The following is a 60,948-nucleotide window of genomic DNA, read 5'->3' as shown; positions in this document are numbered from 1 at the left end:
TGTTCACCCGTTTGCCCATAGCTTGTTCACCCGCTTGTCTATAGCTTGTTCACCCATTTGCCCATAGCTTGTTCACCCGCTTTCCTATGGCTTGTTCACCCCCTTATGACATTTTCCCCCTTCCCTCAGAACAGAGAGCACAGGAACCGGAAGGTCGTTGTTGAACTTGTTTGAAGATCTCGAGAACCAACATCGTCACTCATGACGCGTCTGTTACATTTTGGGCGTGGTCTACGGATTGTGGTGGGTGGTTGCATCATTTTTCTGTGGGCGAGTCTGCCGTTGATGCCATGCCTCTCTATAATCAGTTATGTGGTACTCTTTTTGTCGACCTCAGAAGGAAAACAGGCTGAGTCAACTCCACCTGGCGTTAATTCAACGGGTTTCAAACTCAGGACCTTCGGATCCCAAGACCGCCGCCCTGTGGTCTACGGAGAACCGTGACAAGAGACAAGAGAGGCCATTTACTTTAAAGAAGAAGAAGATGCTAATAAGGAAGAAGAGCACGTGGTCCCCTGTTTCGCTGCCCTTCGGTTCTTTTGTACCAGAATGATAATAATGAATTGTCCCGAAGTTACAAACACCGAGCTGTGTCCGATGAACCGAGATCTCTTAGGTGAGAAACACAAGGTGAACCCTCCGGGATCCACGAGAATCTCCGATGGGAGGAACCTGCTCGGTCCGGGAGAATCTCCCGGGGACAAGGACTTCGGACCCGGTACGTGACGTTCTTGTTCCCGTGCGGGGTCCGTGCTGTGCGCTATGTACGTTAATAGTTTATGTGGGAATCACACCATGTACGGATCGGGTTCACTCGTACAAGATCGTGTCGATGTCGTGATCGGGTCCCCTCGTACAATATCGTGTCTATCTCTTGATCTGGTTCCCTCGTACAATATCGTGTCGATCTCCTGATCTGGTTCCCTCGTACAATATCGTGTCGATCTCCTGATCGGGTTCCCTCGTACAATATCGTGTCGATCTCCTGAGCCGGTGAATCGATCCCGTTCGGTGTAATCGGAGCTCGAACGGACATTTTGATTCCTGGGAGCAGATTCGTCAATGGACGATTTTGAGGAGAAGTTTTATCGTTTCTCCCTGTAATAGACAAAATAGAACAACACTCTGTAGAGCGATTGTCTCCTTCATGTTGAACAGTTTACATTTTGTTTCCCACTGAAGGATCCACAACGTTTTCACATTTCTCGCTGTACCGTAAAATGGGGGTGAATAGGGACAGCAAGGTGAATAGGGACAGCAAGGTGAATAGGGACAGCAAGGTGAATAGGGACAGCAAGGTGAATAGGGACAGCAAGGTGAGGGACAGCAAGGTGAATAGGGACACAAACTGAAAAAAAGTTCGGAAACTTTTTTCGCTGAAAATTGATAACCATACTGATTTGTTGATATTTGGGTTGAAAGTGTTCTCTTGTTTTTTTTTAAAGCAACTTATAGTCCCTATTAACCCCATATATGGGTTAAATAGGATTTTTATGGCTGTCCCTATTCACCCCGTTTTACGGGTGAATAGGGACAGTCACTAATACAAAAAAATAATCATCAAGAAACAATCCTGAGTTTCCAACTTATTGCTAAATTGGTAGCTCAGATGGATGCACACAATATGCACCCATAATATAAACCGCGGTGCCAATGAAAAAAATATGGGATAAAAAGTTTTTCCAAACTTTCCCTATTTCTTGATTATTATTTTGTTGTATTAGTGACTGTCCCTATTCACCCGTAAAACGGGGTGAATAGGGACAGCCATAAAAGTCCTATTTATTCCTATTTAACCCATATATGGGGTTAATAGGGACTATAAGTTGCTTTTTAAAAAAACAAGAGAACACTTTCAACCCAAATATCAACAAATCAGTATGGTTATCAATTTTCAGCGGAGAAAGTTTCCGAACTTTTTTTCAGTTTGTGTCCCTATTCACCTTGCTGTCCCAATTCACCTTGCTGTCCCCTATTCACCCCATTTCACGGTATATCGTTATTGGCCCTGTCTCTCAATGGTGAAGAATTTACATAAAAACAAAAACTCCTCCACGTCATCTTCTTCTTCTTTACTTAAAAAAAATGGTGAGTCTCATGCAATCTCGTTTCTCTTATCGATTCGATTCAGAAAACTCTTGCTATATTCAATCCATTTTTCCCCAATATTTCCATTTCATTCACATAACAGTAATATATCGCCCTATCAAACAGCATTTCTGATTATACACTGCCTTTTCAGGTCGCTGTACTCGCAACACAGGTGAGAAAAGGAGCTGCATTTATTCTCACGATTTTTAAAGTGTGAAAGTTGATTTTAATTTATTTTCTCTGAAAAACTCCTGGTCAAAACACTATAGCATCTGTTTATTAGTACTACGTAAACAAAAATGGCAAAATTCCCCTCTTCCCCTCTGCACTGTATTCTCTATCTCTATCTATACGTGAGTGGTGGCGGACTGACACCGTGATACAACATTAATCTATCTCCATCTATCTCCATCTATAACATTGATATTACCGTCAAGAAAGCGGTGGGTCTTATATTCGAGTTAACCTCAAAAGTAAAGAAGACGATAGTTAGGGACCAGTGGTTTCCCCAGAAATTAAAGTTAGGGGGAGGGGGGAGTGTTGCTGTTGCTAAAGCTACAGAGAGAGAGAGACAGAGACAGAGACAGACATAGGGAGAGAGACAAGACAGACACAGGGAGAGAGACAAGAGAGAGACAATGGCGTGGCTCGGAGCAGTCCGTAACGGCGTGGCTCGGAGCAGTCCGTAACGGCGTGGCTCGGAGCAGTCCGTAACGGCGTGGCTCGGAACAGTCCGTAACGGCGTGGCTCGGAGCAGTCCGTAACGGCGTGGCTCGGAACAGTCCGTAACGGCGTGGCTCGGAACAGTCCGTAACGGCGTGGCTCGGAACAGTCCGTAACGGCGTGGCTCGGAACAGTCCGTAACGGCGTGGCTCGGAACAGTCCGTAACGGCGTGGCTCGGAGCAGTCCGTAACGGCGTGGCTCGGAACAGTCCGTAACGGCGTGGCTCGGAGCAGTCCGTAACGGCGTGGCTCGGAGCAGTCCGTAACGGCGTGGCTCAGAGCAGTCCGTAACGGCGTGGCTCGGAACAGTCCGTAACGGCGTGGCTCGGAACAGTCCGTAACGGCGTGGCTCGGAACAGTCCGTAACGGCGTGGCTCGGAACAGTCCGTAACGGCGTGGCTCGGAACAGTCCGTAACGGCGTGGCTCGGAACAGTCCGTAACGGCGTGGCTCGGAACAGTCCGTAACGGCGTGGCTCGGAGCAGTCCGTAACGGCGTGGCTCGGAACAGTCCGTAACGGCGTGGCTCGGAACAGTCCGTTACGGCATGGCTCGGAACAGTCCGTAACGGCGTGGCTCGGAACAGTCCGTAACGGCGTGGCTCGGAGCAGTCCGTAACGGCGTGGCTCGGAGCAGTCCGTAACGGCGTGGCTCGGAACAGTCCGTAACGGCGTGGCTCGGAACAGTCCGTAACGGCGTGGCTCGGAGCAGTCCGTAACGGCGTGGCTCGGAGCAGTCCGTAACGGCGTGGCTCGGAACAGTCCGTAACGGCGTGGCTCGGAGCAGTCCGTAACGGCGTGGCTCGGAGCAGTCCGTAACGGCGTGGCTCGGAGCAGTCCGTAACGGCGTGGCTCGGAACAGTCCGTAACGGCGTGGCTCGGAACAGTCCGTAACGGCGTGGCTCGGAACAGTCCGTAACGGCGTGGCTCGGAGCAGTCCGTAACGGCGTGGCTCGGAACAGTCCGCAATGACCTGGCTTTTCCATTGCACAGAACGGTACGGTACTGTATGGTAATCCCTGTGTCGTTTTTCCATCGCACAACAGAACCGTGAAAATAGGCGGAGTTATCTGAAGTGACATTTAAAAAAACGCCACCGCTGTGGTGACGTAATTACCTCCGTCACCAAAGGTGGATGGAGGTTATGTTTTCACCCCTGTCTGTTTCTTTGTATGTGAACAAAATATCTCAAAAAGTTGTGGACGGATTCGGACGGAATTGGGCAGAGATGTAGCGTATGTGACGAGGATGAAATGATTAGATTTTGGTGAAGATCCGGATCCGCTCGTAGAATTTTTAAGTGATTCTTCACCATTGGGAGATTGGGCTAAAAACGATACATAGCAGGATATCTCAAAAAGTTGTGGACAGATGCTTTTGATTAAATGTGAATCTGTAATGTGATTTTCTGGTCTACTCTGGGATACAAAACGTAAACTGTTCACCTGGCGGAGGTAAGCTCTCTACTGAGTCCCGTTCTAGTTTCTCATGCTACACTAAACTTCAAACAGCTCCGCAACTATGGAGGAACTTGAAGGTGTGTTTTACTTCTTCGTCGGGTTTTGGTTTTATCTGAACATGAATTTTTTAGCGAAATGGAAAAAGAGAGAGGACGTGTTTGAGAAGGCAGTGTTTGAGAAGAAGCTGAAAGACGCCAGAAAGAGGAAGTTAAAAGAGAAAGAAACCTTTGCAGACAATTATGAAGACCGACAACGAAGATTTGGGCCTTGTTCGTCAACGCAAACAAAGAATACAGGTACAGTATGTTACGTTAGCCTTCATATATCGCCAGTAACATTACTACTACCTTTCACTTTCTTCTTGAATTGATGATTGAGATTGACCAATCAACGGTCTGCAGTATTGCTAGGTCCAGGTTCGGCTCGCTTGGTACCAAACCATAGCAGGAACCAAATTTAGCACGGGTACTGAGGAACGGTACGGTTCGCTTTTTATTTTATTTTATTTTTTATTTTTTTTATTTTGTATACAAGATCGAGGCTCGTGAAAGAGCTAACATTAATCACACAGAAAGCCAAACCGACACATAAAACATATAACATGGGGAGCGGTAGGCAAGATGGGGCGAGAGGGGGAGGAACACAAACACAACATCTGAGAGCAGGGACATCGAGAGATCTGTGGGAGGGAGAGGGCTTTGGGGGGGGGGCATGGGAAGAGGGGAGGGAGGTGGGAGAGGTATGGTATATACCCATTACGCTTGGCAATGGAAAAACGAAAAAACGGATTTTGGTTACGGTACGGTACGGTACAGTACGGTACCGCAGTGGAAAAGCGCCATTAGAATGGGTTGGCACGGCATAGCTCAGCTCAGAATGCTCCGAAACGGTGCGGCTCGGCTCACTTTTCAGCTATCAACGTCCGAAACAGTGCGGCTCGGCTCACTTTTCAGCTATCGCCATTTATCTGAAGGAACATGTTTGATAGATACATTATTTTTTTCCCATCAATGCCATTACCTCTGCCGCCAAAGGTCCGTTTGTGAACAAAATATCTCAAAACGTTGTGGACAGATTTGGACGAAATTTAGCAGAGATGTAGCGTATGTGACGAGGATGAAATCATTAGATTTTGGTGAAGATCCAGATACGGCTACTAGAATTTTTAAGTGATTCTTCACCATTGGGAGATAGGGCCAAAAACGATATGTAGCAGGATATCGCAAAAAGGTGTGGATGGATATGGACGAAACTTGGTTGACATGTTGTGTGTGTGTGTGATGAGGAAGAACATATTCAATTTTGGTGAAGATTCGGATCCTCCGGCTCGTAGAATTTTTTAAGTGATTCTTCACCATTGAGTGATATGGCCAACCAGGCCATATCAGGGAGAGGTTTGCTCTCTACTGAGTGCTGGTCTAGTTCACAAAGCAACTGTTTGAATCCAAAAAAGCATGGAAATCGAATATGGAAATGTTTTATTTTTCATTTGATGTTTCGTTGTCACTTTGAAAATAAATATTGTCGCGCAACTCCGATTAACACCAGAGTTGCGGATTGCCGATCATGAAGGCTTTAACTCCCGAGGCGGAAACTCAATGGCTGATTCCAAAACCAAAAGCCCCAAGTACGCGGAATGGAGGGAACGGCGAGAGCCCCCGCAGCCTTATCTATTAAAATCAACCACCCGGTAAACTGCGTTCAGATATATGTACAAAAATAATATAAGGGTTTATTGGGGAAAGCAAGGACAGTAAAAGCACGCGCCGGTAATGAAATATTCCTAAATCGGGATCCCGCACACCAGATATCAAATACAAACAGGGGATGAATTAACAAAAAGAACACGTCATGTATCGTGTAACCGCGGAGCTCGGCCTTATCTGCTCTCGTTGTCTTGTCCGTCCAACGCGTCTCCAAACTCCGGCGTGGAGGAATCCTCCGTCCGCCTAGCACGCCCCGCTAGGCCCGAGCCAACGCCCTCGTCGCTGCACACGAGGTCCGTGCACCAAGCTCCAAAGCACCACGAGGTCCCACAGCAGGACAGCGAGCTCCACTCGGGCTACACCTCAGCCCAACTCGGGTCGGGATCTCTGAACTGCACTGCCAGAAATCCAACTGCGATCGACCACTTATCAACTGCGCTGAACTGCGAACTGCGCACTGCAAAACCAACTCAGGCTCTCTGCACTCGGGATCTGCCAACTCTCCTCGTGCGCACCTCAAAACGAACTGCCCGTGCGCACCTCCTCTCAACTTGACTCCAGGAATGTCACTGCTTTCTCAACTCAACACCAACTGCTCACGCCGAGTCTCAACTGCGCACACGATACTCTCGATCCAACTCTCAACCACGAATCCAACTGCTCTGGACTGCCTCGAAAATGGCGCTCGGCTCTCGGTACTCAACTGCCCGTAAATGGCGCTTGGTCCTTGGTAATATCTCCGGCCGGTGACGTCAGCATTGGCGCACTCCAACCAATCAGAGCCTCCCCCGACTCGCCGGCTCGCCCAGGGGCACGCCCACTGCGTCACTCTCACTCCCGTCCCCTACTCCGTGGTCGTAGCACGTGCTATGCGAGGTGGATAGGCCTCTCGGACGTGAAGATGGCGGTGGGCATTATCGGCGGTGTCCTGGCCTGCTTTCTTCCTAAGTCATGTCAGGGGGGAGGGCGTTATTAATGTTGTACTAAGGGATCCTAACCAAGTGTCTATGTGGTCTGCAGTGCCATAAGGGACAAAGGTTTGATTACCAGGTGAGACATACAAGGGCTCTACTCATTATTCCCTACACTACTTAACACACGAATCTCCTGGTAGATTCACAAGTATACATCTTAACCGACAAAACGCCTACACATGACTTATTACAGAAAGTGTTCCTTACCGCGACACACAAAGCATGGTACCTACTCAGATCTACTCTGCTCTACATATATCACTACCCAAATTCATAACAATATATTTCGGAAGTGATCATACTTTTCTTTATGAAACAAAAGTAAATACACAAGGATGTAAGTTATATTCTTCAACAACTACTGTGATGGTGTCAGGGAGTATGAGGGGGGAGGTGATGCTCTTTACTCCATCATTTTGGACGGGCTTTCCCCAAGTATTGTGAGAACAAGTTTATCCCTTTAAAATTGAGTTTGAGTGCGATGTTTTATTTTCAGATTTTATTGTAGCTGTGAAGGTGGAACCCAAGTTTCTGGACCAGTCCTCGCTCGATAAAGGTTTGAACGACACCAACCTTCATGTTATAGTTATACTTGGTAATTCCTTTTTCCAAAATGGGAGCAATTGCTCAACAGACACTCGCTAACGCTCGTTGTCGCTCACTCGCGTTTGCTCCCTGTTGAACTTTTATCTCACAATCAACATTCTGCTGCTACTAATGGGGGGGAGAGGGGGGTGATGATGGATGGTTATTACTGACGTGATGACAAAGATGGTCTTTAACATTATTGACACCATACCCTAACCTCATTATTGTGTATCATACTGGCATCTTTACATGTGGTAGTCTTCCGGGGCCTTTTGGGATAGATGTATTGATATTCAGACGGTAGTCAATTAAAATCCCCCAACCCAATTTTTTTTATACTCCACTTCTCTGACATCAATCAACAAACCTTGGGTGTCATGATGGTGAGTCGGGTGCTTCTTATTTTTCCCGACATTCATGTAATTGTCCAATTGATCAACTGTGCTGCAAATGAAAGTCCAAGGTATGTTATCCTGCTGTACATGCAGGTATGTGATAGAGTTATCTGGAAAAAAAAAATATATAAAAGGATGAACATTAATGTATGCCAAGGCTTTGGTCCTTCTTTTAAAAGGTTGTTTTTAAGGATGTTTTTCTTTTTTCAGATTCGATTGTGGAAGTGAAGGTGGAATCTGAGTTTGAGGATGATTCAATATCTCAAGAGAAAGGTCTGAACCACATCAACATTTTACTTGTTTCAGTTACAGACAGTTATGTGTGAATGTACATTGTACGTACTGAGATTATTCTCTGGAGAGATGATGTTGGACATGTATTTCGAACCACAGAGTGATTCAAAGACCTTGTTCATTAATAACGGATTCTCCTCTGCGCATTGAAGCATCACAATATTTGTTTGAGATGTTCAGAGAAAACTTCCTGAGAGTTTGCTTCTGTATCCATCTTGTTCACCCAGTGTGTGCATCTTCCCCTGCCCCTCATTCTTCCCCACATCTCCTACTTCTCCAAGGCATCTTCTGTATTGTCCGTCCACTCTGCTGTTGGTGTACTTCCCCTTTCTTTCTGTGACGTCCTGATCCGTTCTATGTTCTAGTTTCCCCACGAACATCCACTCTGTCGACAAGATAAATAAATAAAAAGAACATGCATGTACCTGTCATCTGTCCGGAGAATTTTACAGCTGTGATGGAAGCAGTGAGATGAGAAATAAATTGGTAAAAATATTCGGATCAACCACATCATCGTTCACCATGGATGCTCCCATGAAACAACACAAAATCAGGAAAAAGAGAAAAGACAGGTTGTTATTGCAAGTCGTCGTTTTTTTGGGCATTTCCGGGTTTGATTGAATATTGTCTGTTGGAGACCCCGTGAGTTTCTCCCCACTGTGGACAACGATTGTTTTGGCTTATATTTGCTTGTGTATCCCTTCCTTCATTCGTTTATTGTAATGAACTGTCGTCACATGGTTTGCAGGTGAAGTTCAAGTTCTGAAGTCAGAAACCTTCCAAAACAACCTTCTTCAGACTTCCCAGGATGCTCTGAGCAAGGATCATGTAAAGCAGGAACCGTGTGATTCTCCACTCACGGAGCCAAGCAAATCTGCTCAGCTGCTCGAAGGTAAGCAGGAGAACAGATGACAGGTCCATTTGAGTAGTTTTCACTAAAATCGATTGTTTATGTGAATGAGACGGGGATACCTTGTTCATTCAAAATACCCAGAAAAATATTCTGTACTTTGTATTTCTGTTCTTAATTCAGGATTGATTGGACACTTGAAGATAAAGTTTTAAAACTCTGAATTTCACCAATGCACACTGGAAATAACAAAACGATTGAGATTACTGGGACTCGTCAGGTTCAAAGGGTAGGGTGAGGGTTACCACATTTCAAATCTGGCCTCCAAAGACAGTCACCGACTGGGCATCCTCCGTCGTGCGAAGTCCTTCCTTGGCACACCTGAGCTCCTCACCACACACAAGGCTTTCATCCGCAGCTCAATGGAATACTGCTCTCCCCTCTGGCTGGTGCTCCTGCCTCACACCTAGCTCGTCTTCACGCTGTTGAAACCAAAGCTTTCAGAATCATTGGAATCTCCCGCGATGACGCTATCTCTGAGGGCTTTTCACTTACTCACCGCAGGCAGGTTGGTGGCCTTTCCGTCTTCTACCGTCTCCTCTCCGACCTTGCTCCCCCAGCTCTCTGTCTGTGCTCTGTTCCCCAAATATTCCTACAGGTCGCACAAGATCTGCCGGCAAACCTCTTATGGTTAAACTGCCAAAATCAAGACTCTCTGCTCACCTTCACTCCTTCATTCTTCTTTTCTCCCGCTACTGGAACAAACTCCCTCACTCTCTTCAATCCCTCTCCTCCCTCCAGGTCTTTAAAACAGCTGTTCACCACCATTTCCTATCTTCCCCCATCCAAAACCTTGATCTTTTCTACCACCGCTAATTTCACCCCAAATCCACTTTTTGGAAATTCCAACTTCTTTCCTGGAAGTCCTTGCAGTGTCCAGATGTTTTATACCTAGAAGCCTTCTCCCTCCCACAGTTCTCTCAATGTCCCTGCTCTCAAATGTTGTGTTTATGTGCTTCCCCTTCTCTCCCCATCTTGTCTACCGCTCCCCTTTTTATATACTTTGTTTGACTGTTTGATTTGTTTGTTTGATAAATGTTAGCTCTTTCATGAGCCTCGATTCTGTATACAAAAAAAAAAGCCCAGATCGGTGAAGTGTTGCAGTGATGGTTGTCCTTCTAGAAGTTTCTCCCATCTCCACACAGGATCTCTGGAGCTCAGCCAGAGTGACCATCGGGTTCTTGGTCACCTCTCTTATCAAGACCCTTCTCCCCCGATTGCTCAGTTTGGCCGGGCGGCCAGCTCTAGGAAGAGTCCTGGTTGTTCCAAACTTCTTCCATTTAAGAATAACTAGGGCATTGCCCGTACTATATCTATATCTAAAATTATATCCCCCCCCTCTATTTACATGAAATGGTTTGGTCCAACGCGAACGGCTTGCGAGTACGGTGACAATCCCCCCCCTCTATTTACATGAAATGGTTTGGTCCAAAGCGAACGGCTTCCGGAGTTTGGTAAAGAAATCGCCATCGCGTGCACAAACGCGCAGGAAAGCGAATGAATCGCAAATTCGTTTTTATTAGTTTTAAAACATAGTTTAACGCCAACATAGTTTGCAAACGTGAAATAAATGAATACGCTGTCAAATGTGCCATCCGAGGCAGAGTGTGCCCGCCACGTTCGGCACACGCGATCGTTCGCTGCTCTCTGATTGGTTGAATCGTTTTTTGGACATAGCTCGGTAAGTAATTGTCCGATTAATATGAAACCTTGAAAAGGCACATCCTCGGGTCCCCAGCAATATACCTGGCAAGTTTCAAGTATATCGGACCCGTGGTTGTCGAGAAACAGCGGTCACAGACACACAGACAGACACACAGAGATTGCTGGAATTATAGATAGATGGAGGCCACTGTGCTCTTGGGAACCTTCAATGCAGCAGAAATTTTTTTGTAGGCTTCCCCAGATCTGTGCCTCGACCCAATCCTGTCTCTGAGCTCTGCAGGCAGTTCCTTCGACCTCATGGCTTGGTTTTTGCTCAGATATGCATTGTCAGCTGTGAGACCTTATATAGACAGGTGTGTACCTTTCCAAATTATGTCCAGTCAATTGAATTTACCACAGGTGGACTCCAATCAAGGTGTAGAAACATCTCAAAGATGATCAAGAGAAATGGGAGGCACCTGAGCTAAATTTCAAGTGTCATAGCAAAGGGTATGAATACTTATGTCAATGTGATATTTCAGTTTTTTCTTGTTAATAAATTTGCAAAACTTTCTAAAATCCTGTTTTCTCTTTGTCATTATGGGGTATTGAGCGTAGATTGATGAGGGAAAAAATGAATTTAAACGATTTCAGCACAAGGTTGAAACATAACAAAATGTGAAAAAAGTGAAGGGGTCTGAATACTTTCTGAATGCACTGTATGTATTTATGTATGTATGTATGTGTGTCCACTCTTCACCCATTGGTTGGACAGCTGACCTGACTCCACCCACACATGCAACCTGAAATACTTAACCCAAAGTACCCAGAGGCCCCAAAGGACCCTTCCCCTCCACCCCAGGGACCAACAAGACCGAGAAGACCCAGAGGACCCAAAATACCTGAAGACCCAAAATACCCTGAAGACCCAAAATACCCCAAAGACCCTTAAAGACCCCAAAGACTAAAATACATCAAAGATCCTTAAAGTTCCAAAAAAATCCAAACAATGAAAAGACCCCAAAGAATGAAAAGACCCTGAAGAACCAAAAGACCCTTTAAGGGGAACCCAAATGCAATTTTTTTTCTTTTTTTTCTGAAAAACCATTGGCTAGCAGTAATCATGGTCTAATTTGAAGGGAATTTTTTTTTATTTGCCAATCGCAAAGTGCCAAAAAAAAACCCGGGCTGTCGATTTTTGAGATTGCCAGTGATGTCATGGGGGTTGGGGGTTGGGGTTGTGGGTATTGTTAGCTCGGGTGACAGTTGATCAGGGATTGTGAGGGGATGGTGGTGTGGGGTGTGGGGGTGGTCATGGGTATTGTTAGCTAGGGTGGTGGTTGAAGGGGAATTGTGGGGGGAGGGGTGTGGGGCTGATGCTTGATGGTGGATTGTGAGGGGATGTTGGAGGGGAGTCGAAAGAGGGGGGGGGGGGGTGTGGGTTGGTTGTGGGTATTGTTAGCTTGAGTGATGTTTGATGTTTTTTTTTTTGATTTGTTTTTTTTCTGGAAAATTGAGATGCCTCAAATACCAAGGACACCTAAGTTGAACATGAATCAGCAAGAGCAATTTTACCAAAATAAATCGGCAAGAAATCCAAGTCAAAGTAGTTGTTCGACCCCTTGACACTGCGAAGACTCCTTAAGACTCTAAGACTGTTTATACTCTTGAGACAATTGAGACCCTTAAAGGACCCCAAGACCATAAACACTCCGATGGCCCTTTAAACCCCTAAGACTCAATATACCCCATTAGAACACTCAGACTCCGTTATAAACCTGGTAGAACCCTTAGCCCCTGTTCCACTTTTGACCCCTAAGATCCCATATTCTGAATAAGACTCTTTGGAACCCTGAGACCCCCAATAAGCTTTTGTCCCATACAGACCCTTTAGAATCCTTAGAACCAATAAGACTATAGAGACCCTTTAGATCACTTCAACCTGTAAGATCCTTAATAATCCCAAGACCATTAACTCCATATAAAACCTGTTAGAACCCTTAGACCCACAAGACCTTACAGAATCCTTTGATTCATCCGACCCCAAAGAGACCGAAGAAACTTTAAATTCTGTTTGACCCTTTAGAACCCTTCGACCCATTTAGACACTTTAGACCCCTAAGACATTTACAATTAGGCTGGGCCAAATCAGGGGTGATTTTCAATTTTTCATACTACAAGGTTGTAATTTACCTAAAAGTTGTGGCTGGGTAACAGAAACAAAACCATGAAATCTTTTTTCAAAAATATTGACGTCTTACGGTAAAACAGCCCGTTACCATAGCAACCGTTACAGACGACTCAAAAAATTCTTAAAATCGATGATTCCTCAGGCTGTGTGTGACCCCCAGAGTTGATTCTGGTACCAAAAGATTCAGAATTGAAAGCCAAGGATGATTGGATAGCTTAACAATGTCTGTGACACAATTCAATACAACTTTTATCCCAAAAACTCATTTTTATCTCAAATTTAAGGCATTTGTTTGAAAAAAAAATGAAAATTTTGCTTTTTAATCATAGGATAATCATTAATCAGAGCTATAGTCAAATTAAATGTACTTTAAATTAACTTTTGTCATTGATTAAGCTTTTTTGTCTCAAATTTAAGGTCTGACATTGAACATTGATAACAAAATAAAAAACCTAGTCCCAATTGTAATCAATGGAGGCCAATGACTTCTTAGTCACAACCTCAGTGGATGTTGCCAGTCCATGCAGCTTCTCCCTGACGCCCTTCACAACCCTGTATAGAGCCTGGAGCTGCGCCTCAGATTTGGGGGCCTTGTTAGTGTTCAAATCTGTGGCGAGTCCAAGTGTCCGCTCTGCTGCGTCATTCACAACTGGGAGTTTGGCCACAACTTCCTTGCCATGACGATAGCTGTCTGAGGTGGGCCACTGTGCAACGGGGAGCTTGACAAAACTGGAGTCAATACCCAAGAGTTCAAACATGCTCCAAGAGTCGTAACCAACAAAGTCTTTGAGGGCTTTACTCCCCAATTGCTGTGAGGCTGGCATCTCCTGTATCATGTTATGTGCAGTCCCATGGTACCTGAGCATAGCCCTTCTCATAGTCTGCTTGTCAGATGACGTTCTGTCCGAGAAGAGTGCCAAAGAGACCAATCTCTCTGAGAGGTACCACAAATGGTTTTGTAGCTTCTCTCAGGCCACAGTCACAAAGGACAGAAATTTGGCATGCCACTTTGTTGGATTCTTTGCGATACTGGCCTCAGCCTTGAGGAGGTTCTTCATCAGGTACATGTCGTTAGATGGTGCATCTGCAGCACTGGTACATGTCAACCACGCTTTAGTGTAGAAGACTGACATGAATGCAGCGAGACTGGTCATGTCTTCCATCTCTTCGGGTGTGTAGATATCTCCCAGCTGCCAACGGAAGAGTGCCACCTTTATAGTGTATAAAGTCTTGCTCATCCAACGGGCGTGGTGGAATGCCCCAGGAGCTTTGATAGTGATGGTCCTCATACCATCAGGGACAGTCCCTCCAAGAAACAGCAGTGTGAGGTGTGCCAGCTCCAGGTAGTCGTGTCGAAGAGTCTCCTTTGTGCTATTGTCCATCCACGTCTGAAGGAAGGTGATGGTGGCATGTACATGGCCAGCCAGCTCTCTCTGTTGAGCAGACACCTCGACCAATGTGTAGTTGCCCTGGTCCAATTCACTCCAAGTGTTGAGCAGTCGCTTTAACAGCTGTTCATTAGGTCCTGTGGTGGGGCCATACACTATTGAGCAAGACGCCCCTCCAACCAATTCGTGGATGTGGTGCCGACACGCCAGTTGCAGAAGACTCCTGCCAAACTCAGTCTCCAGTCTTACTACGACTCCACTCTTGACCCCAGAGTTCACTGCCGTTGTATCGAAGACAAGAGCGCCTATCCTTGATGTGTGCAAGAGCGCCTTGAACGCCCTGATGAATGGTTACAGTAACAACCGAAAGCAGGCATTAAAATTAATGATTGTAAGCTGCTTTTGTTAACTTTTTTTAATTGAAATGAAGATGGCCAAATTTAAACAACGTTATAACAGTTATAAAAACTGGACAATACAAGGTTGTAAAAGACAATTTAAAGTAAATTTAATCTGATTAATGGTTATCCTATGATTAAAAAGCAAAATTTTCAATTTTTTTCCATAAATATGCTTGAAATTTCAGACAAAAATCAGTTTTTTGGATAAAGGTGGTATTGAATTGTGTCACAGACATTGTTAAGCTATCCAATCATCCTTGGCTTTCAATTCTGCATCTTTTGGTACCAGAATCAACTCTGGGGGTCAAACACAGCTTGATAAATCGTCAATTTAGGCATTTTTTGAGTCGTCTGTAACTGTTGCTATGGTAACGGGCTGTCTGACCGTAAAACGTCAATATTTTTGAATTTTTTTTTCATGATTTTGTTCCTGATACTCACTCACAACTTTTAGGTAAATTACATTGAATTAGGAAAATCACCTCCGATTTGGCCCAGCCTAATTTACATCCTTTCTGGATTAGACACTCAAGATCTTTTCAACCCCTTTGACCCTTTATACTCTAACGATGATTGGAACATGTCATTTCGACCCTTTAGTTTCGACCATCTCGAACCTTTTAGACGCACACCATACAAACATTAACAGTCTTATTTAACAACACAAGCTGTACTTTCTTCAGGAAGTAATGCACATCTGCTACCTACCCGCATGTTGGGTAGTCTGGTTGTTTTTCTTGTGTGAATTCTTAATGGTTTTTGTGATTTGTCTTTGCAGAGAAACAAATGAAACTGGATTCTTGTTCCAACTGTTCCCAGTTGTTCAACACAGAAGTTTTCAATCGTCACATGACACAGACTGTTACTCAAGAAACTGACACATTTAGCAGCTTGTCTTCTAAATGTTGTACAGAGACCCTCAAGAATATCCAAGGAAGCAGGAGAACACACAAGTGTTCTTTGTGTGACAAATCATTTACAACGTTTTCATCTTTTAAACTACATCAAACAATCCACATGGGCGAGAAGCCGTTCAAGTGTTCTACTTGCAGCAAGGAGTTTTCCAGCTCCTCGGATTTGCACGATCATCAACGGACACATACAGAGGAGAAGCCCACAAATGGAGATAACAACCAATGGGAGAAGCTTTACAAGTGTTCTTTGTGTCCCAAAGTGTTTATTAAATTATCACATTTAAGGAAACATGAAAAAGTACACAAAGGTGAGAAGCTCTGCAAGTGTTCTTGGTGTCCTTCAGCTTTTGTTCATTCGACTAGTTTAAAAAATCATCTCAGACTTCACACAGAAGAGAAGTCATACAATTGTTCTGTGTGCGGCAAGGTTTGCACTTATTTCTCAGAATGGAAAACTCATCAAAGAGTGCACACGGGTGAGAAGCCGTTCAAGTGTTCTATTTGCAGCAAGCAGTATGCTACCTCATCCTATTTGCGCGTTCATCAAAGAATGCACACGTGTGAGAAGCCTTACAAGTGTTCTTTGTGTCCCAAAGCCTTTGCTCTGTCATCACATTTAAGGAAACATCAAAAAGTACACAAAGGTGAGGAGACCTGCCAGTGTTTTTTGTGTCCTAGAGCCTTTCCTGATTCGACTGGTTTAAAAAATCATCTCAGAACACACACACGAGAGAAGCCGTACAAGTGCTCTGTGTGCAGCAAGGCTTATGCTTATATCTCAGATTGGAGAATTCATGAAAGAGTGCACTCTGGTGAGAAGCCGTTCAAGTGTTCTACTTGCGGCAAGGAGTATGCTACCTCAACATATTTACGCATTCATCAAAGAATACACACGGGAGAGAAGCCTTACAAATGTTCTGTGTGTCCCAAAGCCTTTGTACAAGCGACATGTTTAAATGCACATCAAAGAACACACACAGGAGAGAAGCCATACAAATGCTCTTTGTGTCCTAAAGCCTTTGTTCAATCATCACATTTAAGGAGTCATCAAAAAGTGCACACGGGAGAGAAGCCTTACAAGTGTTCTATATGCGGCAAGGCATTTGCTACTTCGTCATACATTTCTCAACATCAAAGAATACACACAGGAGAGAAGCCCTACAAGTGTTCTATGTGCAGCAAGGCATTTACTCATTCGTCATCTTTTTCTCAACATCAAAGAATCCACACAAGAGAGAAAAAAACACGCCAAAAAAACCAAACAGGAAAACTACAAAAATAATTATCATCAGATATACTCTGACAAATGGGAGAATGACAAAAGAGCAGGAAGATTAAAAATAGAGCTTGACAGAACAAGGTTTGAGAGGAATGCTCATTGAAATGGCTAAGAAGAGGAAGAGGTCAAATTAATTGGGGTGTGGAGAATGAGTCATCATAAATGCCGAAGATGAAGCACATTATACTAATGGCTTTAAGAAAATTGAGGGATTGAGACAATCGGGCAAATGCAGGTTTTGTGGGATAGAAACAGAAAGTGCCAGTCACTTCCTTTCAGGATGTAAAAAACTCATGTCAGAACAGTTGTACACAGAAAGACATGACAGTGTCTGTGGAGTAATCCACTGGCACATCTGTAAACATTTCAACATTCCAGTTCCAGAACAGTTATGGAAAGACAAACCAAATCCGATCCTTCAAAATGAACATATTGTTGCGTTTGTGGTGGTAGATGGAGGAATCCCACATTATAGTTATAGCATGGACCGTGGACGCATAGGAGACATCTCAATGTATTTAAGTAGGGAAACTGAAGCTTACGATTGTTTATGTGTCTTCATGCAAGGGGTGAAGCTGTGCTAACTAGATAGGGATTAAAGTTGGTTTTCCCCAGTACGTGATATTCCCTCTCTGATTTTCCCCATTAAACAACATGTACAACCAGGCCGGCCATGGAAAACCTCCATTTAACGACAACAAACGCCGATAGAACCCGAGCAGAGCCTATCGGCAAGTAAGCCACGCCTCTAAAGGACCATAGGAAACAGGCCACGCCCCTGAGGGACATGATTAGCCCAGAGGTTGTGGGTGGGGCAAAATGGGAGGGACATTGGGTGATTGGCTCGAGAGAGTAAAGAAGAAGAGTCGATCTCTCTCTCTCTCTCTCTCTCTCTCTCTCTCTCTCTCTCTCTCTCTCCTCTCTCCTCTCTCCCCTCTCCCCTCTCCCCTCACCCCTCTCCCCTCTCCCCTCTCCCCTCTCTCCTCTCTCCTCTCTCCTCTCTCCTCTCTCCTCTCTCTTGTTTTTGGACAAGAAAGCAGCGCCATCTTTTCGACTTGGTGCTCACTGAGTTTGGTGCGCATTTTGGAGGGTGAGGAGCTCTTGGCGGTGTCAGCAGCTATTGAGAGAGGTTTCGACTGTTGGACTCACCAGGGAGCTGAAGGCTGCGTTGTGCTCGTGCAGGCAGTGGAGGAGGAAGAAGGCAGTCCTCGCGAGCTGACCACAGTGCCTATGCACCGCCCACGTTTTTTTAAAAGACTTTATTTCAGGAACAATTGAGGCTGTGCTCATACACTATGTTTGCGCATTTCACATTTAAGCCTGAAGCACACCAAAGAAATCCAGCCTAACATTTTGACCAATTCATGTTTAGTATCCCATTTTGACCCGTTCCCGTTTCCCATTCTCTTATTGCAAATAAATTAATCGGATGTACCGTAAAGCATAAACTTCTGTGTATAATCCTCTGTGTTGTGTTGAGTTTTGTGCATCTGTCAGTAATAAGTACCAGTATGGTAAATCAAGTATCAAATAAAAGTACAACTGAATAGTGAAAGTGAAAAAAAAATGAAAAGGAAATTGAAACTGTTTAAAGAGGATAGACACTGACATATGGGGTGGGGAGGTGTGGGAGTGGAGGGGGGTGTTAAAAAAAAAAAAGACGTTTAAAAAGTGGGGCAGGTACACGATGTTAAAATAAAAATGAAAACTTTTTTTGGCTGTGGGTGAAGTTAGTTTTTGGTGAAAAATACACAACCATAAAAAAATACTCAACCACACTGTCCCTTGACAAGACCCTCTCATGGACCTCACACTTTTTTTTTCTTCTTTTTTTTGTATACAAGATCGAGGCTCGTGAAAGAGCTAACATTAATCACACAAAAAGACAAACCGACACACAAAACACAAAAAACAAGGGGAGCGGCAGACAAGATGGGGAGAGAGGGGGAAGGACACAAAAGAGAGGGGGAAGAGGGGGAAGGACACAAACACAACATTTGAGAGTAGGGACATCGGGAGGACTTGGGGGGAGGTGGGAGAGGATTAAAACATATGAACACTGCAAGGACTCTGGGGTGAATTACCGGGGGTAGAAAATATCAAGGTTTTCGATGGGGGAAGATAAGAGATGGTGGTGAACAGCTGTTTTAAAGACTTGAAGGGAGTGGGGGAGTTTGTTCCAGAAGCGGGAGAAAAGGGGAATGAAAGAGTGAAGGTGAGCAGAGAGCCTAGACTTTGGCAGTTTAACCATAAGAGGGTTGCAGGCAGATCTTGTGCGACCTGAAGGAATATTGGGGGGACAGAGCACAGAGAGAGCTGGGGGAGCAAGGCTGGAGAGGAGTCAGAAGAAGACAGAAAGACCACCAACCTGCCTGCGGTGAGTGAGTGAAAGGCCCTCGGCGTTGACTACATCGCAGGAGATTCCAATGATTCTGAAAGCTTTGGCCTCAACAGCGTGAAGCCGAGCAAGGTGTGAGGCAGGAGCACCAGCCCAGAGGGGGGAACAGTATTCCATTGAGCTGCGGATGAAAGCCTTGTATGTGGTGAGGAGCTCAGGTGTGCCAAGGAAGGACTTCGCACGACGGAGGATGCCCAGTCGGCGACTGGCTTTGGAGGCCAGCTTGGAAATGTGGTTTTCCCAAGAAAGATCATGGCAGATAGTGAGACCCAAAAGCTTGAGCGACAGAACTTCTTGGAGAGGATTGTTGAGAAAGTAGATGGGAGGGTTGTCCAGTCGGTCCTTTCGGAGAGACATTGTAAGAGTGTGAGATTTGTCAGGATTGAAAGACATGTTCCACTTGTTTGACCAGTCTGTGATTTTGTCCAGGTCTGCAGAGAGTGAGGAGGCTGCAGACTGCCGATCTGAGGGATGAGGAATGGAGCGACAGAGAGTAGAGTCGTCAGCAAAGAGATAGAGAGGATTTTCAAGAGAGTCAGAGAGATCATTGATGAAGACCAGAAAAAGCACAGGGCCCAGAACACTACCTTGGGGAACTCCAGCCTGAACAGGAAGAGGAGATGAGAGAAACCCATTCAGGGCCACACGTTGACTACGACCAGAGAGGAAGTCCGCCAGCCATGCGTGGAGATTTCCATGGATACCAAAGGAGGAGAGTTTGGAGAGCAGAGCAGGGTGCCAGACCGTATCGAAGGCACGTGAAATGTCAAGGGAGACAGCTCTAATTTCCTGTTTGGCATTGAGGACCTCCATCCATTGTTGAGAAAGCAGAAGCAGCATGTCCAGAGTAGAGTGACCAGGTCTGAAACCAAATTGATGATCAGAGATCAAGCCATTGGAGAAGAGGAAAGATTTAATATCTGAAGCAATGATGGATTCCATGACTTTGCTGATAATTGGGAGAAGGCTGATTGGTCTGTAGTTGCTGGGATCTGTTTTTGCACCTTTTTTGTGCAAAGCGGTGATGTTGGCTGATTTCCAAGCAGATGGCAGATGACCTTGAGCAAAAGAGAGGGTGAAGAGAACAGAAAGAGGGAGTGAAAGAGCAGAAGAACATGATTTTAGGACCCGTGGGCTGATGCCGTCAGGACCAGTTGCAGAATCAGAGTCGAGGGTTGACAGAAACTTTTCCACCTTGTCAGGAGGAAAGGACACAGAGTCCAGGAGCAGCTGGGTATGACTGGGTACGGTGGGTACAGAGAGGGATGGGTTTGGGACACAAGATTTAGATTTAAAGATTTAGAGGCAAACACAGAGTTGAGGCATTCAGCTTTTTCACGTGCGGAGTCAGCCGTTAAGCCGTTTGAGGTGAGGGAGGGGATGGAGGGGGAACAAACACCAGAAACAGATTTGACCAGACGCCACCAGGATTTGGAAGAGGGAGACAGATAAGAGAGTTCGGTCTTGAGAATGGTGAGATATTGTTTCCTGGCTCTCCTGAGGGTGGACACACACTTGTTTCGGGCTTTGTGAAAGGAAATGACATTTCCTTCCGTTGGATTTGCTTTCCAGGAGACGAAGCTTAGATTTGCATCACTTCCAGCTTTGCATCACATCACTTCCAGATTACATCACATCACATCACATCCAGGAGACGAAGCTCACGAAGACGTTGGATTTGCATCACTTAGCACTGATGTACACAATCACCCATATATATACCCAGGCTACTTACAAGTCCTGCCAATATTCTTGTACCCCTCTGTCTTCAATCCTTCCAGATACTGATCCCATTCCAATTTGAACCCATCTACTCTTGCAGCTTCCGCTACCATTCCAGAGAGACCATTCCATGCTTTAACTACACTGAGTGAAAGACCCTTGCTTATACTGCGATCTTACCTGTCCTCTTCCTTACTCTCAGGCTGTGGCCTCTGGTCCTGTCACTGTAAATTCTGCTGAATAATTCTTTTGCATTTATTTTATTCCTATCCTTCATTATCCTAAACAACTCGACCCTCACTACCGCCTCAACCACTGCTCGTCTTCGCTTCCTCCTCACCACTGCTTCCCCCCGCTTCCCTTCACCACTCACTGCCCTTGATACCCCCTCACTACTCCCTGCTTTTTATACACCCTCACTACTCCCTGCTTTTGATACCCTCTCACTACTCCCTGTTCTTGATACCCTCTCACTACTTCCTACTTTTGATACTCCCTCACCACTTCCTGCTCTTGCTACCTCCCTCACCACTGCCTGCCCTCGCTACTCACTCACCACTGCATGCCCTTGCTACCTCCCTTACCACTGTATGCCCTTGCTACCCACTCACCACTGCATGCCCTTGCTACCCACTCACCACTGCCTGCCCTTGCTACCCACTCACCACTGCCTGCCCTTGCTACCTCCCTCACCACTGCCTGCCCTCGCTACTCACTAACCACTGCATGCCCTTGCTATCCACTCACCACTGCCTGCCCTCCCAACCCACTCACCACTGCCTGCCCTCACTACCCTCTCACCATAACATGGCCTCCCTATCTCCCTCCTCACGACTATCTGCCCTCTCTACCCCTCATAAGGTATTCAAAAGTTGAACAAATGGAGAGGGGCACCAAAGATGCCCTTTGCCTGGAGCATCATTTGATCTATGGGTGGTCTTTAGTTTACTCAGTAAAATTGTAACTGGCCAAAGATGTGTGTGTGTATGTGTGTTTGTGTCATAAACACCTTGTCACAGTGTGATCTCAGAATCATGAAATATAAAAAAAATTATGTGCATTACTTACAAAAGGACCAAATGATAGAGAAAATAAAAGGATTAACTTGAATAAAGGAATGGAATTTACAATGATAGGACTGAGCGAATGGATGAGAGAACAAATTGATAAATAAGTACCAAACACACAAATGGCTTTGTGGTTGGAGGAGGTAGAGAAACATGTGAAAAGGAGAGTTGTTGATTTGAAAAGAAAAGTTTGAATCAAGAATCCGAAGGTAATTTTAAACATTCCAGAGATACGTGATTGCTTAAGACAGCTTCAAACACAATATTAAAGCACGGTGCTACGCGCGCTTACTTGCTACCAAGAGGAAGCGGACAACGCGGTTAAACAAAACAGTCTTTATTCACAAGAGGTCACTGTAGCACTCGCGCGCTACGGGCTGCGCGCCCGGTGTATATCCTGAGGCCACGCCTACCCCTCGGGCGTGGCCGCCGCCCACTTGGTGCCCGGAATGATGTCACCATGCCAGTGGGCTTTCGTGTCCGCCACACGCGCCCCCCCAGAATACCCACGCACCTGGAGGGCCAGTTTGCGGGGCAAACGGATGACCCGGCCGAAGCGCCCTCTGGCGACCGGCAGCGTCCGGGGTGCAGGGATGCCAGCTGGGATGCCCCCGGCTGTACCCGGGATGGGTGCCGGACCGGGGGGCGGCGGTGCTGGGCGGTACCGGGGGTCCGCCCGCCGGGGGGCGGCCCCGACGCGGGGGCCGAGCCACCGGCGGTGGGTGGTCCACGTCGAGGTGGGCTGGCTTGAGTCGATCCACCGAGACGTGGTCGGGAGTACCGCCGATGTCCAAGGTGAAGTATTTCACCCCGGTCTCCAGCACGCGGAAAGGCCCGTCATACGGGGGCCGCAGTGGTGTCCGGTGGGCGTCATGCCAGACGAAGACATACTCCGCGGTGCGAAGCTCCGGGGCGATGTGCGTGGGTGGGTGCCCGTGGTGCGCCGTCGGCACCGGGGCGAACCTCCGGGCGGTCTCCTGCAGCGCGGACCAAGGTGCCGTGGGGTCGGGGAGGAACTCGCCCGGCACCCGCAGCGGTTGTCCAAAGACCAACGCGCCGCGGATGCGCGCAGGTCCTCCTTGGGCGCCGTCCAGAGGCCCAGCAGGACCCAGGGCAGCCTGTCGACCCAGCCGCCGTCGCGGAGGGTGGCCCGGAGCGCGGCCTTCAACGAGTGGTGGAACCGCTCGCACAGGCCATTGGCCTGGGGGTGGTAGGCCGTGGTTCGGTGCAGCTAGACCCCGAGCCCCCGCGCGACCGCGGCCCAGAGCTCCGAGGTGAACTGGGGGCCGCGGTCGGACGAGATGTCCGAGGGGCGCCGAACCGGGCGACCCAGGTGGCGATGAACGCCTGCGCGACGTCTGCCGCCGTCGTCACCGCCAAAGGCACGGCCTCCGGCCACCGGGTGGTGCGGTCCACCATGGTAAGGACATGGGTGAAACCCCGCGAGGGGGGCAGAGGTCCCACCAGGTCCACGTACACGTGGTCGAACCTACGTGCCGGCACCGTAAACGGGGCCAATGGGGCCTGGGTATGCCGGTGCACCTTCGCGCGCTGGCATGCGAGGCACGTCCTGGTCCAGCCGCGGACGGCCTTCCGGAGGCCATGCCAGACAAACTTGTCGGCGACCAACCTCTGGGAGGCCTTCGTGCCCGGGTGGGACAGGCCGTGGATGGCGTCAAAAACCTGGCGCTGCCAGCCTGCGGGCATGATGGGGCGAGGCCGCCCGAGGGAGACGTCGCAAACGAGGGCCGTGCCCGTGCCGTCGAAGGGCACCTCGGTGACGTGGAGGCCCGTGACGGCGGTCCGCAGGGCCTGGACCCCGGAGTCGGCGGCCTGGTCCGCCGCCATCCGGGCATAATCGATGCCAAGGTGGACTGCGTGGGCGACGGCCCGGGAAAGGCAATCGGCAACCAGGTTGTCCTTTCCCGTGACGTGCCGGATGTCCGTCGTGTACTCAGACACGGCCGCGAGGTGACGCTGTTGCCGGGCCGACCACGGCTCGGCGACCTTGCCCATCGCGAAAACCAGCGGCTTGTGGTCGACGAAGGCCGTGAACGCACGGCCCTCAAGCAGATGGCGGAAGTGCCTGACCGCCAGGTGAAGCCCAAGCAACTCGCGGTCGAAGGTACTGTAACAGCGTTCGGGCAGGCGAAGCTGCCGGCTGAAGAACGCCAGCGGTTGCCAGGCACCACGCACCCATTGCTCGTACACTGCGCCCACCGCGTAGTCCGAGGCGTCGGAGGTGAGGGCGATCGGGCGCCGGGTGCGCGAGCATGGTGGCGTTGGCCAAGGCGAGCTTCGCGCCCGAGAACGCCGCGTCCATCTGCTCGGTCCAGGTAACGTCACCTTTGCCCGGCTTCCCTCGAAGGGCCTCGTGTAAGGGGCGCAGGAGCTGGGCGATGCGGGGCAGGAACCGATGGTAAAAGTTTACCATGCCCAGGAACTTCTGGAGCCCCTTGATCGTGCGGGGGCACGGAAACCCCTTCACCGCCTCCACCTTGGCCGGTAGGGGGACGGCCCCGTGCCTGGTGATGCGGTGCCCCAAAAAGTCGATGCCGGTGACGCCGAACCGGCACTTGGTGGGGTTCACGATGAGGCCATGCTGGCCCAGGCGTTCGAAGAGCGTGCGGAGGTGATGAAGGTGCTCTTCGCGGGACGCACTGGCGACGAGGATGTCGTCCAGGTAGACGTACAAAAAATCCAAGCTGCGCAAGATGCTGTCCATTAGGCGCTGGAACGCATGAGCCACATTTTTCAAACCGAAGGGCATCCGAAGAAATTCGAAAAGCCCAAATGGCGTGATGACAGCCGTCTTCGGGATGTCCTCCGGCCTGACAGGGACCTAATGGTAGCCGCGTACGAGGTCCACCTTTGAAAAGAAGGACATCCCCGCCAACCGGGTGGAGAAGTCCTGGATGTGGGGGACGGGGTAGCGTCGGGGGTGGTGGCGTCGTTGAGGCGCCGGTAGTCCCCGTACGGTCGCCATCCCTCGCCGGGCTTGGCCACGATGTGGAGTGGGGACGCCCACGTGCTCTCGGAGCGCCGCACGATGCCGAGCCGCTCCAGCATAGTGAACTCTGCTTTAGCTACCGCGAGCTTCGTCGGCTCGAGGTGGCGTGCCCGGGCATAGACCGGTGGCCCGGCGGTGGGGATGTGGTGTTCCACCCCGTGTTTGATGGCCCCCGCCGAGAAAGTGGGCCGCATGAGGGCCGGGAAACCCGCGAGGAGGTGGGTGAATTCGTCCGCTGCCGGAAGCGTGCAGATGAACCTGGCCGGAACTGAACCGCTCAGCGAGCCGCTCGATGAGCCGCTCTGTGAGCTGCTCAACGAGCCGGGCAGCGCGCACGCGAGTGAGCTGAACGTCTCAGCCTGGACAAGCCTTCTGCGCTTTACATCCACCAGTAATCCATTAGCACATAAGAAGTCCGCACCGAGCAGTGCCATGGGCACGTCGGCCGTAACGAACGACCAACGGAAAACCTGCCCTCCGAACCGCAGAGAGAGACAGCGTTTTCCGTACGTGCGTATAGACGTACCATTGGCCGCAAGCAGCGCGGGACCTCGGCCCGCGGTTTGCTTGTCGGACGTACCGGCAGGAACGACACTCACCTGCGCTCCCGTGTCGCACAGGTAACGGCGCCCGGACAAGGTATCCGTTATGTACAGGAGGCTGTTTGATCGGCCGGCGCTCAGTGCCACTACCGAGGGCCGGGCCGGGCATTTCCCGACCTGCCGAATGAGCACGGCGGACGACATTGCCGAGCCTCGTGGCCGAACCTAGCGTGGAAATGGCACCAGGTTTGCGGCGAAGCCGGAGGCCGCGGTTTCCGCGGTGGTGGTGGGCGGGGCGTGGCGGCCGCCACGAGGCGCCCCTCGGAGCAGGGGTGCGCACCCGCAGGAGGTTCGGGCTCGGGAGCCGCTACGGCCGCACCGAAACTCGCCTGCGTGTCCAAAGCCGTGTAGAACTTGTCGGCCTCGGCCGCGAACGCACGGGGTTCCGTCGTCGCGGAACCGGCCAACGCGAGGTGGACTCGTGCCGGCAGCTGGCGTCGAAATAACGCCCGGAATAGAGCGTTCGGGGTTTCGTCGCCCATGAGTGACAGCATATGGTCCATTCGGACCGACGGTCGCGTGTCACCGAGTTCGTGGAGGTCCAAGAGGCGATCGGCCCGTGCGTCCACTGTGACGCCGAACGTGGCGAGGAGGAGGCGCTTGATCGCCTCGTACTTGTCGTGGGCCGGTGGGTTCCTCAGGACCGACACGACGCGGACGGCCGCGCCGGCCCCGAGGGAGGCGACCACGTGGCAGTAGCGTGTCTCGTCCGCCGTGATGCGTCGAAGCCTGAACTGGGCTTCGGCCTGCAGGAACCCGATCTCCGCCTGAGCTTCCCAGAACTCGGGGAGCTTCATTGCTACCGCGTTGGTTGCCATGTCGGGTGGTCAGCGACGGCTGACCAGAACGTCGGAGGTCACCAATTAAAGCGCAGTGCTACGCGCGCTTACTTGCTACCAAGGAGGAAGCGGACAACGCGGTTAAACAAAAGAGTCTTTATTCACAAGAGGTCACTGTAGCACTCGCGCGCTCCGGGCTGCGCGCCCGGTGTATATCCTGAGGCCACGCCTACCCCTCGGGCGTGGCCGCCGCCCACTTGGTGCGCGGAATGATGTCACCACGCCAGTGGGCTTTCGTGTCCGCCACAATATCTTATTGTTCCAATTGACCAAGCAAATAATAATATTGCATTTGTCTGTAAAACATTCTACATTGGAACATTTTTGGAAGAATTGGGCTTAAAGATGGGAATTTCAAAGACCTACAAAATAAGTATGGATAACAAAACAGACTTGATGCAACACCATACAAATCACTCAACGGTGAGAAAACTGTTAGTTCCAGAAAAACACCATAAATTACCATTCATTTACTGGGTCCCAAAAATGCGCAAAAACCCCTGTAAGATGAGGTTCATCATGAGCAAGTAGCGAATGTAGTTTGAAACCTTTGTCGGGTAGTAAGTATCACAGGGACGATGTAACGAATCTATAAATGTTTAAAGAGAACTACCATGAAAGGTCGATGTTTCATTCTGTTATCAAGAAAGTCTGGATCAGTGATGATTCCAAACCGGTAATCGACAGTGTCCACAACATTAACTAGAGCAGCACTCGGTAGAGCACACATACCCCCGCCAGGTTGACCAGTTTACGTTTTGTATCCACCGATCGGTCGGATCTGGATTCGGACCTGAACCAAAATCTCCGGCTTGTTATTGTCGCCTAACCAACTCATCCACCAAGTTTTGCCATAAGTCATCCACAACCTTTTGAAATATCATGTGACGTATCTCAAGTGTGAAGAATTCTTGTCTCCAGATCTGGATCTCCACCAAAATTGAATCAATTGGTCCTTGTCACACACCCAACCTCTCGAGAGGAGTAAAACATTATGGACCACCATTGATACTTCGTGATCTCGGGGCCCCATTGTTTGCGTGACGTCATTGAATTCGGAGGCCCTGGGCATGTGCCCCGTTTGCCCGGGCATTGATCCGCTACTGGCCGCGGTGACCTCTCGTTCACGCTTTTAGTTTACTGTGCATTTACTTTACGTCGAAGATTTGATTTTATATTTACTCCACCGCAAGGTCGTTGTTAAACTTGTTTAAAGGTCTCGAGAACTACCAACGTCAGTCATGACGCGTCAAAGTTACATTTGGGGCGTGGTCTACAGAGATCCTCGAGTCTTTGAATACGTCATTACAGAAGAAGAAGAAGAAGAGCACGTGTTTCGCTGTCCCTCGGTTCTTTTGTACCAGAATGAATTGTCCCGAAGTTACAAACACCGAGCTGTGTCCGATGAACCGAGATCTCTCAGGTGAGAAAGACAAGGTGAATCCTCCGGGATCCACGAGAATCTCCGATGGGAGGAACCTGCTCGGTCCGGGAGAATCTCCCGGGGACAAGGAGTTCGGACTCGGTACCTGACGTACTTGTTGCCGTGCGGGGTCCGTGCTGTGCACCATGTACGTTAATAGTTTATCTGGGAATCACACCATGTACGGATCGGGTTCATTCGTACAATATCGTGTCGATGTCCTGACCTGGTGAATCGATCTCGTTCGTTGTACATCGGAGCTCGAACGAATATTTTGATTCCTGAGAGCAGATTCGTCAATGGACGATTTTGAGGAGAAGTTCGATCGTTTCTCCCTGTTATAAACCTTCCAGTATATTACTGTATACTCATAATTAATTTTTACATTAGATATAATTGTTTTGTAAAATTTTCTAAAACAAAAAATACATTTAGATATTATGGGGTATTATGTGTGGATCAGTGACAAAAAAATCTGTTTATTCCATTTTAAATTCAGGCTGGAACACAGCAAAATGTGAAAAAAGTCAAGAGGGTTGAATACTTTCTGAACAAACTTTAGTCAATCACGAGTGATGAAGGTTGTGGTCAAGTTTCATCAAAACTGATTTTTTACCAACACAAGAAGCTCCAACAAACTCCAAAGGGCAAAACAAGAGCCAAGCTGGTTTAATTTCAAATTTGGAGCCATAAATGCACAGTTTAAATATATGCCACACATATACCAGTTTAAATATATACCATACATATACGTTTAAATATATACCAAATATATACCAGTTTAAATATATATCACACATATACCAGTTTAAATATATACCATACATATACCAGTTTAAATATACAGTATACCAAACATATACCAGTTTAAATATATACCATACAATTCTTGTTGTGACTGTGCTTTTTTTTGTATACAAGATCGAGGCTCGTGTAAGAGCTGACATAACATTAATGACAAAAAACAAACGGACACATAAGACGAAATAAAGGGAGCGGGAGACAAGATGGGGAGAGAGGGGGAAGCACACAAGTACAACATTTGAGAGCAGGGACATCGGGAGATCTGTGGGGGGTAGAGGGCTTGGGGGAAGGAGGCGTGGGAAGGGGGTGGGAGGTGGGATCGGTGTAAAACACATGGACACTGCTCGGACTTCCAGGAAAGAAGTCGGTATTTCAGAAAAGTAGATCTGGGGTGAAAGTGGATCGGTATTTCAGAAAAGTGGAGTTTGTTCCAGAGACGGGACAAAAGAGGAATGAAAGAGTGAAGGTGAGCAGAGAGTCTTGATTTTGGCAGTTTCACCAGATGTGGGTTGCAGGCAGATCTTGTGCGACCTGTAGGAGTATTTAGGGGACAGGGCACAGACAGGGCTGGGGGGGGGGGGGGGGCTAGGCCAGAGAGGAGTCGGTAGAAGACTGATTTGCAGTGATGTCCCAGAACGTTGCCTTCGCAGATCTGGTGAGAGCTTCAACCCCGGGTACATTTCAACATTTGTGAAGCACGGAGGAGGTGGAATTGTGGTCTGGGGTGCATTTCCGTCTGCTGGTGTTGGTGAGGTCATAAGGTGTGAACAGTCAATTAATGCCAAAGAATACCAGAAAAATATGAGAGAAAGGATTCCAAAATCCTTTCCAAAATCACATGTCTTTCAATCCTGACAAATCTCACACTCTTACTATGTCTCTCCGAAAAGATCGACTGGACAACCCTCCCATCTACTTTCTCAACAATCCTCTCCAAGAAGTTCTGTCGCTCAAGATTTTGGGTCTCACTATCTGCCATGATCTTTCTTGGGAAAACCACATTTCCAAGCTGGCCTCCAAAGCCAGTCGCCGACTGGGCATCCTCCGTCGTGCGAAGTCCTTCCTCGGCACACCTGAGCTCCTCACCACATACAAGGCTTTCATCCGCAGCTCAATGGAATACTGTTCTCCCCTATGGGCCGGTGCTCCTGCCTCACACCTAGCTCGGCTTCACGCTGTTGAAACCAAAGCTTTCAGAATTATTGGAATCTCCCGCGATGAAGCTATCTCTGAGGGCCTTTCACTCACTCACCGCAGGCAGGTAGGTGGTCTTTCTGTCTTCTACCGACTCCTCTCCGGCCTTGCACCCCCAGCTCTCTCTGTGCTCTGTCCCCCAAATATTCCTACAGGTCGCACAAGATCTGCCAGCAACCCTCTGATGGTTAAACTGCCGAAATCTCGGCTCTCCGCTCACCTTCACTCTTTCATTCCTCTTTTCTCCCGCCTCTGGAACAAACTCGCACACTCACTTCAATCCCACTCCTCCCTCCAGGTCTTTAAAACAGCTGTTCACCACCATCTCTTATCTTCCCCCATCCAAAACCTTGATCTTTTCTACCCCCGCTAATTCACCCCAGATCCACCTTGTTTGAAATTCCAACTTCTTTCCTGGAAGTCCTGGCAGTGTCCATATGTTTTATACCTCTCCCACTGCCCCTTTCCCACGCCCCCCCCCCCCCCCCCCAAAGCCCTCGCCCTCTCTCAGATCTCTCGATGTCTCCATGTCTCTCGGTCCCTGCTCTCAAATGTTGTGTTTGTGTCCTTCCCCCTCTCTCCCCATCTTGTCTACCGCTCCCGATGTTATATGTTTTATGTGTCGGTTTGTCTTTCTGTGTGATTAATGTTCGCTCTTTCACGAGCCTCGATCTTGTATACAAAAAAAAAAAAAAAAAAAAAAAAAAAAAATTTTTTCCTGGAGAGAAAAGCAAAGAAGTCATTTTTCCAACAAGATCATGCCCCGGCCCATCCTGCAAAAGCCACATAAACAACCTGGAAAACGTGAACAAAAACCGATTTGAACCCCATAGAGAATCTTTGGGCCTATATTCTGCACAAACGTATTCAAAGGAAATTTGCAATTTCCGATCATCTTTGGAAAACTGTCAAACATGAATGGGACAATATTGACATTTCTCGGTGCAAGAAGCTTTGTGAAAGTTTGACCAAAAGACTGGATTATTTTTTTAAAAAGCTACGGGACAAACTATTCCATACTGATTTGTACAGTTATTTCTGTATGTTCCAGTGTTTTGGTGTATTTTTTAATGTACTGTATGGTAAAATAGTAATGACAGAAATGTTTTTAAAAATACACTTTGCTCATTTATTTTGCTCCCGAGTGTACAATGTACATCCTGACTGTCTGACAGACAATATCTTCTGTGTTGACATCACGCTTATCTTCTCTGTTGCCATCACGCTTATCTTCTGTGTTGACATCATGCTTGTCTTCTGTGTTGACATCACGCTTATCTTCTCTGTTGCCATCACGCTTATCTTCTGTGTTGACATCATGCTTGTCTTCTGTGTTGACATCATGCTTGTCTACTCTGTTGACATCACGCTTATCTTTTCTGTTGCCATCACGCTTATCTTCTGTGTTGCCATCACGCTTATCTTCTCTGTTGCCATCACGCTTGTCTTCTCTGTTGACATCACGCTTGTCTTCTGTGTTGCCATCACGCTTATCTTCTGTGTTGACATCACGCTTGTCTTCTCTGTTGACATCACGCTTGTCTTTTCTGTTGCCATCACGCTTATCTTCTGTGTTGCCATCACGCTTATCTTCTCTGTTGCCATCACGCTTGTCTTCTCTGTTGACATCACGCTTGTCTTCTCTGTTGACATCACGCTTGTCTTCTGTGTTGCCATCACGCTTATCTTCTGTGTTGACATCATGCTTATTGTCTCTGTTGCCATCACGCTTATCTTCTGTGTTGACATCACATGTATCTGCTTTGTTGATGTCATGCTTATCTGCTCTGTTGATATCACACTTGACTGCTCTGTTGACATTATGCTTGACTGCTCTGTTGACATCACACTTGACTGCTCTGTTGATATCACACTTGACTGCTCTGTTGACATTATGCTTGACTGCTCTGTTGACATCACACTTGACTGCTCTGTTGATATCACACTTGTCTTCTTTGTTGATATCACACTTGACTGCTCTGTTGACATTATGCTTGACTGCTCTGTTGACATTATGCTTGTCTTCTGTGTTGACATCACACTTGACTGCTCTGTTGACATCACGCTTGACTGCTCTGTTGATATCACACTTGACTGCTCTGTTGACATTATGCTTGTCTTCTGTGTTGACATCACACTTGACTGCTCTGTTGACATCACGCTTGTCTTCTGTGTTGACATCACGCTTGTCTTCTTTGTTGACATCACACTTGACTGCTCTGTTGACATCACGCTTGTCTTCTTTGTTGACATCACGCTTGTCTTCTTTGTTGACATCACACTTGTCTTCTTTGTTGACATCATGCTTGTCTTCTGTGTTGACATCATGCTTATCTTCTCTGTTGCCATCATGCTTATCTTCTCTGTTGCCATCACGCTTGTCTTCTGTGTTGACATCACGCTTATCTTCTCTGTTGCCATCACGCTTATCTTCTGTGTTGACATCATGCTTGTCTTCTGTGTTGACATCACGCTTGTCTTCTGTGTTGACATCATGCTTGTCTTCTGTGTTGACATCATGCTTATCTTCTCTGTTGCCATCACGCTTATCTTCTCTGTTGCCATCACGCTTGTCTTCTGTGTTGCCATCACGCTTGTCTTCTGTGTTGACATCACGCTTAACTTCTCTGTTGCCATCACGCTTATCTTCTGTGTTGACATCATGCTTGTCTTCTGTGTTGACATCACGCTTATCTTCTCTGTTGCCATCACGCTTATCTTCTGTGTTGACATCATGCTTGTCTTCTTTGTTGACATCACACTTGTCTTCTTTGTTGACATCATGCTTGTCTTCTGTGTTGACATCATGCTTATCTTCTCTGTTGCCATCATGCTTATCTTCTCTGTTGCCATCACGCTTGTCTTCTGTGTTGACATCATGCTTGTCTTCTGTGTTGACATCACGCTTGTCTTCTGTGTTGACATCATGCTTGTCTTCTGTGTTGACATCATGCTTATCTTCTCTGTTGCCATCACGCTTATCTTCTCTGTTGCCATCACGCTTGTCTTCTGTGTTGCCATCACGCTTGTCTTCTGTGTTGACATCACGCTTAACTTCTCTGTTGCCATCACGCTTATCTTCTGTGTTGACATCATGCTTGTCTTCTGTGTTGACATCACGCTTATCTTCTCTGTTGCCATCACGCTTATCTTCTGTGTTGACATCATGCTTGTCTTCTGTGTTGACATCATGCTTGTCTTCTCTGTTGACATCACGCTTGTCTTCTGTGTTGACATCACGCTTATCTTCTCTGTTGCCATCACGCTTATCTTCTGTGTTGACATCATGCTTATCGTCTCTGTTGCCATCACGCTTATCTTCTGTGTTGCCATCATGCTTATCTTCTCTGTTGCCATCACGCTTGTCTTCTGTGTTGACATCACGCTTGTCTTCTGTGTTGACATCACGCTTATCTTCTCTGTTGCCATCACGCTTATCTTCTGTGTTGACATCACGCTTGTCTTCTGTGTTGACATCACGCTTATCTTCTCTGTTGCCATCACGCTTATCTTCTGTGTTGACATCATGCTTATTGTCTCTGTTGCCATCACGCTTATCTTCTGTGTTGACATCATGCTTGTCTTCTGTGTTGACATCACGCTTGTCTTCTGTGTTGACATCATGCTTATTGTCTCTGTTGCCATCACGCTTATCTTCTGTGTTGACATCACATGTATCTGCTTTGTTGATGTCATGCTTATCTGCTCTGTTGATATCACACTTGACTGCTCTGTTGACATTATGCTTGACTGCTCTGTTGACATCACACTTGACTGCTCTGTTGATATCACACTTGACTGCTCTGTTGACATTATGCTTGACTGCTCTGTTGACATCACACTTGACTGCTCTGTTGATATCACACTTGTCTTCTTTGTTGATATCACACTTGACTGCTCTGTTGACATTATGCTTGACTGCTCTGTTGACATTATGCTTGTCTTCTGTGTTGACATCACACTTGACTGCTCTGTTGACATCACGCTTGACTGCTCTGTTGATATCACACTTGACTGCTCTGTTGATATCACACTTGACTGCTCTGTTGACATCACGCTTGACTGCTCTGTTGATATCACACTTGACTGCTCTGTTGACATTATGCTTGTCTTCTGTGTTGACATCACACTTGACTGCTCTGTTGACATCACGCTTGACTGCTCTGTTGATATCACACTTGACTGCTCTGTTGACATTATGCTTGACTGCTCTGTTGACATTATGCTTGACTGCTCTGTTGATGTCATGCTTATCTGCTCTGTTGATGTCATGCTTATCTGCTCTGTTGATGTCATGCTTATCTGCTCTGTTGACATTATGCTTGACTGCTCTCTTAACATCATGCTTATCTTCTTTGTTGACATCATGTTTGACTGCTCTGTTAACATCACGCTTATGCTCTCTGTTGACATCACACTGGGCATCCTCCGTCGTGCGAAATCCTTCCTTGGCACACCTGAGCTCCTCACCACATATAAGGCTTTCATCCACAGCTGAATGGAATACTGCTCTCCCCTCTGGGCCGGTGCTCCTGCCTCACACCTCGCTCGTCTTCACGCTGTTGAAACCAAAGCTTTTAGAATCATTGGAATCTCCTACGATGAAGCTGATTCTGAGGGCCTTTCACTCACTCACCGCAGGCAGGTTGGCGCTCTTTCTGTCTTCAACCGACTCTTTTCCAGCTTTGCACACCCTACTCCGTCTGTGCTCTGTCCGCCAAATATTCCTGTAGGATGTACAAGGTCTGCCAGCAACCCTCTTCTGGTGAGACCGCCCAAATCAAGACTCTCTGCTCACCTTCACTCTTTCATGCCTCTTTTTTCCCCGCCTCTGGAACAAATTCCCTCACTCTCTTCAATCCCACTCCTCCCTCCAGGTCTTTAAAACAGCTGTTCACCACCATCTCTTATCTTCCCCCATCCAAAACCTCGATCTTTTCTACCCACATTCATCCACCCCAAACCCACCTCTTTCAAATTTCCTGTTTTCTTTCCTGAAATCCCTTGTAGTGTCCATCTTGTTTATCCCAAGTACCTTCCCACCCCTCCCGCCGGGTACTCCTGCTAGTATGTTATATGTTAAGTCGAAATTTAGGAGGTGGAGCCTTTATTGGTCACCACCAAATGCAGCGTCAATCTTCACCCTGATTCTCTCACATGCCACACCCTCTCAACTCTCATGCTATCTATACCATAAGAGAGCCGTTTGTCTGTGAAGTGTGTGTCGCCATTTTTCTCAGTGATGGCTGGACGGATATTCATGAAACTTTCAGAGGTTCATCAGTGAGTAACAGGGAGTGTTTAGGCCACAAAAAAAAACTGAAAAAAAAGTTTGGTTTTTTTGGATTAAAAATAATTGCTTTATAGTGCCTGAGCTTTTGTAGCTCTATGAAAGGTAACATTAAATTGGCCGTGTGTGTGTGTGTGTGTGTGTGTGTGTGTGTGTGTGTGTGTGTGTGTGTGTGTGTGTGTTTGGAGGGAGAGTGTAATATCTATAACCCTATTTGTGAACGTCTGTTTGTTCGGTTGTGCCTCATGGACAGCCTAAGGCAGTTACTTAGAGAGGGAAGAGGGGGTCCATGGGGAGTAACTTTTCACGACAAAAAAAATGGGTGCATCAATAGACTCGGGGCGTGCCCAATGGGTGTGGCAGCGGGGCGTGCCCAAGGGGCGTGGCTTCCTCTGACTATAAAAAGACCACTACACACATGTGACTGACTATTTTCTGGGCAACGCTGGGTAACTCTGCTCGTATTAAATATACATTTTCCTTATTGGGTGTAAGTAGGGGAATAGAAAAAAATAAAAAAATAAAAATTGATTTCTTCAAAATGTCAACAGGATTAGAACATCACCGGGCAGCACCGGGTACTCCTTCTAGTTTCTATATAAACGACGTTGTCTCTCAGTGTCTGTCTGTCGGCCTTTGTTCCTTATGCACGGCCACATCTTTTAAGTTACAAACTCCAAACTCGGAGTACAAATACAACTTTGTGTGGGGAGTAACATCGGCTATGTGGCCGTGGCCTCACGTGGGGGTGTGGGAGGCCGGGGAGGGGCATAAATTATCTATGTGTATGTGCACCTTGAAACGCCACCTAGTGGTGGTGGCAGAGCATATTACAATTTCCTTCTTTACCTGGGCAGGGCTGAGGTTAAAGCACTCTTTGCACGGGAAAATTTGGCCTTCTTTGCTTCTTACCTCTTCCCCCCCCCCCCCCCCCCTACCCATAATGGAGGGGCCTGTTAAAGTCTCACTCTCCCAAAAATATCTATATGCAGTATATCTCTCTCCCTCTCCCATCCCTCCCCTTATTCCCCCTCCCCTACCCCCTTCCTCCCCCCCCCCTCCCCCTTCCTCCCCTCCCCTCCCCCTTCCTCGACCTTCAACGTATAAAGAAGTTTAAAATTAAAGGTGTATATATATAGAATTATAAGTTCTACCGCCATTTTTATCAACAGGAAATATGCAGAACCAGCGAATGTTGGAACCGTGAATGTCGGGGTCCGACTGTGCTTTAATTTACTGGAAGTTAAACCTGTTCCAATTCTTGTGCTTCCATAAAATAGGGGGACTTAACAAATTTCTTGAGGATATAGCAACAATAACAAATTTCACTTCACCGTTGCAATACTTATGGAGGGCACGGTATGTAAGCCGTGTTATTTATTTCTCTGTCACGGAGGAAGTGGCATCACGTTCACGGAACCGGTGGAACTGGAGGAAACCCAGGGGGTGTATGCAGTTACGAAGCAGCTCGCAGCGCTTGTCTTGCCAGCCGTTCCTTATCAATGGTTTTGAATGGAGTGCTTGCTCGAATGCTTAAGAGACACTTGGCGAGCGTTCTAAAAGAAACTTGGTAAATAAACAACCTTCCTCCTCCCCTCCCCCTCCCCCCCCACCCCCCCAATGTTCTTGAGGCCCAGAGAATAATGACCCTTCCTGCCGCTCCCATAGGAAACGGGTGACGATAAAGATGCTCATATTTGAAGACGCTCTTCGCCCCAAGTATTGTGATAACAAGTTTGTCCCTGAAAAACTTGAGTGCGATGTTGTATTTTCAGATGTTATTGTGGCTGTGAAGGTGGAAACCGAGTTTCTGGAGCGGTCTTCCTCACTCGACAAAGGTTTGAACGACAACAACCATCATGTTATAAGTTATACTTGGTAATTCCTTTCTACAAAATAAGAATGCGATGTTTGTTTGTTTGTTTGTTTTGCTAATGGAGGTTTGTCATCGATCTCAATCGATCGACCGTCGGAAATTCTTTATGAGAGACTGCTGGGTGGTGTATTGGTTCGGCGTGATGTTCATGCTCATTGTTGCTGTGATTCAATGCAGAATTATTCAGCAAGCCCTTATGCACATGCAGCAAACGAACAGCTCGGTTTTACGCAGGTGTTCCGTTCCTGGAAACCCCCTGAGTAAACAAAATCCATGTAAAACTAGAACAGCACTCGGTAGAGCGCGTACCTCCACCAGGCTGAACAGTTTACATTTTGTATCCTACCGATAGGCCGGATCTGGATCCAGCCCTGAACCAAAATCGAATCGGCTTGTTCTTGTCACCAAACCAGCTCATCCACCTCGTTTTGTCACAACTCGTCCACAACTCTTTGAAGTATCATGTTCTATATTTCGCTTTTGTCCTCATCTCTCACTGGTAAAGAATAGCCTGGTGTTGGCTTAGCGGTTAGGGTGCAGGCTTGGGATCCTAGGAGCCTGGGTTCGAATCCCGATTGATCGCTGAATTAACACCAGGGAGGTTGACTCAGCCTCTCATCCTTTCGAGGTCGGCAAATTGAGTACCAGTTCACTAGTAATTCCCTGTGTGTGGCAAGAGGCGACCAACAGGGTTGGCGGCAGGAAGAGCGTCCGGCCATAAAACATTGCTTCAAAAAGGGGACCACGGTGCCCGAAAAAGGCCAACCCCCTGCTCTGCGGGGAAAAATGGCCTCTAAAGGTGGTTCTTCTTTCTTCTCACTGGTAAAGAATCACTTAAAAAGAAATTGAAGAAATTATCATATTCCGATCTTCACCAGAATTGAATCAATTCTTCCTTGTCACATACCCAATCTGTCCACCACGTTTCGTCCAAATCCGTCCATAAATTTTTGAGATATCCTGTACACAGACAGATAGACAGGGGTGAAAACATAACCTCTGTCCACCTTCGGTGGTGGAGGTAGCTAGAGTTCATATAACATGATACCCTGCGCACTATTCGAGTTCATACTGAAATTTTACTAAAATAATGATTTTAAAGATAGATTAATTTCCCTGAATATGGGACAATAAAGATCTATTATTATTATTATTATTAATGAAAATCTTATACACCACCCTTATGTATGTACCACCCAAGACCACCATCTTATGTACCACCCAAGAGAACATGTCCAACTACTGCACAACTAAGGGTTATTGGAAGTGTTATGGAGGCAATTTGTGTTCTGCACTGTTTAAGTGTATAATAAAGATTGCAAAAGTCGTATAAATAATTTTATTCCTATATCTATTACACCACCCGATCTAACACAATACATTAGTTATTCCTAACTGTTGTTTGTGTCCTTTATAAAGTCCTTAAAACAGTACATTTTCTTTTCAGAATGATTTCCATTTCGTCCGACTGCCAGGCAGAGAGACAGAAAAAAAATATGATCTCGCTCCTCTCTGCGCATGTGCGATCGGGATAAATTCAGAGGCAAAGTACTGTTAAACGGCAGATTTGGCTTTCGATTCATATTTGGATTTGTGTTCAAAATATGACATTCAATTTAAATAACCGGTTCCTTGATCATAAACTGACGCTCAAAAACTGGTAAAACAGACAGACAGACAGACCGACGGGCATGAACCATTTGCTTAACCCTCATTTTTGCTTCGCATGTGCGGAGTGATAAGACCAAGAGCCTGTGGGGAAAAATGTGGTTAGGTTCGGATCCCAGTCCTCTCATTGATATCTCACGAGTCTCGCACTGAAGTGGTTTACCGGAGTCGCCTCTCGCATGGAAAAAACCAGAGCAATCACTTCCCCTTATGTTTTCTGTGTGTTTCCTCATTTGGCAGATACTGGACTCGTTAACACCACAATGTCTGCCCGGGGAGGCAGCGCTCTCGTCTCAACCAAGTTTATCCAAAACTTCCACGTTCTGTGACATCACATCACATTCCTCGACTTTTGTGCACTTGGTATATTTAAATACCAACGGGAGGAAGAATACAGTCCTGCACTGGGGGTTAAAATGCCGTGTAAAAGTGAGAACGGACCCGCATAAACGCAGAACTGGAAACAGAAAATGACACGTGCAACTTTGAAACAGCGTAAAGCAAACCCTTGTAAAACAAGGGATAACTGTATATGACTGTATTGTTGAGGTGAATTGATGATTGTTAAAGTTGGACAGAGTAGCAGTTTCTTCGAGCAGTTTCTAGTTCCTTCGAGAAAAAAAAAAACATCTCTCATCAATGAGTGGTTTCTGGGAGAGGGACTTTGGGAATGTTCGAGAGTTGCAGAAGTCAACTATAATGATACTCTTCGACGTCACGACATCGACCGATATGCCTCCGTCCACATTATTTCATCATTATAATACTTGTACCAAGTTTGCTTTAAATCCATTCCGCTGCTCTCAAGTTATCACATTTGTACCTGACATGACCTCTGACCTTTGACCTCGGGACCCCAAAAACGAATCAGTTAATTTTTACATCATTATACATATCTGTACCAAGTTTGAAGTGGATACCTTTAGCCGTTCTCAAGTTATAGACCTATTACAGACTTTGACCTTTGACCCCAAAATTTAATCAGTTAATCTTTACAGTTTACATCATTTTACATTCCTGTACCAAATTTGAATTGGATAATTTCAGCCGTTCTCAAGTTATAGACCTATAACAGATTTGGACATTTGACCTCTTGGCCCAAAATTATGATCAGTTAATCTTTACATCATTATACATACCTGTACCAAGTTTGAATTAGATCTCTTCAGCAGTTCTCAAGTTATAGACTTATAACAGACTTTGACCTTTGACCTTTCCCCCCAAAATCTAATCGGTTCATCTTTACCTCATTCTACATAATTGTACCAAATTTGGTCAGAATCCGATCGCGGTAACAGCATTTTTCCCGAACATTACCTCTGACGTTTGGCCTTTGACCTCGTGACCCCAAAATCGAATCAGTTTATCTTCACCTCATTATACATAAGTGTACCAAATTTGGTCAGAATCCCATCACTGGTTCACAAGTTATCGCGGTAACAGCATTTATCGCGGTAACAGGATTTTTACCTCACATGACCTCTGACATTTGGCCTTTGAACTCGTGACCCAAAAATATAATTGGTTCATCTTTACGTCATTATACGTACATACCTGCACCAAGTTTGACTAAGATCCCTTCAGCCGTTCTCAAATTATCGCGGTAACAGGATTTTTACCTAATATGACCTCTGACCTTTGCCCTTTGACCATGTGACCCCAAAATCGAATCTGTTCATCTTTACCTCATTATACATGTGTCCCAAATTTGGTCAGAATCCCATCGCTGGTTCACAAGTTATCGCGGTAACAGCATTTATCGTGGTAACAGGATGTTTACCTAACATGACCTCTGACCTTTGCCCTTTGACCTCGTGCCCCCAAAATCTAATCGGTTCATCTTTACCTCATTATACATACCCGGCCGGCCGGTTTGTGTATTGCTTGTGTTTAATCTTTGTAATAAACTCAAGTTTGGACGAACTCGACCAGTCCGACAGTTGGAAGTCGATCAATAACCAAACCTTGGGTTTTATGACACAGTGAATCGGGTACTTGTTATTTTTACCAACATTCATGTGACTGTCCAGTTGATCAAGCGTGTGAAAATCCCAGGTATGTTATCCTGCTGTACACGCAGGTATGTGATACAAGGTAGCTGCTAAAATTGCAATTAAAATGGGATAAAACTTAATGATAAACCTTAGGACAAGGCTTTGATCCTTCTTCTAAAAGGTTTATTACCCTCGCCAAAGGAGACGGTGTTGCATTTGAGTCCATTTGTTACTTGCCGGAATAGATTCCGGCAAGTATGTTGGTTGGTTGGTTTGTCTGTCTGTCTGTCTGTCTGTTTGTTTGTCTGTTCGCAGTACTACGTCTACATCGTTGCACATAGCATCGCCATACCTTACACACATATTTGCCTTACCCTGGAATAGACTGTGCCCAATGTTTAACTCTCTAGGCCCAAGGCCTCCATTATGACGTCATAATTCGACAATTACAAAACTTCATCCAATCAAGATGCAATTTCTTGAGTGCCATGTCGGCATAAACTGGTGGAGAAAAAAAACAAAAATGATGACGTCATCGGTCACGTGGTTCGACCGCCATCTTGGAAAAATCCGAAAAACTTTGCACCTCTATATCTCCGAAAGTGCTGAATAGAAGAAATTGAGACATGGCTCATTGTAAAGAACTCTCCATGGGGAATAAAATATGTTAATGATGATGTCATAGGTGCCTCCATTATGACATCATAATTCGACAAGTACAAAACTTCATCCGTTCAAGATGAAATTTCTTGAGTATAATCGAGGAATAAATTAGTTTAGAAAACGAATAATGATGACGTCATCGGTCACTAATGGCCGATTTAAAAAAAAAAGTACATTCTGGCAAGGCCTCGGGCTCTGACCGATTTTTCATTTGTCTGTCTGTCCGCACAGAATAAATATGATTTTCTCTGCAACCGTTGGTCTGACTGATAGGAAATTTTCACCATAGGTGCCACTCCACCTGTATAATTGTTTCTTGATAATTATGATGTCATAGGTCACGTGGTATGGGCGCCATTTTGTAAAAACCGAAAAAGTTTGCACCTCCACATCTCCAAAAGCGCTGCATATAAAAAATTGAGACATGGCTCATTGTAAAGAACTCTCCATGGGGAATAAAATATGTTAATGATGATGTCATAGATGCCTCCATTATGACATCAGAATTCGACAAGTACAAAGCTTCATCCGATCAAGATGAAATTTCTTGAGCATCATCTGTGGATAAATTGGTGGGGGAAATTTTTTTATGATGAGGTCATCGGTCACGTGGTTCGGCCGCCATATTTGTTTTAACACAAAAGCCTTGAAAACTACTGAAAACATATCCTGCCGAGGGTCTGCAATCTCTGATTGCTCTTTCTAATTTAAGGATGTTTTTCTCTTTTCAGATTCGATTGTGGAAGTAAAGGTGGAATCTGAGTTTGAGGATGATTCGATATCTCAAGAGAAAGGTCTGAACCACATCAATATTCTGCTTGTTCCAGTTACAGACAGTTATGTGTGAATGTACATTGTACGTACTGAGATTATTCTCTGGAGAGATTATGCTGGACATGTATTTCGATCCACAGAGTGATTCAAAGACCTTGTTCATTAATAACGGATTCTCCTCTGCACATTGAAGCATCACAATATTTGTTTGAGATGTTCAAGGAAACGTCCGGAGAGTTTGCTTCTGTATCCATCTTGTGCGTGCATCATCCCCTACCCCTCATTCTTCCCCACATCTCCTACTTGTCCAAGGCATCCTCAATATTGTCCCTCCACCCTGCTGTTGGTGTGCTTCCCCTTACTTTTGCATCCTGATCCGTTCTATGTTCTCGATTCTACACGAGCCTCGTACTGACAGCTGTGATGGAAGCATTTGGATGAGAAAGAAATTGGTAAAAATATTCGGATCAACCACATCATCACTCACTATGGATGCTCCCATTATACCGTACAACACAAAATAAGCAGAAAAGAGAAAAGAGGTGTTGCTATTGCATGTCGTCGTTTTTTTGGTAATTTCAAGGTTTAATAAAATATGTTCTAACTATATGCTAACGAATATATGCTAACGAATATATGCTAACGCAGGCATTCTGAGACAGAGCTCTAAGATCTTCACAAATGACCCAAACAGTTGAATTCAACATAGTGCGTTCACTGGCCATGCATGTTCCTCCTGAGCATCACCCAAATGGAAGCCATAACTGGCAGCAGGTTGTGGGAGAAGGCAAAAGGTGGAAACATTTTTCTTTTAACTAAGAGACCCTGGTGTTGGGCTAGCGGCTAGGGTGCCGGCTTAGGATCCCAGGATCTTGGGTTCGAATCCCAGGCGATCGCTGAATTAACGCCAGGGGGGTTGACTCAGCCTGTCATCCTTCCGAGGTCGGCAAATTGAGTACCAGTTCACTGGTAATTCCCTGTTTGTCGTAAAAGGCGGCAAAAAGGGTTGGCGTCAGGAAGGGCATCCGGCCGTAAAACATTGCTGTCAAAAAGGGGACCAAAAAAAAAAAAAACAACAACAACCACGGTTCCCGAAAAAGGCCAACCCCCGCTTTGCGGGGGAAAATGGCCTCTAAAGGTGGGTTAAGAGAGTTTATTTTACCCTCACCAGAGGAGAGTCCATTTTGCCATTTTGTTCCGTTTGTCTGTTTGTTTGTCCCTTTGTCGCTTTGTCTGTGCAGAATGTGCCAACATATGCCACAAACACAAGCTGGTGGTAGCCAGTCGTACACGTTATATATTTTTCAACCGAGTACCTCTATGAAGTGTGTTCGATTGTAATGTGAGTACGTCTATAAAATACGTACTATAAAATCACACAAAACAAGCCCGGGCGAGGGTATGCGATCTTCGATTGCTCGTTGGATGAGAAAGAAAGTTCAGAATGTATTCGCTCGTTCCAGTTCGGAATGTATTTGGGGAAAATGATGGACTGGGTGCTATAAATAAACATAGGGGCAATACCTCTGGTGCTCACCTGGTAGAATAAACAGTGTAATGCACTGACCAAAGGTATTTTAAATCAATTTCAACGGTTGCTAGAAGACAGGACAGTGTGTAGAATCATACTAACATAAGCATAAGACTTTAAACAAACAAACAAAAAAATACCTATTTCGGGGGGCAACCCCCCCCCCCCCCCTCCCACCACAACCCTGTATACCTCCTCAGACCCCAATTTTTCTAATGCCTTGAACAAACATTAATACATCACGGGTGGTGAAGGTTGTGGTGAAGTTTCATCGAAATTGCATGTGTAGTTTCTGAGAATAAAGGAAATACCTATTTTGGGGGCAACCCCCTGTAGACGCCCATAGGGGCAGAATTTTTTTAATGCCGTGAACAAACTTTGGTACAGCACATGTGATGAAAGTTGTGGTCAAGTTTCATCGAAATCGTGTCTGTAGTTTCAGAGAAGAAAGCAAATACCTATTTTGGGGGGTCAAACCCGGAGCCACCTTGAACCCCCCCTTGTAAATTCCCATAGACTTAGATTTTCTTAGTGCTGTGAACAAACTTCAGTACATCATGGGTGATTGTGTCAAGTTTCATCGAAAAACTGTGTGTAGTTTCAAGGAAAAAGCAAATTCCTATTTTGGGGGTCAAACCTGGATCCACTTTAAACCCCCTTCGACCCCGATGTTTTTTTAATGCCGTGAACAAACTTTAGTCTCAACACAACAAATATCATTTGTGCCAAGTTTGGTCGCAATCCCATCAGCGGTTTCGGAGAAGAAGTTGCAAGTGTTTACGGACGGACGGACGACGCGCATAAGCTCCCCTCAACTTCGGTCCAGGTGAGCTAAAAATGGAATGAACAAGTGGTTCACAGACAAAGGGCTGGAAAGGAGGAAAGAAACATGATCTTATGTACAAAGTCAATAAATAAGCCGCTATGAGGTCAAAATACCAGACTCAAACTACAAAAATAACACTGGTGAGGACTTTAGGCAGGCAGCGGCTGGTGAGGGACAGGTCGAAGTGCGACTCGGGAGCAATGGTGACGAGTAGGCTCGGAGATAGGGTGGGTAGGTGGGCAGGTGTTTTCTCCTCTGATCTCAAATGCAATCTGCCATGTGCATGCACGGACAAGGCCACTATGCCCCACTGGGTCGGCCTTTTGAGGATGCGGCTGGTTCCTCTCATTGGCCACCCGTTGGTATAGGCAACGCCATCTTCCTGGCTGTCGAGGTTGGATCCTATTAAAAGTCTTCCACCCCCCCCCCCCCCCCCCCATATCCCCTTGAGGTCTCTGCAGCTCACTTTACCTAAATGGCTTGCAGTCTGCTGGCCAAACAGTTCATGATCGTACCTTTTGAACACATCCTGCTTTCTTGATGTCATTGTGCTCAAGTCCTCCACCTGGCCTCACCTGTGCAGGAGGTTTTACTTTATGTGGTAAGCAAGATATGTACAAGAGGTACCACCTTTCGAGGCCATTTTCCCCGCAGAGCAGGGGTTGGCCTTTTTCAGGCACCGTGGTCCCCTTTTTTTTGAAGCAATGTTTTACAGCCGGATGCTCTTCCTGCCACCAACCCTGTTGGTCACCTCTTGTGACACACAGGGAATTACCAGTGAACTGGTCCTTAATTTGCCGACCTCGGAGGGATGATGGGCTGAGTCAACCCCTCTGGCGTTAATTCAGCGATCGACTGGAATTCAAACTCAGGATTCTCGGATCCCAAGCCAGCACCCTAACCGCTAAGCCATACAACAAGAGGAATGGAATATCATGAAAATTTCAAGGCTGAGCATGAACAAAGTGCCAAAAAGGTGCGAAAAGTAGTTGTTGTTTTTTTCCACCAATTTGCTCAAGTCTCTGTTGTGAAATCTCGTGACAGTGACTATTATCCAGGAGCGGATGAAGAGAATAAGTCCAGTTATAGAGTGGGTTTGAAGTCTTATGTCCCATTGGGACGAAGAGGATAAGTAAGTAAGTAAAAGTATTGAGTGGGTTTGGGGTGTAAACCACCTGCAGAAATAGGAGTAAAAGGGCGATGATCAAAAGTGGCCCCTTGTTAAACCAGGCCATAGCAAATGTTTTTGAGACTTTGATTTTCAGCAAAGGTGTGTAGTGAGGTGGAGATAATAATCCCAGGGCACGAATTAAGAGTTCACAGAAACCGTTTTATAAGGCAATGGAATGCGACCGGCTATTCCGCATCAACGTGAACACCAAATTGTCATTTCATCATGCACTTCCTCTATTTTTCAGACCACCTTGCACTCAGATTTACGACTTTATTTCCCATGAACCCCTTCCTTTGTTGACCTCTTTGGTTGAATGTGAAAATGAGTTTGTCTGTTGTAGACCCCGTGCGTTTCTCCGTACTATGAAGAATTGTCATTTTGGTTTATATTTACTTGTTTATGACTTCCTTTATTGTAATAAACTGTTGTCACATGGTTTGCAGGTGAAGCTCAAGTGGTGAAGTCAGAAACTTTCCAAAACAATCATCTTCAGACTTCCCAGGATGCTTTGAGAAATGATCATATAAACCAGGAACCATGTGATACTCCACCTACAGAGCCAAGCAAAGCTGCTCAGCTGCTCGAAGGTAAGCCGAGCTCTCTATAGATCATATCACATTGTGTTTACCTGTTTGGTTCGTTCGTTCACGATGAAATATTTTTTATTGCAAACCCTGCAGAATGACAGGTCCATTTAAATTGTTTACTCTCAGATGGCTTGTTTATGTAAACCAGACAGGGATACCTGTTTCATTCAAAATACCCAGAAAACATTCTGAACTTTGTATTTCTGGTCTGAACTCAGGATTGTTTGGACACATGAAGATAAAATTTCAAAAGTCTGAATTTCACCAATGTGCACACTGGAAACAATAAACCAATTGAGATTACTGGGACTTGTCAAGTTTCTAAGAAAGGTTTATGATAATCTAATCACGTGATACGAGAAGCGTATTCAAGATCATTACATCAGGGCGATCACAAGGCATTCAAATTCCCGCTACCTACATTGCTCTCCATAAGTATTGGAACAGTGGTCAAATTTGTTATTGCTATTTACAATTCTCAAATTTGGATTTGAGATCAGAAGATGATATGAGGCAAAAGTACAGAAAATCAGTTTTATTTCTTGGTATTTCTTTGCATATATGGTTCACCATTGTAGAACAATACCACCATTTCTTGAACAATACCATTTCTTGTTACTTAGGTGTGTCCTGTTGCATTGATTGGTCACACAAAAGAGATGTGAATGTGTTGTGTTGCTTTTTCCTTGGGAGCCTGCCTTTGGAGTCAGTAGGCATAAACCAACTTCGAGGCCAAAGAACTATCTACGAAAGAAAAGCCAGCAATTTGGAAGCTGAAAGAACGAGAATTCAATTGTAACCAAAGCATAAAAATTGGGCATAGCAAATAGAAGAATTTGAAATTTATTCAGAAAGAAAGAAAGCACTAGTGTTGTTAGCAATAGACAACGGCCAGGTTGGCCAAGGAAAACAACTGCAGTTCATGACAGAAACATCGGGGCAATACCCCTGGCACTCACCTGGTAGAATAAACACTATACTACACTGACTAAGGGTGTTTTAAACCAATTTCAATGGTTGCTAGACGACAGGGCAGCATGTAGAATCATACTAACATAATTATAAGACCTTAAACAAACAAACAAAAAATAGCTATTTTGTGGGGCAACTCCCCCTCCCTCACCACCCCATGTACCTCCTCAGACCCCAATTTTTCCAATGCCTTGAACAAACATTGGCACATTATGGATGATGAAGGTTATGGTGAAGTTTCATCGAAATTGTGTTTGTAGGTTCTGAGAAAAAAAGCAAAGATCTATTTTGGGGACTCAAACCTGGACCCACTTTGACACCCCGTAAATCCCCAAGGGGGCAGATTTTTTAAATGCTGTGAACAAACTTTGTAACATTACGGATGATGAAGGTTGTGATCACGTTTCATCGATATAGTGTGTGTAGTTTCAGAGGAAAAGGCAAATTCCTATTTTGGGGGGTCAAACCTGAACCCACTTTGACCCCCCGTAAATCCCAAAAGGGGCATATTTTTAAAATGCTGTGAACAAACTTTGGTACATCACGGGTGATGAAGTTTGTGGTCAGGTTTCATCGAAATAGTGTGTATAGTTTCAGAGGAAAAAGCAAATCCCTATTTTGGCGGGGGTCAAACCTGGATCCACTTTGACCCTCCGGTAGAACCCTTTAGGCCCCGATTTGTTGTTTTTGTTTCTTTTTTTTTTAAGCCGCGAACAAACTTTAGTCACAACACAACAAATATAATTTGTGCTAAATTTTGGTCGCAATCTCATCAACGGTTTCGGAGAAGTTTCAAGTGTTTACGGACTGACGGACGGATGACGCACCATCGCATAGGCTCCCCTGAACTTCGTTCCAGGTGAGCTAAAAATCATCAGAGCTGTGAAGAAAATACAGAAAACAACTGTCAGTGACATCACCAACAATCTCCAGTGTAGAGAGGTGAAAGTATCACAATCTACCATTTGCAGAACACTTCGACAGCAGAATTACAAAGGATACACGACAAGATGCAAACATATCATCGTTCCCAAAAATAGAAAGATTAGAATTTGCCAAGAAGTACAGTGGTGAGCCAGAAGAATTCTGGAACAAAGTTTTATGGACAGATGAGACAAAGATAAACCTTTACCAAAGTGTGAAGAAAGGAAGGAACTGCTTATGATCCAAAGCATACTACCTCATTAGTGAAGCATGGTGGAGGTAGTGTCATGACTTGGGCTCGCATGGCTGCCTCTGGAACTGACTCACTCATCTTTATTGATGATGTAACTAATGATGGCAGCAGCAGAATGAATTCGGAAGTGTACAGAAACATTTTGTCTGCCTTTGTACAAAATAATGTCAACATTGGGTGATGCTTCACCATGCAGCAAGACGATAACTGAAAACACCATGCCAACACAAACAAGGAGCTCATCAGGGGAAAGAGGTGGAATGTTATCGACCGGCCGAGTCAAACTCCTGATATAAATGCAATGGAGCATCCATTTCACTTGTTGAAGAGTACACTAACATCAGAACCCCCCCCCCCCCCCCCCCCAACAAACAACAACTGAAAATGGCTGCAGTAAAGACTTGGCAAAGCATCTCAAAGAAAGATACCAAGAGTTTGTTGATGACAATGGGTAACGGGTTCAATGTAGTTATTGCATGCAAGGGATATGGAACCAAATACAGACTTGGCATTTAATATGGAATTTTTTTTTTCTGGGGGTGAACTTACTTTTCAAGATAACTTAGAACCAAAAGTTCATTGGAATTATGTTGAAATTATTCGAGATTTTGTTAATGTGACCTTTAAAAGAAACAAAAACCACATTTGACATTTCGAAACAAATAAATTGATCCTTGAAAGTGATGTAAACTGATATCGAACTCAATTCATGGACAGTACTGTGTTAAACTTCTGTACGTTTTCCAGAAGTATCTCTTTATTTTGCATATTAGCCAAAAAAAAATTAACAAAAACAAAAGCTAAATTATGACTGGGATTACGGACAGTAAAATTACAGTTCAGTACTTCGTGTAACCCCCACGAGCATTCAGGAGAGCACGTACACGTTGAGGCATGCTGTTCACGAGATTTGCCAAGGTTTGGACAGGAATCGCTTGCCATGCAGTGACAATAATCTGCTGCAATTCACGCACAGAGGTAGGCTGCTGGTCCAAGTGGTCGATTTGATGCGTTAATTCTGCCCACAAGTTCTCTATCGGGTTCATATCCGGGGACATGGCAGGCCACTCCATATGCTCTATACCACGGTCAGCAAGAAAGTGTTGGATCATGCGAGCACGATGAGGCCGTGCATTGTCATCTTGGAAGACAAAGTTTCCTCGAAAGGCTGCACGAGCAAAATATGGAAGCAATGTTTCTTCCAGAATGGCCCTGTACTTGAACTGGTTCAGGTTTCCATTCAGAACAACCTTCAGAACATTCAGAAAGTCAGTTTTGCCCCCTGCATGAAAAGCAGCCCAAACGGTCACCCCACCACCTCCAGCTTGGACTCTTGGCACTATACAATCTTCGTTGTAGGCTTCATGCACTTGTCTGCGCACTCGGACGCGGCCATCTTGACGATAGACCAGAAATCTAGACTCTGGTCTAGAAGGTCTTCAAGGTCACTGAAGATCACGTGATTCCAGTGTCCTGGCTGCCATTGACGGTGCTCTCTGGCCCACTGCAATCGGCGCTGGCGGTGTTTCCTGGTCAGGCGTGGCTTTCTCAGGGGACGCCTGGCATGATAGCCTGCTTGAACCAGTCGTTGGTTGACTAGCCTTCTGGATGCAGGCACATTTGTCAGTTGCTGCCACTCAGCCCGAAGCCATTTAGCTGACTTGGTACGGCCATTGCGGACTCACCGGTGCAGCTGGCGATCATCCCTCCTTGTGGTTCTGTGGGGACGTCCTGGCCTCGGTATTGGAGTAGGGACACCCCTCTGAGCATTTCGTTTCAGGATCTTTGACACCTGACCTTGAGTGATGCCATACTGCCGAGCAATAGCACGCTGTTTCATGCCGTAATTTCGTAAAGCCACCACTCCATGACAAACAGCATTGTCGAGTTGACGGACCATCTCCAGAGGAAGCGGCAATAACTTTTGGAGACGTGCAGCAGGTGTTTTCCACTAATACAGAACGCAACAACCCTTGTATACCCGACTGTGAAGCCAATCATCAAATGCACCTGTCCATACATTTTGCCATGCCACCTGTGATATAATCCTGTTGTTGACTTCTTTCTGCGACAGACAATCAGTGACATGGTTCTTTTAACAAAGAAATCACCAAAGTGTAAAAGAAACTCACCAGATTGATATACTGAGTTAAGAAAGTAAACCCAAGTCAAGAAAAAAAAATATTCCATATTAAATGCCAATTACTATAATTCACACCAAATTTGGCAGATATGATATTTGTTGTGTTGTGACTAGTTTGTTCACGGGATTAAGAAAATCCGGGTTTAAGGGGGTCTACTGGGGGTCTACCAGGGGTCAAAGCGGATCCAGGTTTGACCCCCAAAAATAGTTATTTGCTTTTTCCTCTGAAACTACAAACACTTTCGATGAAACTTGACCACAACCTTCACCACCCGTGATGTACCGTCACGGAATTTTAAAATCTGCCCCTTTGGGGGTCTACGGGGGGTCAAAGTGGTGGGTCCAGGTTTGACCCCCCCCCCCCCCCCCCCCAAATCGATATTTGCTTTCTTCTCTGAAACTACAAACACGATTTTGATGAAACTTCACCACAACCTTCACCACCCGTGGTTTACCAACGTTTGTTCACGGCATTAAAAAAATCTGCTCCTTTGGAGATCTACGGGGGGGTTGCCCCCCAAAATAGGTATTTGCTTTCTTCTCATAAACTACACATGCAATTCTGATGAAACTTCACCACAACAACCTTAAGACAATTGAGACCCTTAAATAACCCTAAGCGTCCCCAAAACCCTTAAGACCCTCAGACCCACAACACAATTTAGACCCCCATGAGCCTTAAGACCTCGATGACCCTTTATAATCCTAAGGCCCAATAGAACCTGCAGACCCCGTTATAACCCTGTTAAAACCGTTGGCACCTGTTAGACACTTTAGAACCCTTAGACCACTAAAACGCCAAATGCCCCTTAAGACCCTTTTGAACCCCAATACACCCAATAACCTTTTGATCCAAATAGACCCGTAAGAACACTGAGGACGAACTAAGACCATGCAGACCCTTTAGATCCCTTCAACCTGTAAAAGCCTCAAGAACCCCAAGACCAAAATGATCATTAATACCCTATGATAAGCCCCATTAGGACCTACACTATAACTTAAACCCATTAGAACCTAGACCCCAAAGGCCTAACAGAATCCTTTGATTCATCCAACTCCAAAGAGACCGAAGAAACTTTAAACTCTGTTTGACCCTTTAGAACCCTTCGACACATTTAGACACTTTAGAGTTAGACCCTTAGTTATATACATCCATTCTGGATTAGACCCATTAGATCTTTTTGACCCCTTAGACGCCTTATATTTGAACCACGATTGAAACATACCCTTTGGACCCTTTAGTTTAGACCATCTCGAACCTTTTGATGCACACCACACAAACATTGAGAGTCTTAATGCAAAAAACGAGCTGTACTTTCTTTAGGAAGTAATGCGCAAATGCTACCCACCCGCATGGTGGGTACTCTGGTTGTTTTTCTTGTGTGAATTCTTAATGGTTTTTGTGATTTGTCTTTACAGAGAAACAAATGAAACTCGATTCTTGTTCCAACTGTTCCCAGTTGTTCAACACACAAGTTTTCAATCGTCACATGACACAGACTGTCACTCAGGAAACTGACACATTTAGCAGCTTGTCTTCTAAATGTTGCGCAGAGACCCTCAAGAATATCCAAGGAAGCGGGCGACCACACGAGTGTTCTTTGTGTGACAAACCATTTACAACGTTTTCATCTTTTAAACTACATCAAACAATCCACATGGGCGAGAAGCCGTTCAAGTGTTCTACTTGCAGCAAGGAGTTTTCCAGCTCCTCGGATTTGCACGATCATCAACGGACACACACAGAGGAGAAGCCTGCAAATGGAGATAACAACCAATGGGAGAAGCTTTACAAGTGTTCTTTGTGTCCCAAAGTGTTTATTCAATCATCACATTTAAGGAAACCGTTCAGGTGTTCTATTTGCAGCAAAGTGTATACTAGCTCATCATATTTACGCGTTCATCAAATAATGCACACGGGTGAGATGCGTTACAAGTGTACTTTGTGTCCCAAAGCCTTTATTCAATCATCACATTTAAGGAATCATCAAAAAGTACACAAAGGTGAGGAGACCTGCCGGTGTTTTTTGTGTCCTAGAGCCTTTCCTGATTCGACTAGTTTAAAAAATCATCTCAGAACACACACACGAGAGAAGCCGTATAAGTGCTCTGTGTGCAACAAGGCTTACGCTTATGTCTCAGATTTGAATATTCATGAAAGAGTGCACTCTGGTGAGAAGCCGTTCAAGTGTTCTACTTGCAGCAAGCAGTATGCTACCTTAACATATTTTCGCATTCATCAAAGGATACACACGGGTGAGAAGCCTTACAAATGCTCTGTGTGTCCCAAAGCCTTTGTACAAGCGACATGTTTAAAAAAACATCAAAGAACACACACAGGAGAGAAGCCACACAAATGCTCTTTGTGTCCTAAAGCCTTTGTTCAATCATCACAATTAAAGAGACATCAAAAATTGCACACGGGAGAGAAGCCTTACAAGTGTTCTATATGCGGCAAGGCATTTGCTACTTCATCATACATTTCTGAACATCAAAGAATACACACAGGAGAGAAGCCCTACAAGTGTTCTGTGTGCAGCAAGGCATTTACTTATTTGTCACGTTGTTCTCGACATCAAAGAATACACACAAGAGAGAAAAAAAACACACCAAAACAAACAAACAGGGAAACTACAAAAAGAAATATCATCAGATATACTCTGCCAAATGGGAGAATGACAAAAGAGCAGCAAGATTCAAAATAGAGCTTCACAGAACATGGATTGACGAGGAAGGCTCATTGGAATGGCTAAGAAGAGGTCAAATTAATTGGGATGGAGAACGAGACAGGACAGGATTATTCACAGGAGAACGAGAACCCAAGACCAAGGACACAACACTAATGGCTCTGAGAAAATGTCAGGATTCAGCCAATTGGACAAATGCAAGTTTTGTGGGGTTGAAACAGAAAGTACCAGTCACCCCAATTCGGGATGTAAAGAACTCATGTCAGAACAGTTGTACACAGAAACACATGACAGAATCTGTCGAGTAATCCACTGGCACACGTGTAAACATTTCAACATTCCGGTTCCAGAACAATCATGGAAACACAAACCAAATCCGATCCTTCAAAATGAATTCAAAATGAACGTGGTCACCCATGACAAGATTATCCCATCAAGTGTGGACATTGCAAACAAAGCATTGCTTCCGATCATAGTGCTCAAACACAAAAAGGAAAAGACGGCATTGTTGATTGAGGTTTCAGTTCCCAATGACTTTGGTCTAAATGCTTCAGAAATCAAGGAACATGCTCAAATCCCAGGATCTGAAAATGAGATCAAGAGGTCTTGGAAATTGAAGAAAGCTTAAATTGTACCAGTGTTTGTCAGAGCAACATGGAAGATCAAGAAAACCCTTACTAAGTACTTAAAATCATTCCTGAGAGTATCACTACAAACGAGCTACAAGTAAGTTAACTACAAGTAAGAACTACAACAGCTACATGCCATAAAGCTCTACAAGACTTGAACTTCAGTTGAAATTGTACTCGGCTTGGGTACATTCGTCCGACACCTGAATTTGAAGACTGGATTCAGTTACCATTCTGGCCTTTTTCCTGGTTTTGTGGTATTGGTTTCCCTCTCGCTTTTTACCCTCGCCAGAGGAGAGGGTATTGCATTTGGGTCCGTTTGTTACTTGGCAATTTTTTTATTTTTTTTTGCAAGTATGTTGATCACTCCGGTTTGTATGTGATGTGAAAATGAATGGAGCAACAAAGACCTCTCAGAAGTAACGAGGCTTTAATGCAATCGACCTGGTGCATCTACAAATAACCTGGTTAATGCAATCGACCTGGTGCATCCTCGCTGCCGATGCGCTCTCTAGACCAGTCTGTGCTGGAATGACCGTCGCCAACCTGCGTGATATCCACGCGTCGCTCTGCCACCCTGGCATGATGCGTATGGTGCACTTCGTTAGAAGTAAAAACCTACCTTTCTCCATGGAGGAGATACGCCATTTATGCAAGACCTGTAGGGTTTGCGCAGAACCAAAGCCGAGCTTCTACCAGCCGGCCGTGGGTACTCTCACACTCTGGGAAATCATGGGAGTGGCTGAATGTCGATTTCCAGGGGCCGCTGCCTGGAAATCGCCACATGCTGACTATAGTGGATGAGTTTTCTCGATTCCCATTCGTTTTCCGTGTGCTGACACGTCCGCCCAGACAGTGATTCGTTGCTTCCGGCATCTATTCCTGATGTTCGGATATCCTGCCTTCATACACAGTGATCGGGGGACTACTTTTATGTCTCGGGAACTTAATCAGTTTCTCCTCGAGTGTGGCATCACTTCCAGTCATTCCACCGCATATAACCCCCGAGGGAACGGACAGATTCAAAAATATAACGGTGATATCTGGATGGCAGTCATGATGGCCTTGCGGACCCGCGGTCTAGCCCCAACCATGTGGGAAAGGGTGCTCCCAGAAGCTATGCATGCGATCCGCTCCCTGCTGTGCACCACCACTAATTCTACACCCCATGATAGACTCTGCCGGCACCAACATCGAGGTACTAGTGCCCACCCCTTGCCCGCGTGGTTAGCCAAGCCCGGGCTTGCACTCCTCAAACGAATGGTTCGTCACAGCAAATACGAGCCGCTTGCTGACCGGGTTGACATACTGGAAGCGAATCCGCAGTACGCGCACGTTAGACTTTCCGATGGTAGACAAACTACAGTTCCGCTGTGCCACTTGGCACCTTGTGGGGAGATGGATGAAATAGAAGCTGATTCGACTACCCCCGTCGCACCCAACTCAGGTCCCTCCGCGGCTATGGGGGATGACACTGCGTCACTGTACGAAGTCATGTCTCCCTTGCCTCCGGCAGCGTCACCGTACGAAGTCATGTCTCCCTTGCCTCCGGTTGCGGGATCGCCCGGTTCTGATAGGTGATAGGGGATCTCCAGGTGATTGGGAACGGTCTATGCCTAGGTCTGGGGCCTATGGGACCGACGGTGTTTATCGTACTCGCGGCGGACGGCTGTGTCAACCACCGACCCGCTTCGGTTACAACTACTCCTATTAGTGGTATTCTTAAGACAGGGAGAATGTGATGAAAAGTCTACTTAATGCGAGTGTTTGGCTTAATACACATCCCTGGCTGAGGAGGGCAGTCCCCGTGGTGAGGGGCGTGATGCATATGTAATCTGCTTCGAGAGATGTAGTCTGCTGCGAGAATGACAGGAGATCACACGATGTCATGACTCTGTGAAGAGCTAGGTGAGCTTTTGCTGTTTAATGGTAGTTGCTTCATTCAAATGTATTACCATGTATTCCTTGTATCTTGTAGAATAAACAGTATATTACACTGACAAAAGGTATTTTAAACCAATTTCAATGGTTGCTATAAGACAGGGTAACATGTAGAATCATACTAACATAATCATGACTTTAAACAAACAAACAATTGCTGAATACCTATTTTGGGGGGCAACCCCCCCCCCCCCCCAACCCCGTATACCTCCTCAGACCCCAATTTTTCGTCCATCGTCCATCCACCCTTGGTGGCGGAGGTAATTAACAGATTGAAGAATTCATGGCTGATAAACGAATAACAAAGTAGCAGATTGAATGATTCATTGTTGATAAACGAATAATAATCGAACAGATTGAAGGATTCTTTGCTGATAAACGAATAATAATCGAACAGATTGAAGGATTCTTTACTGATAAACGAATAATAATCGAAAAGATTGAAGTATTCATTGCTGATAAACGAATAATAATCGAACAGATTGAAGGATTCTTTGCTGATAAACGAATAATAATCGAACAGATTGAAGGATTCATTGCTGATAAACAAATAAACAAATAATAATCGAAAAGATTGAAGTATTCATTGCTGATAAACGAATAATAATCGAAAAGATTGAAGTATTCATTGCTGATAAACGAATAATAATCGAAAAGATTGAAGTATTCATTGCTGATAAACAAATAATAATCGAACAGATTGAAGGATTCATTGCTGATAAACGAATAATAATCGAACAGCTTGAAGGATTCATTGCTGATAAACGAATAATAATCGAACAGCTTGAAGGATTCATTGCTGATAAACAAATAATAATCGAACAGATTGAAGGATTCATTGCTGATAAACAAATAATAATCGAACAGATTGAAGTATTCATTGCTGATAAACGAATAATAATCGAACAGATTTAAGTATTCATTGCTGATAAACGAATAATAATAGAACAGATTTAAGTATTCATTGCTGATAAACGAATAATAATCGAACAGATTGAAGGATTCTTTGCTGATAAACGAATAATAATCGAAAAGATTGAAGTATTCATTGCTGATAAACGAATAATAATCGAACAGATTGAAGGATTCTTTGCTGATAAACGAATAATAATCGAACAGATTGAATGATTCATTGCTGATAAACGAATAATAATCGAACAGATTGAATGATTCATTGCTGATAAACGAATAATAATCGAACAGATTGAATGATTCATTGCTGATAAACGAATAATAATCGAAAAGATTGAAGTATTCATTGCTGATAAACGAATAATAATCGAACAGATTGAAGTATTCATTGCTGATAAACGAATAATAATCGAACAGACTGAACGATTCTTTGCTGATAAACGAATAATAATCGAACAGATTGAAGGATTATTTACTGATAAACGAATAATAATCGAACAGATTGAAGTATTCATCACTGATAAACGAATAATAATCGAACAGATTGAAGGATTCATTGCTGATAAACGAATAATAATCGAACAGATTGAATGATTCATTGCTGATAAACGAATAATAATCGAACAGATTGAAGGATTATTTGCTGATAAACGAATAATTATCGAACAGATTGAAGGATTATTTGCTGATAAACGAATAATAATCGAACAGATTGAAGGATTCTTTACTGATAAACGAATAATAATCGAACAGATTGAAGGATTCTTTGCTGATAAACGAATAATAATCGAACAGATTGAAGGATTCTTTACTGATAAACGAATAATAATCGAACAGATTGAAGGATTCATCACTGATAAACGAATAATAATCGAACAGATTGAAGGATTCATTGCTGATAAACGAATAATAATCGAACAGATTGAAGGATTCTTTGCTGATAAACGAATAATAATCGAACAGATTGAAGGATTCATCACTGATAAACGAATAATAATCGAACAGATTGAAGGATTCTTTGCTGATAAACGAATAATAATCGAACAGATTGAAGGATTCATCACTGATAAACGAATAATAATCGAACAGATTGAAGGATTCTTTGCTGATAAACGAATAATAATCGAACAGATTGAAGGATTCTTTACTGATAAACGAATAATAATCGAACAGATTGAAGTATTCATCACTGATAAACGAATAATAATCGAACAGATTGAAGGATTCATTGCTGATAAACGAATAATAATCGAACAGATTGAATGATTCATTGCTGATAAACGAATAATAATCGAACAGATTGAAGGATTCTTTGCTGATAAACGAATAATAATCGAACAGATTGAAGGATTATTTGCTGATAAACGAATAATAATCGAACAGATTGAAGGATTCTTTACTGATAAACGAATAATAATCGAACAGATTGAAGGATTCTTTGCTGATAAACGAATAATAATCGAACAGATTGAAGTATTCATTGCTGATAAACGAATAATAATCGAACAGATTGAAGGATTCTTTACTGATAAACGAATAATAATCGAACAGATTGAAGGATTCTTTGCTGATAAACGAATAATAATCCAACAGATTGAAGTATTCATTGCTGATAAACGAATAATAATCGAACAGATTGAAGGATTCTTTCCTGATAAACGAATAATAATCGAACAGATTGAAGGATTATTTGCTGATAAATGAATAATAATCGAACAGATTGAAGGATTCATCACTGATAAACGAATAATAATCGAACAGATTGAAGGATTCTTTGCTGATAAACGAATAATAATCGAAAATATTGAAGTATTCATTGCTGATAAACGAATAATAATCGAACAGATTGAAGGATTCTTTGCTGATAAACGAATAATAATCGAACAGATTGAATGATTCATTGCTGATAAACGAATAATAATCGAACAGATTGAATGATTCATTGCTGATAAACGAATAATAATCGAACAGATTGAATGATTCATTGCTGATAAACGAATAATAATCGAACAGATTGAATGATTCATTGCTGATAAACGAATAATAATCGAACAGATTGAAGGATTCTTTGCTGATAAACGAATAATAATCGAACAGATTGAATGATTCATTGCTGATAAACGAATAATAATCGAACAGATTGAATGATTCATTGCTGATAAACGAATAATAATCGAAAAGATTGAAGTATTCATTGCTGATAAACGAATAATAATCGAACAGATTGAAGTATTCATTGCTGATAAACGAATAATAATCGAACAGATTGAAGGATTCTTTGCTGATAAACGAATAATAATCGAACAGATTGAAGGATTCTTTACTGATAAACGAATAATAATCGAACAGATTGAAGGATTCTTTACTGATAAACGAATAATAATCGAACAGATTGAAGGATTCTTTGCTGATAAACGAATAATAATCGAACAGATTGAAGTATTCATCACTGATAAACGAATAATAATCGAACAGATTGAAGGATTCATTGCTGATAAACTAATAATAATCGAACAGATTGAATGATTCATTGCTGATAAACGAATAATAATCGAACAGATTGAAGGATTCTTTGCTGATAAACGAATAATAATCGAACAGATTGAAGGATTATTTGCTGATAAACGAATAATAATCGAACAGATTGAAGGATTCTTTACTGATAAACGAATAATAATCGAAAAGATTGAAGGATTCTTTGCTGATAAACGAATAATAATCGAACAGATTGAAGGATTCTTTACTGATAAACGAATAATAATCGAACAGATTGAAGTATTCATTGCTGATAAACGAATAATAATCGAACAGATTGAAGTATTCATTGCTGATAAACGAATAATAATCGAACAGATTGAAGGATTCATTGCTGATAAACGAATAATAATCGAACAGATTGAAGTATTCATTGCTGATAAACGAATCATAATCGAACAGATTGAAGGATTCTTTACTGATAAACGAATAATAATCGAACAGATTGAAGGATTCATCACTGATAAACGAATAATAATCGAACAGATTGAAGGATTCATTGCTGATAAACGAATAATAATCGAACAGATTGAAGGATTCTTTGCTGATAAACGAATAATAATCGAACAGATTGAAGGATTCATCACTGATAAACGAATAATAATCGAACAGATTGAAGGATTCTTTACTGATAAACGAATAATAATCGAACAGATTGAAGTATTCATTGCTGATAAACGAATAATAATCGAACAGATTGAAGGATTCTTTCCTGATAAACGAATAATAATTGAAGTATTCATTGCTGATAAACGAATAATAATCGAACAGATTGAAGTATTCATTACTGATAAACGAATAATAAATGAACAGAAATGCGGGCAATGAATAGATTGAAGGATTCTTTGCTGATAAACGAATAATAATAATCGAAAAGATTGAAGTATTCATTGCTGATAAACGAATAATAATCGAACGGATTGAAGTATTCATTGCTGACAAACAAATAATAATCGAACAGCTTGAAGGATTCATTGCTGATAAACGAATAATAATCGAACAGCTTGAAGGATTAATTGCTGATAAACGAATAATAATCGAACAGATTGAAGTATTCATTACTGATAAACGAATAATAATCGAACAGATTGAAGGATTCATTGCTGATAAACGAATAATAAATGAACAACTTGAAGGATTCATTGCTGATAAACGAAAAACAAACGCGCAGATTGAAGGATTCTTCGCTGATAAACGAATAACAAACGCGCAGATTGAAGGATTCATTGCTGATGAACGAATAACAAACGCACATATTGAAGGATTCTTCGCTGATGAATGAATAACAAACGCACAGATTGAAGGATTCATTGCTGACAAACGAATAATGAACACAGAGATTGAAAGATTCATTGCTGATAAATGCATAATGAACACAGAGATAGATTGAATGATTCATTGCTGATAAACGAATAATAAACGAACAGATTGAAGGATTCATTTCTGAAAAACGAATAATAAACACAGAGATTGTACAGAGAAGGATGTACAAAAGAGCGCGCACAGCTGTAAGGACGAAGGACGGGAACAGTGGTGAGTTTCAGGTGAAGGTGGG

General features: G+C 44.8%; 1 protein-coding gene across 1 annotated transcript; it reads left to right on the top strand.

Annotated features, from left to right (window-relative positions):
* Window positions 1-472: 472 nt before the first annotated feature.
* Window positions 473-17,667, top strand: LOC137428515 (uncharacterized). The gene is made up of 5 exons (XM_068118428.2): window positions 473-718; window positions 7,448-7,507; window positions 8,145-8,207; window positions 8,977-9,120; window positions 15,541-17,667. The coding sequence occupies exons 1-5, from the start codon at window positions 550-552 to the stop codon at window positions 16,956-16,958; spliced, it is 1,854 nt and encodes a 617-aa protein (XP_067974529.2). The 5' UTR covers window positions 473-549; the 3' UTR covers window positions 16,959-17,667.
* The last annotated feature ends 43,281 nt before the right edge of the window (window positions 17,668-60,948 follow it).

This window comes from Myxine glutinosa, chromosome 5 (genome assembly GCF_964187855.1).
Source record: "Myxine glutinosa chromosome 5, kmMyxGlut1.1, whole genome shotgun sequence".
In the NCBI taxonomy this organism is placed as follows: domain Eukaryota; kingdom Metazoa; phylum Chordata; class Myxini; order Myxiniformes; family Myxinidae; genus Myxine; species Myxine glutinosa.
Note: the sequence above shows the minus strand (reverse complement) of the source record. Positions and strands in the feature narration are given on the sequence as shown.

Coding starts and splice junctions, on each gene's coding strand:
- LOC137428515 (XM_068118428.2), top strand. CDS start 550: ATGATAATAATGAATTGTCCCGAAGTTACAAACACCGAGCTGTGTCCG. Junction 719..7,447: donor GGACAAGGACTTCGGACCCG/GTACGTGACGTT, acceptor TTTTATTTTCAG/ATTTTATTGTAGCTGTGAAG. Junction 7,508..8,144: donor CCAGTCCTCGCTCGATAAAG/GTTTGAACGACA, acceptor TTCTTTTTTCAG/ATTCGATTGTGGAAGTGAAG.